Source organism: Dipteris shenzhenensis, chromosome 31, assembly GCF_047967505.1.
Source record: "Dipteris shenzhenensis isolate YYH24624 ecotype China chromosome 31, Dip_SZ_1.0, whole genome shotgun sequence".
Lineage (NCBI taxonomy): Eukaryota > Viridiplantae > Streptophyta > Polypodiopsida > Gleicheniales > Dipteridaceae > Dipteris > Dipteris shenzhenensis.
This window is the reverse complement of record NC_141626.1, coordinates 46,105,469-46,167,976: the sequence shown is the minus strand read 5'-3', so window position 1 is coordinate 46,167,976 and position 62,508 is coordinate 46,105,469. Positions and strand designations below refer to the sequence as shown.

General features: G+C 45.7%; 1 protein-coding gene and 1 pseudogene across 1 annotated transcript; one reads left to right on the top strand and one right to left on the bottom strand.

Moving 5' to 3' along the window:
• Positions 1-8,654: 8,654 nt before the first annotated feature.
• LOC147881529 (uncharacterized) lies at positions 8,655-55,370 on the bottom strand. The gene is made up of 2 exons (XM_087369807.1): positions 53,154-55,370; positions 8,655-9,167 (listed from the first exon to the last, which is right to left on the bottom strand). Exons 1-2 carry the CDS (start codon positions 54,403-54,405, stop codon positions 9,163-9,165), a joined length of 1,257 nt encoding a protein of 418 aa, XP_087225933.1. The 5' UTR covers positions 54,406-55,370; the 3' UTR covers positions 8,655-9,162.
• On the top strand, positions 35,118-35,907 carry LOC147881530 (uncharacterized; annotated as a pseudogene).
• Positions 55,371-62,508: the final 7,138 nt, after the last annotated feature.

Sequence of the window (62,508 nt, the reverse complement as noted above, 5' to 3'; positions counted from 1 at the left end):
ATGGACAACGTTTATTGTTGAGGCATTTTTGCACTTATTGGCATAATAGGGATTTCCATTGCACTTGGCATTTTCTTTTGGGCTAGATTTACTCATATGGATGCATAGTATATGCTAATGAATCAGATGCATTTTGATGCATTGAGCCTTTGAGGTTTGGTGATATTACCTTCCATTTTGGCATACACATTTGGGTGCACTTAGTATTTGGTGTGATTTCCCTCTTGCAGGTACTAGCATTTGGGATTTTGTTTCATTTGCATAATGGCATCCTCTTACATGTCTGAAAAAGAGATTTTCAGCATTAAACATTTGAATGGGACAAAATTTTCTTTATGGAAAGAACAGATAAGGGATGTGCTTATTCAAAAGAAGTAGATTAAACCCTTGGCAAGGCTTGAAGCTAAGCCTATAGATATTTCTGAGAATGATTGGAATGACTTGGATGCATGAGCAAAGTTTACTGTTAGACTTCATCTTGCAAAGTCAGTTTATTTCACAGTAGTAAATGAGTAGACTATGGAAGATTTGTGGAAGAAATTATGTGCCACTTATGAGAAGGAAACTGCCTCTAATTAAGTTTACCTCATGAAGGGTTGCTTGAGCTGCAGATGAAGGAAGGGGTCTCCATTGCTTCTCACTTGAATCAATTCAATATTATTTTCTACCAGCTTCAAGCTCAAAAGATGAATTTCGATGTGGAGACTAAGACAATATTTCTCTTGTGTTCATTGCCATCCTCATGGGATACCTTTCGTAGCTCTCAGCAACTCTGCACCTAGTGGAGTACTGAAGTTTGATGATGTTGTGGGTAGCTTGTTGGTCGAGGAGATTAGATGGAAGTCTATGGAAGGCAACAAGCAGGATGAATCCTTAAATGTGAAAAGGGGCAAATCACAGTTTAGGGGGAAGTCCCAAGAAAGAGGAAAGTCTCATAGCAAATCCAGGGCACTGAATATTGAGTGTTACCACTGTGGCAAGAAGGGCCACATGAAAAAGAATTGCTACAAGCTAAAAAGAGAGGAAAAGATAAGAAAAAGAATGCAAATTGGGGTGCAAATAAGAAGGAAGAGAGTCCCAAGGAGGACAAAGGAAAAATGAAGATCGAGGAGATTAATATAGTCATTACTGATAATATTGACAATGACATTCTCTTCTCATGACTAGTCTACTTGCAAACTTGCTTACCACTTCAGATGATGCATACTCCCAGGATTGAATTTTGGATTTAGGTGCTTCATTCCATGTTACTCCCCATAGGGAACTATTCTCCACTTATGATAGTGGAAAGACAGGTTGTGTGTATCTTGGAAATAACTATGTATGTGATATAGTGGGAGTAGGTGACATAAAGTTTTCTTTTGCAAATGGGTCTACATTTGTTTTGAAAAATGTGAGACATGTGCCTAAGTTGACCAAGAGTCTCATTTCAATGGGTCAACTAGATGATGTTGGTTTTCAGACCACTTTTGTCTTTCAGAGTTGGAAAATTCAAAAGCGCTCTATGGTTTTGGCAAGGGGTGCCAAGTGTGGGACATTGTATCCCTTACATGTATCAGGGGTGTTTGATCATGTTGTTGCAATAACCAAGCAACCAAGTACTTCTTTATGGCATTGCCGGCGGTTGGGGCACATGAGCCAAAGTGGAATGAAACTATTATGCCATTTGGGTTATGTACCGCATTTGAGTTTTTTTACTTTGAATTTTGTGAGCATTGTTTGTATGGGAAGTAGACTAAATCAGCCCATAAAATAAGGGGAAAGAAAGAGCTTGAAAGGCTTGATTTGGTGCATTTAGATGCATGTGCTCCCATGTCTACACAGTCATTAGGCGGGGCTAAATACTATGTGACATTCATTGATGATGCAACTAGGAAAGTGTGGGCTTATGCTATAGCTCGGAAGAGCGACGTGTTCTAGGTATTTCAGGAATGGCTGGCTTTGGTTGAAAATCAGTCAGGTAGAACGCTTAAATGCCTACGGACTGACAATGGTGGAGAGTATCTCTCTCATGACTTTCAGCATTTTTGTGATACGCGTGGGATTAAGAGGGAGCTCATGTTCCCCCGTACTCCAGAACAAAATCCAATTGTAAAACAGATGAACTATACCATTTAGGAAAGGTTGCAATGTATGCTTTCCAATGCAAGTCTTTTTGGTGGTTTTTGGGCTAAGGTAATGAAGACTACAGTGCATGTGATCAATAGATCACCTAGTAAGAGTTTGGATGGTGGTATTCCTAAAGAGACATGGAGTGGCAAGAAGCCCTTTTACTCTCATTTGCGTATATTTGGGGTGTGAGCCATATGCACATGTGCCAAAAGAGCTTCGGAAGAAGCTAGATCTAAGTCTAAGAAATGCATCTTTCTGGGTTATGGTCAAAGTGGAGAGATGGGCTATCATCTCTGGGAACCTGAAGTAAGGAAGATCAAACGAAGCCATGATGTGGTCTTCAATGAGAAGAAGATGCATAAGACACCCATGAAGGATAGGGAAATGAGGAGAATCACTTTCCAAGACGTGAATCCACCTACATATGTTGATAGACAGCAAGTTGTCCATGCACCGAACATGTAGGAAATGGTGCCACCAAGTACTCCCACAGGTGCACAATCAACGGCAGATGATGGATCATCTATTGGTGGCAATGATGAGCCAAATGTGGCTGATATGAAAGTGGGACAGCAAGCTCAAATGCCCTTGAGAAGATCATCTAGAGTGTCTAGACCGCGTGAGAGATTTGTTCCAAGGGCAGACTATGTGATGCTTACAGATTGCGGGGTGCCTTATTGTTATAGAGAGGCTATGATGCATGAGGATCAGTGCAAGTGGGATTATGCTATGCAATCAGAGATGCATTCACTCATGAAGAATAAGACTCAGGACTTGGTTTCTTTGCCACATGGAAAGAAAGCATTGCCATGTAAATGGGTCTACACGATGAAGGTAACCGGTGATGATGTGCCTAAGTACAAGGCCCGTTTGGTTGCTAAAGGGTTCAAGCAAGAGAAGGGTGTGGACTTTGATGAGATCTTCTCTCTAGTTGTGAATATGACCACACTTAGATGTATACTTAGACTTGTGGCAGCAGAGGATATGGAGCTTATGTAGATGGATGTCAAGACAGCTTTCTTGCATGGGGATTTGCATGAGGAAATTTACCTAGTATAGCTAGAAGGCTTTGAAGAAAAGGGCAAAAAGAATTTGGTTTGCAAGCTGAAAAAGAGTCTCTATGGTCTTAATCAAGCGCCTAGAGAATAGTATCAGAAGTTTGATGCTTTCATTCGGTCCCAGGGTTTTAGAAGAAGCGAGATTGATTACAGCCTCTACACTAAAAGGGATAAGGATAATAGCTTGATACTCCTGGCCCTTTATGTGGATGATATGCTATTGGCTAGCAAGAACACTTATGAGCTCGATGCATTGAAGGCCAAGTTGCATGAGGCCTTTGACATGAAGGATTTGGGACCTGCAGGTCATATTCTTGATATGCGCATCACGCTAACTCCTTTGGATTTCATAGAAGGAGTATGATACAAAAGTGTTGCAGCGTTTCAATATGGAGGGGGGGAAGGCAATAAGTACTCCATTGCCTCCATATGTGAAATTGAGTCAGACAGATAGTCCCAAATCAAATGAGGAGAGGGCCATGATGGCCAAGGTTCCTTATGCATCAATGGTTGGGGGTCTTATGTATGCTATGATAGCTACTAGACCGGACATTGTATTTGCAATGGGAGTTGTTAGCCGGTACATGGCTAATCCAGGAAAGTGGCATTGGGAGGCAGTTAAGTGCATCATGAGGTACATGAAGGGTACCAAGGAGATGTGTATCTTATTTGGCAGAGGAGAGATGCGTGTACTTGGGTACACAGATTCAGACTATGCAGGGCATGTGGATAGCAAGAGATCCACTTCTCGTTATGTGTTCATCTTTGCAGGTGGTGCAGTGTCATGGATGTCTTGCACACAAAAGTGTGTTGCTTTGTCTACGACAAAGGCCGAGTATGTTGTAGCCATAGAGGGTTACAAGGAGGCTATATGGCTTGATCGACTAGTCGATGTAGCTTTAAGGTGTGCTTGCAACTCAACGAGCTTGCAGGTGATAAAAGATAGCATGTACACTCTTGCACACAAAAATAAGTGCTTCCAAGCTCTGATTGGAAAAAAGTGCTTCCCTAGAAATGTGTCAAGACTTATCAAAGGATTACATGCTGAAGCATGTGCTGCTTAGAATGCAAATGCAAGGAATGGGAAATTGCCAAAGAAAGTCTTGCAAGTATTTACTTGGAAAACATCTTAAGGCACTTTTTCAATTTTATCTGAATCCCTAACAACAATAAATGAAGAGGATGTGATAGGGATGTGATAAAGAGGATCAACCTATGGACGCTAATTATAAAGACTGGCAATAATGGCAAATTATAGGCTAGGCCAATGTAGTATGAAGCCTTGAATGCAATTTTGACGAAAAGAAAAAGCAAATGGTATCTTCCACTCAAGCAATTGGCCACCACCCATGGTAATGGCAACAATGGGCCCCTAATGACAGCTATCATGCCAATTGGTGGTGGCTACCACTTGTTACAAGGACAAGAGCACTCATACTTAAAAGACGTCGTAGATACTACTCAATTATTTCTTAACCACCTATAGAGCTCCTACTTCAGTACTACTGGTAGCACTCGGTAGCTAAGTGCTAGCAATGGATTCCTAATGATAGATACCAATTCGTTTAGTGATGGCTATGATTTGCTACAAGAATCACATCACTCATACTTAATAGAGGTGGTATCTAGTAGTTAGTTATTACGTAACCACCACTCAATTAACTCTAACTTGAGTGCTACTCGCAGCACTTGGTAGCTAATCGCATCATTCGGTAAGTAGTCATACTAATTTAGGTCATTATAGACACCATGTAGCTACCCAAAGGCAGAGCAATGATCGTCTAACAACACAACAGTAATGAATAGGTACTTATTCGTAGCAAGTCATAATGGTAGCTACCATGTAGCCAATGGTAGCTAACATGTAGCTAACAAAAACAGAACCTAAAAGCCGCCATCATCTTGTTAGAAACATACCATAGAGAAGTAAGGAATGAGGTTATGATTCTTGAAGGGATACAACTTGAAAGAATATCACCAACCAAAGGCTGCTCAAGAAAATGCACTAGGTGTTTCTTGCAAGTGTTTCTTCCTGTATGCTTTCGACAGACATCCTTCTTATTGGGCGAGGCACGTGTATTACTAGTCCAAAATGATAGCACTAACTCCTTCACCTCTTCTATAATTTCACCCTTTATGCGTGGTTGTCGTTCACACAAATGTAGTGGTATCGTCTCCTGACACATTCGAGATCTAAAAAACATAGAAGTTCCTATGATGCACACCTAGAGCTTTTGGGATTTTTAATGTACTTGAGGGTGTTTTGAAGGCCACTTATCAATAAACCTTTTTCATGATCTGCAACTGCCTTTGAACATGAACCTTGTAGCTCTTGAAATACTGGGTGCACAATAACACTCCTGGCAATTTCAACCTTTGCCTCCTCATGTAGACCTTTTATACATCGCTTGAAGTACCTCACAACATCAAGAGAAATATTCTGGTGCTTTGCAACATTCAAGTCCATAGAGTTTTCTTGCAGCTTCACCTTAAGTCGGTATTCAAGCTTTCTCTTTGCCTCATACTCCTTGGTTGATAAGAGCCTGTTTGCATGTCCCGCATTCTAGTGAGACACCGGAATGACACACAATGCATAGGTTCATCTTGGTATACATTTTTGTAATGAAAACAGCCAAAGCGAAAACAAGCTCCCCACGATTGTATAGTTGCAATAGTGAGGAGTAATCCTTTTTTCTTTTGCAGAGAAATGACGGTATTTGTATTTATAATTCTTGAATGGTCATAACATTCAGTACATAGGCCATACAGGGTAGTCTTCCAAGAGAACTAGAAAACCAAAACAGTACAAGCAACCTGAAGTGTAGCAATTTTGAGTCACATGGTCTAATATCTTCAGATGAGCACAAGCCAAGCCACATCCAGCTCGAGGTTCTCAGCAATCTTGTTGATGGACTCATCACACTCTCATAATTTTCGCAGTCTACTGAGCCACCATTCTCTTAATTTTTGCAATCTTTGTGCCTACAATCAGAAGCTTTTAGGTGCTTTCAGTTGCGCCCAAATTCAAGACAAGATTACAATTATCAGGGGTCTCTAACTAAGTAATAACAAACTCAAAAAAAAAGAAAGAATACCATACTCTTGAAAAGAGATTTATTAATGATTAAAAATGGTACTAAATTTTACTGAGCACATTCTATACTTTATTGACTCTAAAACTCACAAATAGACAAACCAACCCCCCAATCAAAAGAGGAGAGCTTGATTGTTTTAATCACATACCATTTCCTACTTTGTTTGCAGTTTGGTGCTCCAATTACCGTACAAACTTCCTCTTTGTGCCCCCTCCCAAAAAAAAACAACAACAAACACCTAAGGCAACTAACATGCACAAAAGAAACACAAAGAAGAGTAAACCTAAGAGTACTCTAAGATATGTATAGGAGGCAACAATCTCTACTTGTAATCCATCAAAAGAGAACTGCTATCTATGCGTGACTACTCGAGATGTGTTAAAGATCACAATCATGGTCTTACCAAGGTTGACCTTCACAGCATGCATCTCACAAAAGTCTAAAGTACATCTAGATGTCGCTAGAGACTCTTAGTGAAAGAAGAGAGTAAGATCACATTGTCTGCATGGAGGAGAATCTAAGCCAAGGATCTAGTTAAAGCTGATCTCGTGTATCTTATTGTCTCGACAAATGTCTCTAGCTTGTCCATATAGAAGCCAAGATTGGTAACAAAGGATAACCCTATTTGACCCCTGTAACCTCCACAGTCCATCCAGTTGACATCTAAACCCTGCTTGATACCCTCTCATTCATGAGACTAAAGGACATAGATCAATTGCTCAAGACACACAAACGAGATCAAGGAGCCCAGCTAGAGTCCACCCCAACATGGCGCATTTTTCCATTGGATGGCATGGACCAATAGTCCTCAGAGCGACAACATAACCGAGGCAAAGACACGACAAACCGATCAACGTGTTGATGCATAGATTAGGCTTGGGAATCTTCCCTCCATGTTCACCAAACCAAGGATAGCCAATGAGGGTGACAACAATTCTTATTTGATAGCGAGCCATTGCTAGGAAACCACAACGGGCCATGCAAACTAAGTGACGTCAACACTCTATCACAAGTTTCATGCCACCGCAACATCGATCACTGCCAAGTCTCTCTACCGGAGACCTTATCCATTCTTGGCTCCTTGATGAACTTGGTTCCTTAAACAACACATAGAGGACTGTCACAGTCGTATCATACTACAGCTTTTTTTGCCCCTCCAATGGGTTTCATAGATATTTAGTATGTGTGTGTGTGTGTGTTTGTGTTTGTGTTTTCGATGCAGATGCCTGCTTAGTTCAACTCATTGTCTTTGGTTTTCTTAGTCTCATAGATCCTTCAATCTATTGAAGATTTTAATAAACTTTCTCCCTCAAAGTATCGAGACTGTCCATATTCCAAATCTTGTAGGCGTCTAATGAGGCAAGTTAATGGCACTGTGTTGAAAGCCTTGCAAAAATCTACAAAGCAACAATAAACCCTCAATCTCCATGCCCAAATCTCCCGTGGCCAAGCGTCACATGATCAATAGTAAGCCTACCTATCTAACAACTTAAGTCCCTCGCACTTACAAACAGTAAATACATCTTGGACATGACATGCCCAATCATGATGGTATTGTAGTTTTTCGGGCTCATGGGATGCCTTGCCTTGTGGATCAAAACAATGGTATTAAGGATCCAAGTTTAGGAAAAACCAATGCAAACCGCTTCATTAAAAAGCTTTGGTAAGATCGAGACCGACACTTAGTCCAACTGCAATGTATTCAATACATAGTCCCTCGTGATATTTGGCTCGACCATTGTGTAACTTCGCATATCTGAAGTCACAGGTGGCAAACAATGCACAAGAGGTGGAGCAAGTAGCGAGGAATATCGTACAGTGTACATGCATAGGAGTGCTAGAGAGTGGTAGCGATGAGGGGAGTCATCTGTCTTGCAAGGAATATCCACCATAAGTCTTTAGACTTGCTACCATATAGAATGTTTAGTAAATCCCAACTCTGGTGAATGAAAGCCTACTTTCGGCAAAGCAAATGGCAATACTCGAATACAGCCTTCGCCCCGATCAAAAGATGGCCCTCGATTTTGAATTTGAGTTGATGGTGTACCAGCTATTGCAAGGGACAGTGCAAATAGTGGCAGACGGGAGGAGTGTGGTGTGTAGGAAAATGTGTGAGGGCAGTAGCATGAACGGAGCAGATGACACAAACTCGAATTGAATTTCAAAACCCTTAACATTTTTAAATCCTGGGATAACTATCCGTATATTCCCTAATTTGACTGCAAATCTAATGTATGAATTGCAAAATAGTGATAAACCTCATGCAGTGGAGCCCACATAAGCTTGTATGCAGTTGTGAACTCTGCAAGATTTTGTGAGAAAGCTTGCACTGGAGCAACTCCTGTGGAATAACCAATCTAAAATATATCCTACACACAATAGTACTCGATATTACAGATTAATAGTTGATTTAAAAAACCTATCACAACCTCTAGGTGAACCATGGCCATTTGTTGCCAACACTGAAGTTGCTAGAGACAAAAAAATTACGACTCTGCCCAGATTTTAGCAGGCTGATTAAGTCCATTGAGATCTCATATGTATGTAACTTCAATTGCTACACTAAGCAAACTTTCCAGAATGTCTCCCAACATTTAAAACCAATCAGTGTGGAATCGTGTTCATCACAAGCCTATGTTCAAGGATATCCTCAAACTCAACTATATTACAGAGCATAGCCTACTGAAAATGCCCTAACACACCACAATTTTTGGTAGCTAGATAAGCTATTACTCCTTCCAGATATCTGAAATTTACGTATTTCTGGAACAATAAAGTGCGACAGCAGGAAGATGTGGCATGCAACAGCACTATGAACAGTGCTCCCCAAACCTACTTGATTCTTCTCTTGGGGCTTCACGTTCAAGACCAGGTTTATGTACAGAAGTAATTGAAGTTTAACCTGTCACCAAGAAGAAGAAAAGTGTCAATGAAAATGCAGTGCCCTCCGGTTCATCCTACTAATCAGACTCTAATGAAAAGAAAACAACCAAAAAGAAACTAATAAAAACAAATCAAAGAAAGTAGAAAGATGAACTATGAAAGGAGCTACAAAATGACCCCAGGGCATAAACAACTAACATATGGAACAAGATGTTATAGACCCCTAGCAAGTACAAAGTTGGCCCAAGAAAATAAATCTTTACACTTTGCTGGTAAAAGACAGTCGAGCTAAAATCGAACTTTAGATCCTGCTCAAATGCCCCATTCACAGTCAGTCAGAGAAATAGAAAAATGCAGTTACTGCCCATTACACGGTATAGAAGCCCATTTAAGGCATAACAGTATATTTCCGAACCAGATCTCCTATTATCAAAAAGTCAAAGACTAAGAATTTCAGAATCCTCTTGCATTGAAGCACAGAAAGCTGTAAGCCTAGCAAGCTTCATTTGACGAAAATATACTAAGGCAAAATGACAAAGAGAAATCAAAGCATCAGCTGGAAGGTGCATCGAAACAATGATGATATACACGAAATACAATTATTTATAGAGAGAGATTATTGGGGACAGACAGGAATCCTCAGCTTATTGAAAGAACTACCCCGCCATCATGTTATGCATTACAATTCAAAATAATGTGGAATTGCATTCTGAATGCAGGGATATAGAGAAGAGGAATGAAAGATGTGGTGTAATTATCCTTCCTTTCCAACTTTGAATGACTACATTGTCTCTGAGATCCATGGCGCCTCTACACCTAGAGAACTTTTCTTGTGGAAGAGTTCATCCCAACATATTCATCCTGCACAATCTCTATGTTATGAAGTGTACCAAACATCAGTGTGCTTGCAGAAGGTATGATAAGTTGGATTCTTTTTCAATACAACACTACTCTAGTTGTCGCAAAGAATCCTCCTGCTCAAAACCCCAAGTTTGCAAGTCATGTCCCCTCACACAGTACTGAAGTAATTACCACATACCCTGCCTTTTTCAAAGATAATGCCATAGTGGCCTGTTGTTAGAATTATTATCATATTCTAGGCAGTGGCCAATGTATTGTAATAAGTAGGTTAGGAGCACTTTTCCCTCATTGAGGTTTTTCCCCCTAACCACAGTCCAATCCCTAACGACGGTTAGTCGATAGGATAGGGTTTTGTCACTTAGACAAAACCCCTCACTTTCTCTTTGTACTTACTTCATTACACTATTCTATTTAGCACACTCACTTTCTCTTTGTACTTACTTCATTACACTATTCTATTTAGCACACTTACGCTCATCAATACTACTGGACCTAATGGCTCCTTCATCTTCAAAAATTTGTAACTGACTAACCACACATCATTTTCATGTAGAATCAACTGCACAGTGTTCCTAAATTTTGAAAGAAAATTCCCTATTGCTTCATAGCCCCATCCCTACGATCTGAGGGAAAAAGGATGAGCTACGTGTGGTCTCCTGAAGCAGAAGGGAGGGGAGAGCACTAGCAGCACGGGAGGATACGGTGAGTGAGTGAGGTGAGAGGCAAAAGGGAGGGAAGGCACTCGGGGGGAGGCAAGAGCCCTGGCCAGGGCAGGAGCAAGGAAGAAACCTTAGCAGCCACTGGAGGAGGGAGCTTTATACAGGAATTAGGACGGTTGGAAGATTCGAGACGAAGGAGACAAAGGCACTGGACGGTCCCACATTTCTCCCTTTGAAATGATTAACTCGTGCTATCCTATCTTTATTCACAACTTACCCTCCCACTCCTAATGACTAACAGCGTTTTTTGCCCTCCCATCTTATCTTACTCGCGCGTCACACCGACTAATTAATATAATTTATTTTTGAGAACGTTAGGGGGCCCACTTACATTTTGCTCTCACTCTTGCTCACTCTCTCTCCTGCTCATTGCTGTTCACATTTGGTATCAGAGCAGGACAAGCTCTTGGACCAGCTCCTCCTGCGCAAGCTCTCAGCTTTCACAGCTTGTGTGCAAGCCCACAGCCCACAGCTCGCAGCTCCCTAGCCTCAACGCTCACGTCCGTACAACTATCCAACGCCGTCCGTACAATTGCTCAACGTCCATACATCTCTGCACAGGCACCCGTACAAACCTGCACAGGCAGAGCCCGTACAAACCTGCGCTCCCAGTTGTTGTCTGTACCTGCACTCTGCCCATACATTCGTACCAGCAAACAGAAGCTTATACGCATTCTGTCTGTACTGAGCATTTGCACTCAAGGTGCATTTTGACGTAAACAGGTGCATTTGGGGGCAGATTTGTGCAAATTTGCAGGTGTTGAGAAAATTTAAGGCTTTTATGCATCTTTTGGAAGACATTATAAAGAAAGTGCTTGGAGACAAATAAAACAATACTGAAGACTAATAATGGCTGAAGAAGAAATATATATCACAAACGGAACTCAGTACAGGAGAAGATATGAGAGAGAAGCTCTGGAGGAAGCAAACATCAATCCTCCAGGGAAGACAACTGTAGTGGACTTCTGCACTAGCTCCACAAGTTGGAACTGAACCAAATCTGAGACAGCAAACTGATGCAAGAGTTGCTGCAGATTTGGAATAGAAAAACATAATCTGGAGCAGAAGTTGGGGCAGATCTGGAGCAGAAGTTGGGGGCAGATCTGGAGCAGAAATGGGGCAGATCTGGAGCAGAAAGGAGGGCAGATCTGGAGCAGAAAGGAGGGCAGATCTGGAGCAGAAAGGAGGGCAGATCTGAAGCAGAAAGGAGGGCAAAAGTGGAGCTTGAAGTGGTGAAGAGTACCTAGGCCCCCCCCCCTTTAAATAGGGAGGGGCAAGTCGGTCAACCAGCTGGTCGGCCAGCTGGTTGGCCCAGATCTGACCGACCTGGTCAGATATTGACCGACCAGGTCAATCTGGTCGGCCAGAAAGGGGCCTTTTTTGGCCTCCGATCCGGGGCTCTTTGATTGTGAAATTTGCCTCCGATCCGGGGCTCTTTGACAAGGCTTTGGTTGTGGAATTTTGTCCGGGTTTTGATTGTTGATTTGTGTCCTGACGGAGAGTCACCTGTGGTGTTTTTACCTGTAAGTGATCGGACCTTTGCGCCAGTGTGACCTTTGATTATCCTGTCCTCTAGAATTGGAGATTGCCTGGCTTAACAGACATTGTAAGGAAATTGCAGAGATTGGCCAAGAAATTGGGGCTTTTGCATTTGTTGCAAAGAATTGCACAAATTTGGCGCTTTTAGTTCACTTGTCCCTTTCGGGTACAATTTCTTGCAAAAATTTGGGGCTTTTGGCATTCTGATGCAATTTGGCAGTTGAAACACCATTTTGCACATTTGCAAGCAGTTTTGGACTCTGTTTGAGTCAATTTGCAGACCTTTGCCACTTTTTGCATATTTTCTTTGCAGATTTTTGGGCATTTGCAGAGCATTGTGGTGCATTTCAAGCCTTTGATAAGCTGTCACAGTATTTGTCACTATGGGCAGATTTTCTTTGGCAGACTCTGGTTGTGCATTTAACATCCCAGGAAGGGATTCTACTTGTTCAATTTGCTGTGTTTTTTGAGTTTATCTAGAAAAAATGGCTCAGAACAACCCCAATGAGGTGTTTGGAGTCCTCACACAGGAGGATAATTTGGATGGCACCAAATACTCCTTGTGGAGTTTTATGGTTCGCAACATCTTGGTTGGCAGACATCTTTGGGATTATGTCAATGGAGATGAGGCAAGGCCAGATTCTGTGGCTACACTTGTCACTCCAACAGCTGGAGGTAGGGGTAGAGGTCAAAATGCAGCACAAGTAATTGGAGCATCTGCTGCTCCAGTGGATTCCACAGCAGAGCTGAAAAAGATGGGATTCTAGGGATGCACAAGCTCTTTCTGTGATTTCTCTTTCTGTCAAGAGGTTTATTATTTCTGGTCATGCAAGACCTCAAAGGCAGCTTAGGAGATTTTAGAGAGTATGTTTGCAGCAAGAAATGATGCCAGAGCTTCCTTCCTGAAGAGAGAGTTATCTCATACGCATATGGATGAGGGAGATTCCATGAATGTTCACCTCACAATGTCACCAAACTATTCTAATCTAGCCTCTTTACTGCAGATCACGGGAGCAGCACCATGATTCTCCTCCCAGCCAATTCATGCTAAGACTTGCAAGCGAGACAGAGATCTACGTTGAAAATCACGTGAATCCAATCCTTCTCTTCTCTCTCTAGCCTTAGCAAACCCCAAATCCCTAGATAGATCTAGATGCCACATGTCATCCATATAGGGCCTTCCTAATGCAACATTTCACCCCTCTCTTGGGATGCATTTAATTCCTTGCCCCTAGGCACAATCTTAGCACTAGGCCCTTGGTCTCAGATCTATCTAGTCTGGTGCTATCAGCCCTCACCTAGGACCTTGACATTAAATCCCTCCCGATCATTTTCATGAAGCGCAAACACATATATTACAGAGATAGATCCTTTAAGGGAAATGTCGACTGATTCTTCCGAGGTCATGCTACCTCGGCTAGAGCGTAACATTCCTTCCCTCTTCAGACATCAGCGTCCTCGATGATAAAGTCTGGGAACACTCTCCACAACTGATATACGGATTCCCAGGTAGCTTCGGATAGAGACTGACCATGCCATGCAACCAACACCGTGGGTACCTTCCGATTTCGTATTTGCATTGTTCCTCGGTCCAGGATTCTTGTTGGTTTGCGCCTTGCAATATCCTCTATCTCCTGAAACAAAACCACACCTTCGATTAGTGAGTCACCTGTATGTAAAAATTTCTTTAAACGTGAAACATGAAAAACCGGGTGCACCTTACACCCCTGTGGCAATTCTAATTTATAGGCTACACTGCCTATTCTCTTTAGAATTAACCACGGCCCACAGTATCGAGGTGATAACTTAGCACACTCTCCTGAAGTCAACGATTTCGAGTGCGAAGGAATTCTGAGAAAAACTTTTTCTCCTTCTTCAAATACTCTTATAGACCGATTTTCATCTGCATACACCTTGGCTCTATCCATAGCCTGGCGGATATTAGCTCTCGCAAGTGCTAGCATCTCCCGCATCTGAACTACAAAGTTCGCGGCACTAGGCACTTTCTGAGGTACTCCAACTATAGTCGGATTGGCCGGTCTATAACCATAGTTCAGCTCAAACGGACTGAACCCAGTAGATGAATGTTTCCTATCATTGTAGGCAAACTCCAACAATGGCAACCACTTGTCCCATGTATGTTGCCTCAATGACACATATGCCCTCAACATATCCTCTAAACTCTGGTTGACTCTCTCCGTCTGACCATCCGTCTCAGGATGATCCCCACTACTCATTCCTAACTCAGTCCTCAGTGTCTCAAATACCGCTGTCCAGATCTGACATCTCGGTCTGACACTATGGATCTAGGTAATCCATGCAGACGGAATATATGTCTAATGAACAAATCCGCCACTTGCGGGGCACTAACAGACTCTCTAGTCGGAATGAAGTGAGCCATCTTGGTTAGACGATCAACCACCACAAGGATAGAATTATATCCTCCTTGTGTTGCAGGTAGCCCTACAATAAAGTCCATGGAAATGCTCTCCCACTTACTTAGTGGTATTTCCAAGGGCTGTAAAAGTCCGGGTGGCTTCACCCGCTCGGCCTTACTTACCTGACACGAGAAACACCGTGTCACATATTCATGAATATGCTTTTTCATCTTTGGCCAAAAGAAATCTCGCTTCACGAGATCATATGTCTTCTCGACTCCTGGATGTCCCGCACACGGGCTATTATGGCATTGTCGAATGACTCTCTGCCTGAGATCATTCTGACCAGGTACTACAACTTTGCCATTTCTAACTAGCATACCATCCCTTATGGTATATCTTGCATAAGTTTGGCCTTTTCTGGATGCCAGGTCATCCTTTTCACTTTCCCCGGGTTTTAACACATGAGCCTTAGGCCACAAGCTCTGGACAAACTCGTCCACCTTTTGAGTTTCTCTAATCTCGGTCATTAGAGCACTCTCTAATACCGTGAAACTCAGGTTGTGCATAATGCGAGACAATGCATCAGCTACCTTATTGTCTTTTCCTCTTCGGTACCGAATCGTTAGATTAAACTCCTGCATGAGCTCTGCCGACCTAGCTTGGCGGCCCCTCAAGTCAGGCTGTTTACAAAAATGTTTCAGAGTATCATGATCCACATCCACATAAAACTCTGAACCATACAGATAATGCCTCCATGTTTTCAAAGCATGGATAACAGCATACAACTCCAATTCATGAGTTGGCCAATTCATTTGAGAGGGAGAAAGCTTCTTGCTTTCGAAGGCTACTGGCCTTCCCTCTTGAAGGAGGACTGCTCCTACCGCAATGCCACTTGCATCGGTTTCTAGGAACAACGGTTTCTGGGGATCAACTACTTTTAACACCGGTCCTGAGACCACAGCTTGTTTTATGGTGTTAAAACTTTCCCGTTGATTCTGTCCCCAAACAAAAGGTACTTTATCTGAGGTCAGATCAGTCAATGGCGATACTATTCCGGAATATCCTTTGATATGCCTTCTATAAAACTGGACAAATCCCAAGAATGATCGCAACGCGGTCAGACTCTGAGGGATTGGCCAAGTTAGTATCGCAGCCACTTTCTTCGGATCCATTTCTACCCCCTGTGGAGTAATTATGAACCCTAAATACTCAAGCCTAACCATACACAGTATAGTTTTCTTTTTATTCACGTAAAGACTGGCTTTCCTCAAAGTGCTGAACACTATTCTTAAGTGTTCACGATGTTCAGTAACACTTTTACTGAATATCAAGATATCGTCAATAAAATGTACTACGAACTTTCCGATATACGGACGTAGTAAATCGTTCATAAGCATGACGAAGGTCGCTGGAGCATTGGTAAGTCCGAAGGGCATTACCAAAAACTCATAATGACCAAACCTGCCCCTGAAAGCGGTTTTATGCACATCCTCGGCTCTATAATCCGGATCTAATGATAGCCGCACTTAAGATCTATCTTGCTGAAAATCACGGCTCCATGTAGTGCATCTAGCAAATCATCAATCCGAGCCATCGGATACCTGTGCTTAACAGTGATATTATTCAATGCTCTGTAATCTATACAGAGGCGAAACGTATCATCCTTTTTCCTCTTTAATATCACTGGTGAAGCAAAAGGTGAGAAACTTGGTTGAATCTGCCCCAACTTGAGGTATTCTTCCAGTTGCCTACGCACCTCCGCTTCTTCAGTAAAACTCATTCTATAGGGAGGTCTATTTACAGGTTCTGCCCCCGGGATCAGTTCAATCTTATGCTGAACTTTCCACTCTGGAGGTAACCCATAAGGTAGTTCATCCCTAAAACATTCAGAGAACTCCTCTGTTATAAGATTAGCCAGCTTGGCCATCTCACCACTTTGCGTAACATCAGTGCTAGTCGAAGAATCATCCATCGACTCTACCGATGCTGTGCAAAGGTACAAAAACTCTACTTGAGCCTTTCTGATTTCCATCACGGAAACCAACGGTCCCTGAGGTATATCTCTTTCACCTCGCAAGACATAAAGCACATCATTCATCTTGAATTGATATACGTGCTTTTTCCAATCAATGGCTGGATTCTTCCTAGAATGCCACGCCATTCCCAGGGCTATATCCGCAGAGCAAGCTTGGTTATTTCAAAATCAAGCTTCTCAGCATAGTCCTGAATCCGAAGCTCTAACTGGGTAACCCTTTGGTCCCATACTTCAGTTGAACTTCCATCGGCCATCCTGACTGTATACGCATAATCAGATGGACTTGTCTTTAATTTCAGCCTCTTCACGAGCTTGGAGTTAATCACATTGTGAGTTGATGCTGAGTCAAACAACACAATGACATCATGACTGGCCACTTGCCCTTTCATTTTGATTAACTCCGTATCATTGAAGGCTGTATACCCCGTTGCTACGGGCTTAGATAGGATGTTATCAGGTGCACTCGTCACTAACTTAGTAACAGACACACAGAACAAACAAGGTACTAACCTCTGAGAAGATCCCGCTAGCTGAATCTCCATCTCCTCCGCTCTGGGACTTCCCTGCATCTCCACGTCGCACTCTGAGATCACCATCTCAGCCATCCGATGATCTTTATTACGTGGACAATCTCTCCACTGATGAGGTTGAAGGCAACCAAAGCACAAGCCTTCTCTCCTCGCTTTTTCCCACTGTTCTGGGTTCAAGGGAGATTTAGACCAAGCCCGGGCTGCCATTGGAGTTACTTTCCTCTTCACTCCAATGGTGGTACTTGGTTTAGGAGTTTCAGCCGGTCTCGCCTGCTTGGCTTGACCACTTGGCTGCGAACCACTCCCTCTACTAGCCCACTTCTTCTTAAACCCAGACTTCTTCGGATACCCATACTGGGTTCCGACCTGTGCAAACCCACTTGGCTTGCTGCCCTTGGCATCCTCGTAGTTCAGGGCTATAGCTATTGCATCATCTAGCGTGTTCGCGTACTTAGCCCGAACTTCCATTTTTATTCGATCATTCAATCCAAATATGAAATCTTTCACTTGGATTGATTGAGGCAGGGGTTCGTCAACCTTCATTACACTCTCTCGAAACTTATCAGTGTATTCTGCCACTGATAAATTTCTCTGACGAAGGTTCCTATATTGATCCCAAGCTCGGGATGCTTCGTCAGGAGGTAAGAAGTGTTTCCTGAACTCTCTTTTAAACCCCTCCCAGGTAGTGGATGCTATGCCATCTTTTTGTTGTTTAATCCACCAACGATCCGCTGCCTCACTAAACATATGGGTGGCCTCGCGGATCCTTTTGATGTCATTTCTGATCTCACAAATGGCGAACGCCTCGTCCCATTTGTGTAACCAGGTCTCAATGACATCGGAGCTACGGTCATTCATCCGACCAGAATATTTTTCCGGTCTGTAATTGGCAATATTTGGCACTTTAGCCTTCCTAGGCTCGACCGTATGGACACTAGACTCCAGTTCCATTGGAGCCTTTCCCTTCTCCTCTCGAGAAGGTCTGGCAGACATACTCTGTAACGCTCTCCTAAGTTCAGATTGCCCTGCGTTGGCTTGTAATTGCTGTGCTAACAACTGTTGCAAGGCATCCTCCAGCAATGCAATTCTGCCAGATAAAGTGTGAGCTACTGGGCGCGATCCCTGCTGGGTCGACCGGACTCCTGATTCACCAGGGTCCCTCCTGGAAGCCCCTTCTTCTGCTTCCATTTAGTTCAGTAGGTGTTTTGTTTTGGGGCTTTTTTTTTTTTTTTAATAAATAACACCCCTAGAACACTGTAATCACAAGCTGACACAATTCAGTGTACTAACACTCTGAACACAATTCCCTATACTAGGGAATACCTGCAATCTGACATGCACACTAACTACGCATTTGACACAGGCATATATCCAAATCCCGCTTTTCCCTATACTAGGGAAATTTCTGCAAATTAACTCAGACTCAAGTATACAAGCACAGTCTCGAGCACAATCTGTCCCTGCTACAGCATCAAACTTTCATGCATACTTATCACTTACGAGATCCTGCTCAACTAAGCGGAGCATCAACAAACTAACTCAAAAGAAGAAAACACAGAATTGACACAAGTGACAGAGAGCCCCCTGGTCTATGAACTCGCTCCCCAGTTAGATCCGCAGGATATTCACGAATACAGATGTCCACGAAACCTGCTCTCTGATCGAAACCTGTATGAGGGACTCAGGCCAAAACTCTGTCACGGACCAGCCCGCCACGTACTGCCTGCTCAGGTAATTGAAACTAGTGGCCAACAAAGTCCCAACTAACAATCTGGCTACGTATCGCCCATCCATGAATCTCCCCGAAGATGAACACGAGCCATCCCGCCGTTCTGCGTCAAGCTATCAGCTAACCCCGTCCGTCGAGTCCATGAGCGCAGAACCTGCCCGTCACCCCACGAACTATCACGCACCAACGATCCGCGATGCGCTCTTCATCCCTCTCTTCGTCGAATCACTTGCGTAAGCCCGTTCGTGGGTCCACGTGCTGCACAACGTCGTTGCAATCAACGCATCGCTTCACCAATTCAGGAATCTCCACGTGAGCGCCACTCCTCACGGACATCGTCTGCAGCGCTGGGTCTCCTTCGACGCCAGTCTGATATTCTGCAGCCTTTTCGTCGTCACCATCGGGTGATTCGCCACCAGCGCTCCACCTTCTGCGTCGATCCCACGCCTCTTTAGGACGTCACCCGTCCCTTGCTCTCTCAACCTAGCTCTGATACCAATTGTCACCAAACTATTCTAATCTAGCCTCTTTACTGCAGATCACGGGAGCAGCACCATGATTCTCCTCCCAACCAATTCATGCTAAGACTTGCAAGCGAGACAGAGATCTACGTTGAAAATCACGTGAATCCAATCCTTCTCTTCTCTCTCTAGCCTTAGCAAACCCCAAATCCCTAGATAGATCTAGATGCCACATGTCATCCATATAGGGCCTTCCTCATGCAACATTTCACCCCTCTCTTGGGATGCATTTAATTCCTTGCCCCTAGGCACAATCTTAGCACTAGGCCCTTGGTCTCAGATCTATCTAGTCTGGTGCTATCAGCCCTCACCTAGGACCTTGACATTAAATCCCTCCCGATCATTTTCATGAAGCGCAAACACATATATTACAGAGATAGATCCTTTAAGGGAAATGTCGACTGATTCTTCCGAGGTCATGCTACCTCGGCTAGAGCATGACACACAAAGCTTCAGGACTTGAGGGAGCAGTTGTTGAATATAGATGAAGTTACTCTAGATTCAGAGATGATTACCACCACTCTAAATTCTCTTCCGGAGTCCTATCATGGTTTCCACACCTCGCTGAATTTGTCATTGAGGGGGGGCAGCAATCCTCTCTTTTCACAAGCTGGTAGGACTTCTGTTGCAGGAAGAGCAGACACAAAGAAATATGGCAACACGGGTTGGCGAGCATGCCATGCTTTCTAAGTTTAAGCCCAAAGGAAAAGGGCAGCAAAAGCAACATGCCAATCAGCCCGCACATCAGCATAAAGCTGATTTAGGACAGCCCTCTTATAAGGCTAAGGGTGATGCAGATAAGCCTAAAAGGAAGGGCATTTGTTACTACTGCAAGAAGCCAAGACATTATATTGGTGAATGCAAGAAGCGCATAGCTAAAGAAAAGAGAAGGGATTCAGATATGGCTGTGTCAGATGCATCAGCTCCTAATGCACATGATGGGGGAGATGTTACAGCCAACTTTGTGGAGGAGCACTATACCTTTTTGTCTTGCATTTCAGATTCTTCAGTGGGTAGTTCAGATACTATAGCCACTATTGATGATGATCCATATGCTTTTTTGACTTGCAGTTACGATTCTTCAAAGGATGCATGCTCTCTCAGTGTCAATGAGACAATGAATACTTGGTATTTTGATAGTGGTGCTTCTAAGCACATCACTCTAAGAAGAGCCTTTTTGCATCTCTGCATCCCACACCTACTAAAAAGAAGGTGACTTGTGCAAATAATTCTTCTTATTCGGTGTGTGAGTGGGGGACACTATCCTTACATCCACTGATGGCACAGATTTCAAAATTTCAGATGTTCTCTCCGACACGCCTCTTCCGTGCTGCTGCCCCTCCCCCCAGCTCAAGTAGCCCCTCGCTCACCCCCTTCCTCAACCCTCCCGCTCACCCCCTCGCTCAGCCCCCCTGCCCACCCCCTCGCACCCTCGCACCCTGCCCACCCCCTCGCTCAGCCCCTGCAGCCCCTCGCTCAACCCCCCCGCTCAGCCCCTCGCTCACCCCTCCCGTTACCTCCTCCCGCTACCTCTGCTACCCCCCCGCTACCCCCCCCCCGCTACCCCCTCCCCCCGTTTTTTTTTTTTTGGCCCCAAAAAAAAAAAAAAACCCTGCTCTCAGCTCCGACTAAAAAAAAGAAAAAAAGAAAAAAAAAGAGAAGCAACTTCGACCTCCTGCAATCCCTTCTTTGCCCACCGTTGTTTCCCCCCTAATGAAGGGAACAGGGGGATAAGGACAGAGACTAGGCGGGAGACCCTTTGATCCAAATCTGCATACGCGTGGAGATGGGGAAGAGGAATGGTGACAAGGCGAAAACACAAAAGCAACTCAGTCTGGAGGACTTCAACAAATGCAGCAACCCGAGCGGTTTGACGTGGGCAGCACCGCGGCCCAGAAGAAAGGGACCCACCCAAAGCCCATGCCGCTCACCACATCCTCGACCTCTATGGTTACCACCACTATTTCACCACCATCATCTGCCTCATCATCTACACCACCTCTCTCCTCCCCCTCTCCTGCATCATCATCACATGACTCCTCTCCAGTAGCCTCACCACTGGCCCCACTAGCCACGGCTCCACAGTACTTTCCCCTCGTATCACCTCTACCTCTCAGTCAGCCACCTTTCATCACCTCGTCCAGCCTCGCTACTCCTACATATCACTCCCCCGCCCAGATCATGCTGCCCCCACCCTCAATACAACCTCAGCAGCCCACCTTCATTCCAACCCCTCTCGAGATCCAGTTCCCACTTGGACCAGGACATCTTAGGCCCCCGCCAGATGCTTGGGACTCCCTATTGGCTGAGATACATAGCATCCGGGCCTGTCAGGCAGAGCTGACACATTACACCCAAGAGCAGGCCCGCATTATACAGGAGCAGGGCACCCTTATCTAGGGACTCAGACACGACATCACACAGCTTTGAGAGGAGCTCGAGACCCTCAGAGCAACGCCTGGAGGAACCCCAGTCACAGAAATGGAGGCACAGATAGCCACGATACAGTCGGCTATAGCAAAGACGACTAGATGGGTGAACGTGGCGAAATGGGAGCCCGCAAAGGCAACCGTTTCAGCCGCCATACAGGAGCAGCAGCAGAGGGCTTCAAAGGCCCTCAACATCCGGGTACGAGGGATCATGCGAGACAACACCAGCACCACTACGATGCCCATGGAGGCGGCGATCACCTTTGTGACCACCACCATGGAAGTCCCCGACCATAGCATAGAGGGAGCATGGCGTGTTGGGAGAGATCCCAACCGAGAGCAGCCCCTAGTCATTCACTTCAGAGATTCACATGCTCAACTAGCGACACTCCGACGCCAAGCCTCTCTACGAGAGCATCCCACCCTGTCCATGGATGAGGATTTGACACCACTACAGATTGAGGAGTGACAAGTTCTTCTCCAGCAGCGGGATGTTGCCCGCAAGGAGGGGAAATAGGCCGTGGTCCAAGATGGTAGGTTGTTGACCGGCACCCGTCGGGCTCCCACCCGTACCTCCTAGGGGGACAGGGACTTTGAGAATCAGGTTTCCGAGACCCTAGATTGCACCATTTGGAACTGTAATGGTACCTTATGGTCAGACCCAGGGAACTTCTCAGAGTCTTATACAGGACGAGACATAGTCTTTTACACGGAGACACACCAAAGCCCAGAGCGTCCACCACCGATAGTCAGTGGCTACACATGGGAGTCAACCTTCAGGGATGAGATGAGGGATACAAGAGGAGTCCGAGGATCAGGCGGGGTCGCAGTATTGTACAGGTCTTCCCTCGTTGGAGCCATCTCCATTGAGAGGAAGGACGCACACTCCCGATTCATGTGGATCCGGATCCGACACACAGACACCCGTGACCTTTTCATAGCAATATGCTGCTTCCCGCCAAACACATCCCACTTCGCCAGAGTGGCACGAGAGGAGGATGAGACATCACCATATGCACCCTTACATCACGATATCCCAGACCTTTCAGCCCGTGGGGAAGTTCTCCTCGTTAAGGACTTCAACAGCAGCACGAGCACGCGCCAGGCACCACTCCTGGACTTCCAAGATGACTCCGTCATGCTACCAAACATGGACCTAGACGGAGCAAGTATGACCAGGACCTCATCGGACCAACACAAGCCTGTTACACCATATGGACACGTGCTCCTTGATCTGCGTAGGATGCATGATCTCATCATCTACAACGGGCTCGACCTATGGCCCTCCTCAGGTGGTTTTACTTGCTTCCCACACCGGGGGGCCACTAGTGTAGTAGATTACATCATGGGATCCCCTACCTTCACTTCATGTATCACCGACTTCACCGTAGCACCACTCCCTCTAGGAGCTGATCACACATACCTATTCTTCACTATCGCCACCCCACGCTTAGCCACACCACACACACCACATAGGAAGCACGACACCTACCACGACATACACTTTGATCACAACCTCTCACTGGCCTACTCTGGATGCCTAAACAGACTCCTAACCTACATCGATCACATACCACTCATAGAGGACTGTGCTGCCCTAATTAGTTGCACACTCCATGAGGCTACCCTCCAAATCTTTCCCCACACCACACGGTCCACTAAACCACCACCTCTTGGTTCTGTACCCTGCAACAATTGGTACAATGCGGAGTGCAAGGCTTATCGCCGACAACTTCGATTTGAAACTAGATGTCACCTCCCGAACACACCGACATCTCGTACGTCGGAAGAAGCAGGCATTTCTTCGTCGAAATGAGGAGGATCTACTGCACATCTTGTATAGCAGCAACTCTAAGGATTTTTGGCGGAGATTCCTTGAGCGTAGGTCCCCATCACCCCTCACCGACACGAGAGTCTGGCACACGTATGCACACCATCTTTATGATGTCCCACACCAGCCCACTTTAGATCTCATATACACACCTCGCCCCACCACTTGCACGTTGTTCACTAGAGGGGGAGTCAAGGACGCGACATTGAAACTGCACAATGGCCGAGCGAAGGATCACAAGGGGCTATGCACTAAATTTATCGCATATGGGATCGACACGTTAGCCTCGATCCTAGCAAAGCTATTCAATGACGTTGTTTGCCTTGGCTTCCCAACACCATCACCCCCATCCACAAGGCAGGGGATCCCATGGACCCGAGTAACTACAAGACTATCATGATTGGACATGTGATGTCCAAGATCTATGCAGCTGTATTGGATGCATCGGTCACCCTGTTCGCAGAGATGAGAGGGCTCAGAGCAGAGGGTCAGGCCGGTTTCAGGCGAGACCATGGGACTATGGATCACATACTCACACTCAGGAGTGTCATTGAGGAGGCCAGATCACGGAAGGAGACGGTATATTGTTGCTTTGTGGATTTCCGCAAAGCCTTTGACATAGTACCTCGAGCTCATCTCATCACACACCTACACACTCTGGGATTTGATCAGGAGATCATCTGGGCAGTCATGGCACTGTATGAGAGAGTCTCAGGCCGAGTTCGGACATGCGCAGGTTGGACAGATGAGATCCTGAGTAACATAGGGATCAAACAGGGTTGTCCCTTATCACCGACCCTGTTTGGCCTCTACATCGATGAGCTTGAGACTTTCATGGGGGCGTTCGGAGGGACCGGTTGCTCACTTGCCGGTTTCATCATCAGGATTCTTCTTTATGCAGATGATGTGGCACTCTTGTCATCCACACCCAAGGGGCTCCAACGACACCTGGATGCACTGCAAGCTTTTTGTTTATCCCATGATTTGGAGGTCAACCTTGGCAAGACCAAGGTCATGATCTTTAATACCTCTCGAGCAAACATGCAATGGAAGCAGGTTATTTTTACTTTCGGTGGGTCACCAATTGAGATCGTATCCTCATACACTTACTTGGGAGTCATCTTCTCCGGCCCGATCTTCACAATGAGACCAGTGATGCAGGCCAGACTAAGCAGGGGATACGCCTCACTGGCTTGGCTAGAGAGACAATGCTTTCACTCCCACTTCCAGGACCCTCGGACCAAGGCTCTTCTCTTCGACTCCTTGGTCCAACCAACTGGTATGTATGGCAGCCCTTGTTGGGGGCCTGACATGTCAGAGATAGAGTGGACACGGGTGGAGCACTTGCAGATCCTCATGCTCTCACGGATGATCCAGGGGAAACCGTCTGTATCACATCACATCATTCAGGCCGAGTTTGGTGCTTCTCCACTCCAGCTAGATGCAGCCTTTCAGACCATCACATATCTACACCGGGTTAGATCATATGGGGACTGCACATCAGGGAGACGGAGGTTGCCATGGTTGGCTCTCGATTCCTCCATGAGGTTAGCAGCAGAGGGAGACAAGCGATGCTGGTATGCACGGACTCACAGATGGTTTGTGAGACTAGGGTTCCACATCGATAGGATACCTCCTTTTTAGTACAGTTCAGATGCCCCTCCGGTACTCCCACCCACCATCCCGATTGGGCCACACACCAACCAGGTCATTCGAGAGGATCTCCTGCAGCTACACACCTTTAGGACCTGGTTGGAGCCGAGGGAGCTCCCAGTGAAGCTGAGTTTCTACAGAGATTACTGTCTTCGTATTTCGAAGGAGGGATTCATCACATCACCGGGGTACACTGAGCTTCATATGCCTCACTCACTACGGCGGATCTCCATCGGACAGTTTCGGGTATCATCACACCGCCTCCGCATAGAGTGCGGCAGAGCAGAGGGGATTCCTAGGGAGCATCGCTTATGCATATTGTGCGACTGTCAGGAGGTTGAGTCGGAGGAGTATTTTATTTTCAGGTGCCCAGTGTACTACGAGATCCGAGGTGGCTACCACTGCCTCTTCAGAGACGACTTCGGGCTCCTTTCCAGATTCCTCGCCTACCCAGGTCAGAGATGCCTCGCGGCCTTCATTCACAAGGGGGTCCGACACAGAGAGTACTTACTCAAGCGACGAGGCTTGGCCACATCATCAGACACCTCTCAGAGCAGAATCACAGAGTTCTTCCCATCGAGTGCAATTGATCGTCCATTATCTAGCCCCAGACGTGACAGAGACCCCAACCCAACGACCACAGCACGACACACGAGACATCGAGGGAGGACACAGATCACTCTGAGGGAGCTCCTGTCATTGTTTAGACCCGAGATACGTCCCATGGGAGTCACGGTGGCTCTGGTCTTATGTCAAGCCTCGTCCAGGAGATCGAGATGCACGGCACACCTTGACGGGCGCCAACGTCCCATCACCGGCTATGCACCAGCTAGAGCGACATGACATACGGAGGATTCCGCTCCGCTCCAGTCCTTTTCTTTTCTTTTCATTATTACATCCAGATGTATTTGATTATGTATGATCAGACTTAGGGTTCAGCACGGGTGATGATGCTTGTTTCAGTGGCTCCACCCTTACTGTGATTTGTATCAGGTTTTCTTTCAGTCTCATAGACCCATCGGTCTTCCGAAGACTCTAATAAAATTTCTTTCTTTCTTTCTTTCTTTCTTTCTATGTGCCAGGTATAAAGAAGAATTTGCTTTCAGTGTCCTCTCTCAATAGAGGAGGATTTCAGGTTATAGTCGATGATGCTAAGTGTGCAGTCAGAGACAAAGAGAATGACTATGCTTTGATGTTGTCTAGCACTTTGTATCGCAGTCTTTTTCAGCTTGATATATATGAGAAAAGATCCAATCTTGCACTTTCAGTGAGCACTCCCACTGCTGCGATGCTTATGGGCACATGGGCTATGGCAGCTTAATGACACTTCAGAAGCATACTATGGTTGATTCATTGCCTTCTTTGGAGTCATCTCCTCCTCATGCATGTGAGGGTTGCATCCTTGGCAAGATGCATAGATTTCCTTTTAAGAAGGATGGCGCAGTGAGAGCTACACGTAAATTACAGCTCATACACAGTGATGTCTGCGGTCCCATGAGGACACTTGCTTTTGGTGGTTATCTCTTTTATGTTACATTCATAGGTAACTTCACCAATTACACTTGGATATATGGTCTTAAGGCAAAATTAGAAGTGTTTATGCATTCAAACACTTTGTGGCTATGGTTGAGAATGAGACAGGACTCAAGGTGCAGACACTTAGCACAGATAGAGGGGGGGAGTATATGTCTCATGAGTTTGAGGCATTTTTGAAGGAAAAAGGCATCACGCATCAGCTTATAGTGAGGCTTACACCTCAGCAAAATGGCAAAGCTGAGTGCAAAAATCGCACTCTTATGGAGATGGATAGATGCATGCTTACTAGTAAAAAGTTGCCTCATAGGTTTTGGCTCTAAGGCCTCATGTGTGCAAACTATGTTTTGAATCGGGCTCCCACAAAGGCTTTGAAGACAATCACTCCCTATGAGGCATGGCATGCGAGAAAGCCTTCAGTGGATCATTTCAGAGTTTTTGGTTGTGTTGCATATGCCCACGTGCTTGTGGAGTTTCGACATAAGTTGTCAAACAAGGCACTTAAATGCATTTTTGTTGGGTATAGTACACAAAGCAAAGGCTATCGTCTCTACAATCCAACTTCTCGCAAGATTTTTGTGAGTAGAGATGTTATCTTTTCAGAGAATTCAGCACATACACATACTGAATTTACTATTCCAGCTTCTTCAAATGATATTTTTGAGGGGATGCTTCATATAGCATTTGGTTCCCCAGCTGAGGTTCATGCTGAAAATCAGAATTTACAGCCACCTCCTTCTGATCCACATGCCCCGATTCAGCCACATGCTGATTTTGTACCTCCACACGGTGTGGATGAAGTTGTCAGGCACATAGTCACAAAAAACGTTTCGTCTGTTTTGCCATTTCGCCGTTTCACAGGTTTTGTTTCGTTTCGTTTCCTGTTGTGAGACGAAACGGATAGGTTTCAAAATGCTAATATATATATTCAAGGCTATTGGCTACTAAGATATGTTATACGGAAGAAACCTGCACTAGAGCGAGCTGCTGCTCCTCCCCGTTCCCCTGCTGCTCCCCCTCCCTCAGCCCGTCTCTCTCCCCCCTCAGCCTGTCCCTAGCCCCTCCCTGCTGCTTCCCCCCCTCCCCCCCTGCTGCTCCGCCCCCTCCCCCTGCCTGCCCTCTGTTCCCTGCTTCCGCCCCCTCCCCCTTGCTGTCCCGCCCCCTCTCCCTGCCTCCGTCCCCTCCCCCCTGCTGCTCCGCTCCCTCTCCCTGCCTCCGCCCCTCCCCCCTGCTGCTCCCCTCTGGTCCCGCCCCCTCCTGCTGCTCCGTCCCCTCCCCCCTGCTGCTCCGCCCCCTCTCCCTGCCTCCGCCATCTCCCCCCCTGCTGCTCCCCCTCTCCCCCTGCCTCCGCCCCTTCCCCCCTGCTGCTCCGCTCCCTCTCCCTGCTGTCCCGCCCCCTCCCCTGCTGTCCCGCCCCCTCCCTGCTTGCTCTCCCGCCCCCTCTCTTCCTCTCACTCCTCCCTTTCTTCTCCTCTCCCTTCCCCTCCCTCCTTGCCCCTCTCCCCTCTCAGCTTTAGCCCCTCTCCTCCTTCCCTCCCCTTCCCCCCTGCTTCCTCCTAGCCTCCTTTCCCCTCCCTTGCCCCTCGCAGTTTTTTTGGAACGGAAGGAGCCTTTTTTCCTGTTCGAGTCGGCCTCCTCACCTTGATTGGCGATGGATTCCCCGTCAGCCAATCCTACTCCATCTCCACCGGCCGCGAAAACTATCACTTTCTCTAAAGACGAGTTGCAGCAGCTCAAGAAGGATGTAGAGATTGAGTGCTCTACCACTTTGTTAGCACGCATCTTCGGGTCTCACCCTTCCAGATCCCAAGCCAGAGACTGGATGCTTGCGGCTCTCCCCCCAGACCTCGCTCCTCGATTGGTAGATGTTCGCCTTCTGGGACGAGGTTTCTTCCAGGTTGTTTTTGACTCTCCAGAGGCTGCGAGCACTGTGCTCAAGGCCGAGCTTTTACACCTGGGACACAGGAAGATCTTCTTTGAAGCCTTTCACCTTGGTTTCGACCCAGTTGAGGCAGATAAGAAATTCTTCTCGCTCTTCATCAGGTTCCCCGGGCTTCCCCAGGTTTACTATCGACTTCTCTCTGTTATTGGGGAGCATTTTGGCGTAGTTGCTGAGATCCCAACCCTCCCTGGGTTGCCATTGACTGCAGCAGAGGCAACCAAGGCTGATGGGGTTCCTAGAGTTAGGGTCCTTTGCAAGGATCCTAACCTCGAGATGGACCACGTCATGATACAGCGCCCGGATGGTTCCTTTTTTCGCCAGAGAGTGGAGATTTCAGGCAGGCAGGACCAGTGCAGGATTTGCAGGACCTCGGGACACTTTGCCAGGGATTGTCCCAGAAAGAAGAAAAGGCCTAAGAAGACCTCCGGTACAGCTACCGCCTCAGGGCATCGACAGGGGGGACAGGGAGGGAGATTAGACCCGGCACTTGCCCCTCGACCTCGACAGAGGGGTGGTACAGGTCCAGCTCCTGCTCCTCATTCTTCACGTGGCGGTCCTGCTCAGTCAGGTGGTGGTACAGGTCCAATACCTATTCCTCGGCCTCATCAGGGGGGTGGTACAGGTCCTGCTTCTCGACCCCCACCTCCCTCAGGCACACGCGACGCTTTACAGTGGGTTCCAGTACGTGTGCAGGTCCCTCCTTCAGTTCACGAGGGTACCTTAGTAGACTCTGCTTCACCTCGAGCTGTCCTTCCTGTCTCACCTTGCACAGTCCGAGACGCTGAAGCTTCGACCTCCTCCCCAGTTGCAGCTTCTTCCTTAGATCCAGCACTGCCAGATGTTCCTCTTGAGGACGGAGAGATTTCCGTGGCTGGGCAGACACCGGGTAGAGAGCCTTCCTCACTCCCTCCCTTGGACAGGGGGAAGGGGATAGCTTACACTGTTGATCCTCTTCCCTCACAAGGGATCCTTCGTACTCCGGTGTCTGGATTGCTCCACAGGAACTCGTTTTCAGCCTTGGCAGAGAGTTCAGATTTCCCAGAGGAGGAGTTTGTGCCCGCTACTTTTGGGGAGCCAGTGGTTGGATTTCCTATTGACAGGGCTTCTTCTTCAGGTGCCAGGATTCTTTCCCCTATTGACTTTCCTCCACTGGGTTCCTTCCCTCCATCCAGGAGGTCTTCCCCTGTTGAGGGGTTTGTTTCCGCCACTAGGTCGGGTAAGGTGTTCCACTCTACATCCTCCCGTCGATGAGGATTATCAGTTGGAACATACAGGGCCTAGGTGGCGTCCCACATCGCCGCCGCAGACAGCTGATCCGGGATCAGCTTCATCCAGGTGTTACTGGGGGTCCCATTGATATATTATTTATTCAAGAGCACAAGCTGGATTATAGAGATTGTGCCAAGTCAGGCAAGTTGCTTTCAGGACATACTTTTTGGTCGCCTGCATTGGGCACTAGGGGAGGCACTTCTATTTCAGTTTCGCAGTCGGTTCTCCCCTTAGTTGTTGGGCACGGAGTCATTATCCCCTCTAGAGCTCAGTGGATTATTCTCTTGATTGGAGGGCGTAAGGTTGGCTTCCTCAACCTATATGCCTCCAACATTAGAGGGGAACGTGTCCTTATGTGGAAGACTTTGCTCTCCTGGGCCCCCATTGTGGATTCTTGGGTGATTGGAGGTGACTTTAACATGGTCGAGTTACCTTCAGACAAAAAAGGGGGTAGAGAAGGCGGACTTCACTCTTTGGAGAGAGCAGCTTGGGATGCCTTCCTTTTCCATTTCTGTGGCAGAGATACTTGGTGTGATGATGCCTTTCTTATTCAGCCACAGTCCCTCCTGTTCTCTTGGTCGAACAGGAGGCAACAGATGCCTATTCATGCACGCATTGACAGATTTTATGTAGATGACTGGGCACTTGACAGAGGGGGATCGGTATGCATTGCTGCGGGGGTTTCCACCTCAGACCATTTCCCTGTTGTTCTGGCTATCTCAGAGCCTCACTTGAGAGGCCGATCTGCCAGCATCAGGATCCCAGATGCCTTTTACACAGAGGAGGACCTTACAGAGGCAGCCCTACGGGTATGGTTTGCTCATGTCCAGGGAGGGCAGCCACATCCTTCACATTTAGCCGCTGCCCTCTCTGGTATTAGCGACTTTTACTGCTCAGTTGCTTCTACCAGGAGACGAGATATTCTCAGACGTGAGATTGGTGTTCGCCAGCAGTTAGCAGCTTTGCAGAGGGAAGAGCAGAAACGGCCTTCAGATGCTTGGATTCAGGAGCGCCTTGCTGCAGCGAGGGCTCACTTGCAGTTATTGCTTGATCAGAGAGCAGAGTATGCCTTTCATGCACGGGAGTCCTTCTGGATTCAGATGGGTGGTAGAGTCAATAAACACTTCTTCTCTACTCTTGGCCCTAGACATAGTAGAGAGAGTGTATCTCAGCTTATTGACTCACATGGGGTTTTACAGACAGAGCCAGATGACGTCTTACGCATAGCTTCAGATTTCTATGCCACCCTCCTTACTGCTGATCCTGAGACACATGATATAGAGGATGCTAGACAGGCTATTTGGCAGAGTATCCCAGTGTTGGTGAATCCGGATATGCATGTTCTACTTGACGCACCTTTCACCAACACAGAGTTCAGGACTGCACTTTCAGCCCTTCACAAGGGCAAGTGCCCAGGTTTAGATGGCCTCACTCCGTCTTTTTTCATTGCATTTTGGGATATGATTGGAGACTATATTACTTCAGCCATGCAGGCCATTTGGGACTCTGGCGAGATGCCTGAATCGCTTACAGAGGGCCTCATCCACCTTATCCCAAAAGGAGGTAGCAGAAATTTATTGTCCCAGTGGAGGCCTATCACACTTCTGGGGACTTGTTACAAGATTCTGGCCAAGGCTATCAGCCTCCGATTGCAGCCACTTCTCCCTGATCTTATCCACGACACTCAGACGGGATTTGTGCATGGCAGAAGTATTTTTGATAACATTTTTTCTTTCTGGGAAGCTTCAGAGTGGGCCGTGCAGAGTGGCCAGAATCTTGCCATTCTACTGTTGGATTTTGAAAAAGCTTATGACAGAGTAGATTGGAGTTTTTTGGAGGGCACCCTACTACGCTTTGGATTCACTGATGTTTGGATCAGAGGTGTTTCCTCTTTGTACAGATCAGCCCATAGCCAGGTACTTATTGGTGGGGTAAGGGGTGAGAGATTTCAGATTTCGAGATCAGTCCGTCAAGGATGCCCCCTTGCTCCTTTCCTTTTTTTATTCGTGGCCGAAGCTATGAGCATCTATGTTAGATCTCAAGCTGACATCTTTGGGCTGAGACTTCCTATCAGAAGAGAAGAGGAGCTGCTTGACAGTGAGTTGGCTGATGACACAGCGATTTATTTGGATGCCTCTCCACAGACATTGACTTCTTTCAGGACAGCATTGGATTTATTTTGCTTGGCGGCAGGGGCGCAGATAAATTGGCATAAATCCAATGGCTTTTGGATCAGTGATGAGGACACTCCAGTTTGGGGACTTGACATAGGGTTCACTTGGGTTCAGAGGGGTGTGCCTATCAGGTATTTGGGCTGCCAGGTCGGCTTGGGTATTTCTACCACGCAGCAGTTTGCTCCCGTGTTGGAGAGCATCAGAAGGAAGCTTCTCTTTTGGAGCTCAGCCAAGCTGGATCTTGCCTCTAGAGTTGTGGTGGTCAACCAGGTCCTCTTGGCCACGGCCTGGTTTATTTGTTCATGTTGGTGCCGTTCTAGGGACTGCATCATTCAGCTCAGAAGACCGATCAGGAACTTTCTCTGGAGTGGGCTTGATGGCACAGCAGATGCCTTAGCCAGAGTGGCTTGGGAGACCCTCATCCTCCCTACACAGGATGGGGGTCTCAATATTATTGATCCAGATTTACAGTGCAGGGCCTTACTTTGCAAGATAGTGGTGCGAGGACTTATGCCAGGACAGGAACCGTGGAAGGACTTTCTTATCAGCAGCATACAGAGGTGCACACCTTCCTCAGGAGGAGACTGGATGAGCAGTGTTAGATGGATTTTCACCTCAGCACACCTCAGATCACCTTCATCCCCTCTCATGGTTGCCATTCTGAAAGCTTGGGCTAGTTTCAGAAGCTCTCTTCGGAGGATTCCTCCTTCCTCCCGGGAAGAGATTGATAGGCAGCCCATCATGTGGAACGACAGTATTTTAGATGATCGTGGCAGACCACTGGGTGCCTCACTCTACATGCAGTGGGCCAGGTGGGAGAGGGGACCTGCTTCTTCTTTGGGATCTTGGAAAGCCTTCCGTAGGCTTCCAGAGGAAACCAAGTCAGGGTTGACAGGACATCTCAGAGGGAGTGCAGGGAGGATCTTGCAGATTGAGTCAGCCCTTCCAGAGGCTTGGATAGACACAGATGATATGCCTCTCACTACCTCCACTTGGGCAAGTACTTTCTCGAGAGGCGGGGTTCCACTTCAGGTCTTAGCCTTCCGAGGTGCACAAGAGGATGCTTTGGTTTTCAGTGTCCAGGATGGTGGCAGATTGCTCAGATCTACAGATGATATATTGCTTGAGTCTGCTTTTCAGCCTATCAGGGTCGTAGGCCTTTTGATGCAGGGTTCAGATTCAGAGTGGTTCTTAGACCCTGACCCCCAGTTACTCTCCACCGGGTCTTGGAGACTTTGGCTCTACGGAGGAGTTCCCATCAGGTATTTACAGTGGGACCCCGGAGAGTGGGAGTGGATTGACGCGGGGCATCGAGAGAAGACCATCCCCTTCTTTCGTTACACGGTCAGTAATGCCAGGAGATTTCAGCTCAGTAGTAGAGGTTGGAGACCCTCCAGAGTTCCTCATTGGGAGACTTTTGGTATTACTGCGGATCAGCAGAGGTACTTCTGGAGGAGGCTCTGGAAATCCCACAGGAATAGAAAGATCACTATCTTCTTTTGGCTTTCTATTCATGGAGGGATTGCAGTGAACCTTTGGAGGTCCAGATTCGGAGCCGACCCTACTTGCCCTCGTTGCCTTTCTGCTTCGGAGTCTATTCAACATTGCTTATGGGATTGCAGACAGGCGAGATTGATTTGGATGGGGATAGCCAGGATCTTCAGTCACTTTGCCCATTCCCCACTCTTTATGACTTGGGGCTCGGTGGCTTGGCTTTCTCTTACAGGACCTCAGGTTTTCTATGAGGGACTTGACTCCTCCCGGGCCATTTCAGTTCGACATCATCGGGTTGAGCTCTGCTCGTTGGATGTGGTTACACACCGTCCTTTTACAGCTGTACATGCCTCTGTGGATACTTCTTGGGAGATTATAGCGAGCATAGCAGCCTGGCATATCTGGAGATCCAGATGCACAGAGGCTATGGAGGGTACTCAGGTTCATCCCTCGCACACATTGGCTAGTATCTGGACAGACATCGTACACACTCTGATGGCCGTATGGACGGGTATGCAGGGGGACTCCCGTGCAGCCTCAGCTAGGAGGGCTTCTTTCTTCAGGGAATGGAAGGATTCTCCTTTCTTCTCTGAATCTACTACAGGGTTGAGATGGCACTTTCAGCCTCAGCCTTGGTTTCTTTCCACCTCACTCTGAGGGGGTTTTTTTATTATCCTCATGATTTCATGATGTATTCCGCTTTGAGCTTGCTCTCGCGGGTTTTTGTTCTTACTTAATAGAAGTCTTTTTCATGGAAAAAAAAAAAAAAAAAAAAAAAGATATGTTATACTCAAGTTTAGAGTTACAAAGAGGAATATAAGTCAAGAAACCTAGAAAGGATATATAAAACGCCAACACATTCTTCAAATTTATTTCAAGCTTTCAATCTTGATTCTCGATTTTCAACTTCAGATAAATCAATCCTTAAGGATTGAAAAGCATATGTATTCTAGAATCTAGATATATGAACATTGAATCATTGAAAAAATGAAAAAAATTTGTTTTAAAAAATATTTCAGGATTTGGACAAAACAACGTTTCGTCCCATTTTGAAATGTTTCGTGATGAAACATTTCGTCGCATTTCGATAGGACGAAACGTGTTTTCATGTGACTATGGTCAAGCAAGAGATTCAAGAGATACACGCAGCCAAAAAAGTCCCGAATTGGTTGCTAAAGACTCTCAGGGAGAGTAGGCTTGAGGCCCCATTGCTTGGCAGGACTCGTAGTGCAGTAAGGCACGCAAGGGGGGCTCTTTCACTTGAGACAGCTTATGCAAGTACTCTTCTTGACGAGGAAGAACCTGACTCTTTTGAAGCCACATGTGCAGATGCCTTTTTTGAAGGATGCTGTAAACCACTTACGACAGGTCTCTTTTGGTGTGCATGCAGCAGAGTGCAATTGAAGATGTGAAATTTGTGGTTCAGGTGATAGATGCAACACAGGTGTGAAAACTTTCGCAGGCATAACTATGCTTTGGGAATCTATGCTTTTCCCAAAAGCAATCTATGCTAGCTACCATGCCCTTAAGTGCTTGATGGGACAATGCTCTTCATGCGGAGCAGAAAAAATGGCATGTTGCCCAAGGGAGGAATGATTTAGTGCACGTACAAAGTCTGTAAAGATATTTGAGGATGTCCAAGTTGGAACCACAGTTGATGGGAAAAAGAGAAAAATGAAAGTTCTTTCATTCAAAGAGATGCAATGTAGGGAGCTTTTGGTAATGTTTAAGGACCACTTGAACAAGTTTATAAAGCATAACTTCGTCTACATATGGTAGGCAAAGCAATTCAAGTATCTATCATAGATTTTGCAGAAAACTACACTTTGAAAGAACAAAACAAGATCCAATCCATGCATTGGCACTCCAACCAAGTTACAATCTTTGTCCAAATTGCATATGTGCGTATTGTAAGCATCGCCCACAAATACCATCACTTTTATATATCCGATGATAGGATGCATGACACTCTTTTTGTTCAGCATTGCTTTATGCTCCATTATAAATGGTTGAAAGATCAAGGCTCGATCAAGGCATTCATGTCAATAAACATTGGGTGTGGTCAGATGGAGAAGCCTCACAGTTCAAAGCAAAGAGGCCTTTTTACTTCGTTGCTTGATATGGCACAATGACACGAATGAAAATGACACATAAGTTTTTTGGTTGTGGACATGGAAAGGGTGAACATGATGGTGCAGGGGCTGTTCTTAAAAGTCCTACATCCCGGATGACCACCATAAGGTAACTTATTGCCATGGCTGCAAATTTTGTTTCGAATGTCCATCAGTTGGACATAAAAACAGCTTTCCTTAATGGGGACTTGCAAGAAGAGGTTTATGTCAAACAACCTCCTGGATTTGAACTTTCTAGTAATGCACTTCAGGTTTGCAAGCTAAACAAAGCTTTATATGGGCTAAAACAAACCCCACGTGCATGGTATGCCAAGATTGATGCATTCCTGGCAAGTAAGGGGTTACATAATCCCACGGAAAGCACCCTCTACATCAAGAAAGATGGGGGGGATATTTTGGTCATCATTCTTTATGTAGATGACATGCTGCTCATAAGGTCAAATGAGGAAATAATTACAGATTTCAAGGCTGAATTGAAAGCTGAATTTGACATGAGAGATTTGGGCATGTTAAATTTCTATTTGGGGATCCAGTTCATACAAGACAAGCATGGTATTGTTATGTCTCAATCCAAGTATGTGCAAAAGCTCTTAGATAGGTTCAACATTCAAGATTGTAAGCCTACAGCCACTCCCATGGAGTCAGGGCTGAAGCTTACTATGTATGATGCAGGTGAATCAGTGGATGCCACACTTTACAGCCAGGCTGTTGGATGCCTCATTTATTTGTGAAATACACGGCCTGATATTCAGTATGCAGTATCTCAAGTGAGCAGGTATATGAAGAGCCCAAAGACAACACATTGGCACGCTGTAAAACGCATCTTCCGTTACTTGCAAGACACAAAGTCTTATGGCTTGATGTTTCCCAGGGGGGGTGACTTGCAGATGCATGCTTACAGTGATTCAGACTAGGTTAGAGACTATGATACCAAGGAGTCCACTAGTGGTAATTATTTCTTTTTGGGCAAAGCTTGCATTTCTTGGCTGAGCAAGAAGCAATCTATAGTGGCTACTTCCTCATATGAAGCTGAGTACAGGGCAGCTTTCACAGCGACAATTGAATGTGTTTGGCTGCGACGTTTACTCGCTGCTCTTCGTCTTTTATGGGAGGGTCCTTCTCCAATTCTCACTGATAGTCAGAGTGCTATAGCAATGGCAAAGAATCATGTGTTTCATGCTCGCACGAAGCACATTGAGATTCATTATCATTATGTCAGAGAGAAGTTGCATGCAGGGGAGGTATGATCAGGTATGATCTATGTGTCAACACATGACAATGTTACAGACATCTTCACCAAAGCACTTCCACGTGAGAAGTTTGAGCCTTGAGGCATTTCGCAATGCCCTAAACTTATCTCCGTTTGGTGATTGATCACCACCTTGTACACCACATTGGCACTGCAGGGGGGTGTTAGAATTATTATCATATTCTAAGCAGTGGCCAATGTATTGTAATAAGTAGGTTAGGGGCACTTTTCCCTCATTGAGGTTTTTTCCCCTAACCATAGTCCAATCCCTAACACGGTTAGTGGATAGGATAGGGTTTTGTCACTTAGACAAAACCCCTCACTTTCTCTTTGTACTTACTTCATTACGCTATTCTATTTAGCACACTTACGTTTTGCTCTCACTCGTGCTCACTCTCTCTCTTGCTCATTGCCCTCCATTTGTTCACACCTATCTCTTACCGCAGCACCAAGAGATTTTCCTGTGCTATGGAGCCTTCTATGTAACTGTGCCTTGTGTTTGCTCTTATAGACCCATGTGCGTCCTACAACATTCTGGTATTTTGGTATGTCAAACAGCTTCCATTCACCTTGAGAGTATCTTATTCCATGGTTTTGTACAAAAGACATTGACATTGCCTCCCTTCTCGCTGACCTGGTTAAGCTTTTATGGCTTCTTTCAGGCATTTCGTACATCCTGGAGTCTTCTGTGGTCTTAAGATGTCACTTGTCAAGCATTTTTGGGAGTTTAATCTTTTTAAGGCAACAAGCCAAAGGTGTTACTTCGGGAGCTCGAACAACAAATAAATTCCTAAGCTCAGCTAGAGTGATGATTGATAAGGAAAAGACTCCACTGGATGCAGCCAATGAAAAGGAAACCTTAGAAAACTTTAAACAGCTCAGCAGAAATAGCAAGAGTGAGACAGATGTGAATAAACAACCCCAAGGAGCTGAGCTTTAGGCATTTATTTGTTGTTGCAGCTGCTCACAAGTGTCTTGAGAACATCCAAATGAATCTCATTGCTCTCCACATCAAACCGCCTCTCACGTTCAGCAAACTATCTTTTGATATTCCAGAGTAGACAGCAAAACCCTGCTGTAATGAGCACATGATATAGTGTGTAGAAGCACGAAAAAGGCTGATGGAGAAGCTCGGTAGAGAGATCAAGGAAGAGGCTTCAAAACGGAGCCAGAATTGCTCCAAACGGGGCTATGAAAGGCCCCTAAAAGAGGCTGGAAATTTTGACCTTTTGCCCTTATAAAAAAAAGGGGGGGGGGGGGGTCTTTATGTCACCTAGGACTGTTAGGACAGCACTAACCTAAGACCTCTATGACAGTTAGGACACTCGCTTAGTCTAACCCAACCTAACCTACTAACTGAAGCCTCATTAGGTTAGCCGAATTGACCAGCTAACCTAGCCTAACCTGATCCACTAACTGAACCTAACTAATTCTGCCAACCCAACCTAACCTAGCTAACTAACCCTAGCCACTAACCCACATCACACTAGCCAAACAACTAATTAGTGTAAGCTGTTAAGGTTTGGCTGCAAGGAAATGACGGACGGCAACGACGTGACAAAGGGGGCGGCGGACGGAATGGATGGCGACGCTAGGGGGAGGGGGGGTGACGGACGGTGACGACGCGACACCAGGGGTGACAGACGGGATGAGGCGATGGACGACGGATTTGTGGAGGCGTTGGCTTGCTTGCACGGTGACGCGGCTGCGGGTAGGGGCTGATGAACAGCCATGAATAGGCCACAGGCGTAGCTCCACGGCGGCGTGGTGTCAACGAAGAGGCTTATGCTGCCTGCGCGGAGGTCGCCTATCTGGCACTAAACGGAGTTGCCAAAACTTCGTGGCCAGAAATTTGCAGCACATTTTGGGCATTTCTGAGCATTACTCCAAGCATCTGTAGTGTATACCTAGATGAGTCTAGGAACATCCCTAAACTCATCCTCTAAAAACAAAGCATAGTGCAATTTCAATCCCATGATAGTCACTCATAAGGTTGAAAACCATAAACTCCATCACGCATAGGAGGGACTAGCTACTATAACATTCCCACTGGCGTCATCAATGCCCAACATTGGGTGTAGACCATAGTATAAACATATGCTCTTACACATACAAATCCACACCCCCACACATACTCGAGCATCTGTAATGGACAGTTTCTGTTGCTGGCAGTCATTTCCATGTTCCCGGCTCGTCATCTATTCAAGAGATATCGTAGGCAAACAAGTGTGGCGAAGGGTGTCTCCGGGGCCTAAGCGTCACCGCGTGAGGTGGGAGTATGGTTGCCAATCCAGCAATGGCAAGTCTCACATGCTTTTTTTCCCTGTCTCCTTCGTCATACCAAGACTCTCCCAAGCTTCAGCAAACGGTCCATCTCGTCTTTTGTCAAATGCACAGGCAGAGGTTTAGAGCCTATGCTCCATCTCATCTTTGGCCTCCACCTGCGTGATCTGTAGAGTTGTCTATAGTATTCTATTGCTCCTGAGTTTGTAGGCTCTTGGCCTGCTGTAGATAGCTTTTGCTGCGTGCAAATCTAGCACTCGATTAGCTTAACATGGCAGAATGGCTGCATCAATCTCTCTCATCCATGGGCCAGCCCCTCGAAGATGAGAAATAGCACCCACCACACCTCTGTGGGGAGCCTACTCCAAGTCCCGAAAGAGTTGGCTGGGCCACTGTCCGCTGCGCCCAACCTAGGTGAGTCCTATGCCTGAGCATGAGACCATCCTAATTCCGAATCTCCGAATGCTAGATAAGAGGTTGACGCTCGAGCACCAAGGGCACCAAATAAGTCATCTTGCCAACCGCTGCAAGACTTTGTAAAAACTCCGCATCAATGGGGAGCCTTCCTCGTAAGAGGGACCACCCAGAAGATTTATCGATTGAGATTGCTGCCATTGACCACCGATGCGTGGGGTGTTCTTGAAAACCACTCGCTAAAGGAAGAGCTTCTAGGGCTCTGTGCCTGGGCCGAGACCTCTCATAACTAGCTTGCCCATGGGGGTTCTCCTAAAATGTCCGGTTCAATATTGCTCAAATCTCCTAGTGCTTGGGGCATGATCGTTGTCTGCCAAGCAACTCTGGCTCGGGTGTTCCTCATGCCATCTAATCCTACCCATAAGAAGTTGCGCATCAAGCGCCTGACCTGCCCCATGCATCCCCTATAAAAGCACCAGCAAGAGGCTATGTACCACGCCATGGCAAGAAGGACCTAGTTGGCCACCAAGGCCGTGCCTACTAGGGAGAGTTTGGCCAAGCTTCAATAGAGAAGCTTGTGTGGCACAATCTCTAAAACCATACCTACCAGGAACCAAGATATCTCACTGTCTGTCCCCGCGGGATCTAGGGAAAGCCGAAGTCAGCCCCCCGTCTCGGATCTCATGGGCCTTCTTTGTCGCTGTAAGTCGATGGATTTGGTCCAATTGATCCTAGCCCCAAGGGGCCTCGCAATATACATTCAAGGCACCCCTGACCGCCTCAGGGCTCGCTGTTAAACCCTCCACCTTAAGAACCGTGTCATCTGCAAACTCCGAGTTCAATAGCTCATGTTGTCAAATTAGGAGCCTCATCTTAATGAGGCCCGCAGTCTAGGAGCACAAAAAACAACCCAACACCTTAGCTACTACAAAAAAGAAAAGGAAGGAGGCGACCTGACAAACCAAGCAAGAGAGAGAAAAGGCCTCGCAAGCATCTGGCTTCCAACTGCCTGAAAAGCCTACTCTCTGCATAGTGTCTTCCAAAAAGATCCATTGCACTCTGCCATATATAATCTTCTCAAAATCCAAGACTATCGTGAATAATATCCACTAGGTGGAGCTGCAACCGCAGACTCCAGACCTTGGTTAAGATCTTGTACAGGATATCTAGCAAAGTAATCGGTCTCCACAACACGAGTCAAAGACTATGGAAGAGAAAGAAAGAAAGAAAGTTTATTAAAGTCTTTGGAAGACCGATGGATCTATGAGACTATGAAAAACCTGATATAATGAGCTGTGGTAGTGGAGCTACTAAACGAGCATCCACACCAATGCAAAATGCAAAATGGCAGTATTAAGTCCTAAGTACAACATAGTCATATCCCGACTATATATATCAATCTCAGCATCAACGTCGGCATCATCATAACCATAATCATCATCATTGTCAGCAGCAAGACATCAGGATGGATGAGGCTGTGGAAGTGGAGGCATGAGGTCAGCAATAGAACGATGTCGCCCCCTCAAGGGTGCAGTCCTGGTACGTCTCCTGATCGTAAGGGATGAGGGTGGAGCGAGATGCTAGAGGGAAAGCCAGGAGCTAGGACGAGATGGAAGGCTGTGCATCCTTCGGGATGAGTACTAGGGAGCGGGTGTTGATGGCAGAAATTTGACTTTTGAGGCCTATCTTCAGAGGTTTCGTGATTTGTAGACCAGAGCTACAAAGATGGATCCAGTTACCTTGTTAGGTTTCTTTGTGGATGGTTTGCCTGACTCGTACAAGCTTCAGATTAAGAACAAGTGTACCACTTTGCAAGAGGCCATGAACTATGCGCGCATCTATGATGATACCATGGCTAGCGCAAAGGGAACCACCATTGCCGACACGAGTGGGAAGAACAAGAGGAAGTTCGTTCAGCCTACCACTGGTATCGGGGAGTCGAAGTCTATAGACAACACCTCCAAGAAGAACTCAACTCAGACGAAGAATGGTCGTGCCCGTTTCCTACGCACATTGAAGTTAAAGAAAGAAAGGTCATATGCGAGGAGCGGGGCCACGCTCAAAATGATTGTCCTAAGCGCAAGAACCAGATGTAAGCACCGGGACCGAAGCTCCATGTGGGACAAGGTACCAAAGCTAAGGGAGCTAATCAAGTTTCGATGACAGGTATTTCTATAAATGTCATTACCTGCCCACTTTCTTGTAATTGCACTATTAATAATTCGTTATTTGGCCCCCATGACCTTTTCCGACTTTATGGAGAAGTAAGGATCAAAGAGTTCACATTCCTTTTGACCCAGGCAGCTCTCACAATTTTGTTAATTACAAACTTGTGCAGAGGATGGGGCTGTCCATGATACCTAGCGATCACACCTACGAGGTGCAGCTTCCAACTAGGAAGCAGTTTTGGGATCGCAAGATCGACGCACTTTCTATCCAGATTCAAGACTACACAGCTGCTCTTACGTGCTATGTCATGCACTTGGAACATGTGGACTTGTTAATCGGAATAGAGTGGTTTAAAACCCACGATACTCAGATTGGATGGAAAGAGCATACACTCTCTTTTTTGGATAAGGACACCCAATTTTGTATTCAATGTGATAATATCCCCTCTTCTCAGGGACCTATTGTATCTGTGATGCAGCTTCGAAATATAATAAACACTTCTCATTATGATGTGTATCAGTGTGTTTTGATTCCGCTTTCTTCATTTGTTGTCTCTGTTAATAACAAAAATGATTTATGCGTTTTTGAACACCGTGAATTGAGAACGTTGTTGGATGATTTCATGGATGTATTCCCTACTCAACTACCGGAAGGTTTACCTCGAGAACGAGCAGTAGACCATCGCATAGATTTAGTACCTGGGGCTCAACCTATTAGTATTCCACCTTATAGGATGAGCCAGCTTGAGGACGATGAGTTAGCTTCACAGCTACAAGATTATCTAAATATGGGCTATATTCGCCCAAGTAAATCACCTTGGGGAGCACCTGTTCTCTTAAGAAAGAAGAAAGATGGTTCATGGAGAATGTGTGTAGTTTATAAGTGATTGAATACAGTGACAATTAAGAATCAATACCCTCTTCCTCATTCCGATGATTTGATAGACCGTTTCGCCGGAGCGAAGTATTTCACTAAGATAGATTTGCGAACGGGTTATCACCATCTATGCTAAACACATAGATCGAACCGCATTCCAAACTAGGTATGGCCACTACGAGTTTCTCGTATTACCTTTAGGTTTGACAAATGCTCCCGCTACCTTCCAGCAAATGATGAACGATTTATTCCGAGATTTTTTGGGCAAATTCGTTGTCGTGTTCTTAGATGACATCTTGGTATATAGCCGAACGCTAGAGGATCACATTGGACATTTCCGGATTGTCTTAGTTATACTAAGACAACATAAGCTCCATGCCAAGATGAGTAACTGTGATTTCTTTATGAAGGAGATCATTTACCCAATGTTGACAAATTCATTCGCAAGTTTGCGATATTCTCTCTTACTTGTTGATGAATTCAGTCACATGACACGAGTATTCTGCTTGGCCAAGAAATCTCAGGCTTTTGAGAAATTCAAACTCTGGAAAGCCCATGTAGAGAAGGAGAGCGGGGAGGTAATCAAAGCCTTCCGCACCGACAGAGGGGGAGAGTTCACTTCTACCAAGTTCAATGGATTCTGCAAGAAGCAAGGGATTAAGAGACAGCTCGCACATCTCAGCAGAATGGAGTTGCTGAGAGGAAACACAGGACCGTCACAAAGACAGGGTTGACCATATTGCGAGGGAGGACTCTCTCGAAAGCCTACTGGGGTGAAGCCGTGAACACTGCCGTTCACATCCTCAACAGAACCAAGACCAAGGCTATTCATGGCAAGACTCCATACGAAGCTTATCATGGTAAGAAGCCCATCATTGCTCATCTGAGGGTTTTTGGTTCCAAAGCATTTGTGCATGTACACAAAGATGAACGAACAAAGCTAGATCCCCATAGCCGAAGCTGTATCTTTGTGGGATATAGCGAAGAGTCCAAGGCCTACCACCTATTCGACTCGGACAAGAAGAAGATCCTTATCAGCACGGATGTGATCTTTGAAGAGACCGAGCCACAGCCTGCCGAGGAGGTTCCAGAACTTCCAGCGTTAACCCCACCCAAAGTCACCATCCACGAGGTGGAGCCGACTAGAGATCCCGAGGAGGAGGAGGAGTAGCATGCCATTCCAGAGCCAGCTCCCAAGTCAACTTCATCCAAAGTACCTCCATCTGAGAAGAAGCTACCTCAATGGTATTTGAAGACATTAGCAGACTCACGGATCACGAACATACCCGAGAGCAGTTCCAAAGCGCGACGGTCTCAAAGAAACATGAAGACTCCCTCCGTGAACTTCGCTTTGGTAGCTCAACTTGCTGAGCCCCGTTCCTTCCAGGAAGCGAAAGATATACCAGAATGGCACGAAGCCATGAAGACTGAGATGGAAGCCATTTTGAAAAATGACACCTGGAATTTAGTGCCCAAACCAACCAGGCGAAAGGTCATCAAGACTAAATGGATGTACAAGCTTAAGTTCAAGTCAGATGGGAGCTTGGACAAATACAATGGAAGATTGGTGGTGAAAGGCTATGCACAGTTTGAAGGACTTGACTTCGACGAGACCTTTGCCCCCATAGCTAGGATGGTGACTATTCGGACAGTCATTGCCTTGGCTACTCATCACAGTTTGCCTATTTTTCAGATGGACATCAAGTCTACATTTTTTAATGGTAACCTGGAGGAGGAGGTATATGTGGCACAGCCACCAAGATTTCAAATTCCAGGATCCCCATCAAAAGTCTGCAAGCTGAAGAAGGCCTTATACGGGCTGAAACAGGCCCCCAAAGCTTGGTACCAGCGGATAGATGTTTTCTTCCAGAAGATCGGGCTTCAGAGGAGTCCATCAGAGGCAAATCTCTATCTCGACACACAGGGGGATTTGCGGCTGGTATTGATTCTGTATGTGGATGACCTCATCATTACTGGTGATCATACGAAGAAGATTGCTCAAGTCAAGAGACTTCTTATTGAGGAGTTCGAGATGACTGACTTAGGCATACTTCACTACTTCCTTGGGATTGAGGTGAAACGGGGAAAGAGCAATATCTTTATTTCACAAGAGAAGTATTGCAGGGAACTGCTCAAACGCTTTGAGATGGAAAATTGCAAACCTGCAGTGACTCCCATGGAAACTAGTCTGAAGCTGAGTGTGCGTATCAACGCTTGGTGGGGAGTTTGCTTTACCTCACCAATACTCGACCAGACATTTCCTTTGTAGTTGGATTGCTCTGTCAGTTCTCTGCCACACCCAAGAAGGCTCATTGGGACGCAGGTATGAGGGTGCTAAGGTACTTGAAGGATACCTGCACCTACGGCATCACTTATACCAGAGGCATCGAGTAGGGAGGTTTGGGCAGGTGACTTTGATACCCGGAGATTGGCCTCTAGATATTGCTTCTTACTCTCATCAGGAGTCGTGTCATGGCTGAGTAAGAAACAACCTATTGTCGCCCTTTTATCGACAGAGACGAAGTACAGGGCTGCTTGTATAGCGGCATGTGAAGCATTGTGTGGATCTTGGAGGACATGAATGTGGCCTAAGAAGATGCGATTGCAGCTATGTGCGACAACCAAAGTTGCATAGCGATCGCCAACAACCCCGTGTCGAAGCACATCGAGGTCCACTACCACTTTGTTCAGGAACTCATCGACGAAGAAGTCATAGAGTTGATATACTACCCAACCAACGACAACATCTCAGATGTCTTCACAAAGGTGCTTCCCAAGGAGCAGCTGGATCACCTCAATCGATGCATGGGGATCGGCCCACAATTGTGATTGAGAGGGGGTGTTAGAAGGTCACTGCCCCACCTGTGAGCCCCCGATTTGAGGAGACAAGGGAGCAGGAGACCATAGGGGGTAGGGAAGATGAAAAGGGCAGAAGACGTACCTATCAGGCAACCCGCGCAACAACATGAAGATGGCGCGCTATCCTAGGCTGAGTAAGAAACAACCAATTGTCGCCCTTTCATCGATAGAGACGAAGTACAAGGCTGCCTGTACAGCCGCATGTGAAGCATTGTGGCTCAAGTGGATCTTGGAGGACATGAATGTGGCCCAAGAAGATGCGACTGCAACTATGTGTGACAGCCAGAGTTGCATAGCGATCGCCAACAACCACGTGTTTCATGCACGGACGAAGCACATCGAGGTCCACTGCCACTTTGTTCGAGAACTCATCGACGAAGAAGTCATAGAGTTGATATACTGCCCAACCGACGACATCTCAGATGTCTTCACAAAGGCGCTTCCCAAGGAGCAGCTGGAGCACCTCAATCGATGCATGGGGATCGGCCCACAGTCGTGATTGAGAGGGGGTGTTAGAAGGTCACTGTCCCACCTATGAGCCCCTGATTTGAGGGGACAAGGGGACAAGAGACCATAGGGGGTAGGGAAGATGAAAAGGGCAAAAGGCGTACCTGTCAGGCAACCCGCGCAACAGCATGAAGATGGCGCCCTATCCTAGGCGCTCTTGGACCTACGCACGGGCAAAGTTGGCAGCTGCAACAGCAGCCCATAAGTAGGGCTATGGGCCCTTATATAGGGCAGACCTAAGCCGGCCTGACCAGCTAGCAAAGGCTGACCAATCAGGTCGGTTGGTGGGCTGGCACGTCGGTGCCTAGGGCAAGGGAGCCGACTCCCTGGTCGGCCAAATCAAGGGGGCCTAGCCCCCCCTTCCCCCGTCATTCCTCATCACCTGCACTTACAGCCTTGCACACAGGCAAGCGCATAGGGAGAGGAAGAGACTCAGCATCTTAGACAGCACTCCGGCTGTTTGTACACGCTCTCTTTGAGCTTTTGTTGCCCACAATTGTGGAGGAATATATCTAAGTTTTTTCCTATCTCTCTTTCAGTTTTCTGAGTGTTGTATGAGCTAGAGAGGAAGTGAGGTGTGAGTGATTCTATCCTCTATTTCCAACACATGCACCTCCCTATGCTGGGCATAGAGGAATTACAGCAACAACTCAAGCATTAGAGAGGTATTTCTTTTGACGAGGGATGCGGAAAGATATACATAAGTTTGTTACTGAATGCCTTACCTATCAAAAAGTGAAATATGATAGACGGAAGGCACCTGGCCTACTTATGCCTCTTCCCGTGCCTCAAGCACCGTGGGAAAGTATTGCAGTGGACTTCATTTTTTATTTGCCAAGATCAAAGTTAGGGAATGATGGGATTTGGACTATCATTGATAGATTCAGCAAGCAAGCTCATTTCATTCCGGTTCGCAAAACCATTAAGGCAAATCATATGGCTAAGCTAAGCACCATGGTGTCCATTGTCAATGATCGAGATCCCAGAATGACCAGTCTATTCTGGAGAGCTTTATTTGATAATATGGGGACGAATCTGAATTTTTCTTCTTCCTTCCATCCCCAGACAGATGGTCAAAGTGAGGTAGCAAATTCTACAGCATTGGATATGCTGAAATGCTACGTGGGTGACCAAGGTTCAGACTGGGAAAAGCACCTACCATTGCAGCTGATCAGTTTGTGAGAGACCTCCAGACAACTTTCAGCCAAGTCCGGACAGCAATTAAAAGGTCTCAAGAAAAGCATAAAAGAGCTGCAGATAAGCATAGGAGACAGTTAGATCTCAAGGAAGGGGATTGGGTACTTTTGAAGTTCGAGAAAGCTAGGCTCCGCAAGTTTAAAGGCAAGCAGAAAGTGGATGCAAAGTTATCTCCCAAATATTATGGCCCTTTCAGGGTTACAGAAAAGATTAATGAGGTTGCATCCAGGTTAGCATTGCCAGAGCATTGGAGGATTCACAATGCTTTCCATGTGAGTCTTCTAAAGAAATTCTAGGGGCCAGAGCCTACAGAGCCAATAGCAAAGGATCCACCTGAAGTGGATGAGCTGGAGGAGGTCCTTCAGCCAGAGCAAATTGTGTACCATACTGTACGCAAAGGCCCTCAGGGCAAGGGATTCTACAGGTATCTTGTGAAATTCAAGAATTATTCGGCATTGGATGCCAAGTGGATGGATGAAGACATGTTGTCTAATCATCTATAGATTTTGTATGTTTACAAGGAAGCTTTTCAGTTGAGGTCAACTGAATAGATATACCTTTGTAAGACTAGAATAAGTCCCCAATCATACAAATTTAGAATTTTTGTTGTTCTAAAGATCAAAAATCTACAAAGAAAATAAAAGAGAAAATGAAAGAGAAGAAAAAAGTTGAGGTCAACTAAATAGAAGCCGAGGGGAAGTCACTAGGCTGTAAATATTCCAAAGTCAAAGCATAAGTTGACCATTTATTGATCATAATTAATGAGTTCTTCTTTTATTTAATTATGTTCAAAAAATTACCTTTATTTGGTCAAGTCTTGACTGCGGTCAAAGATACTTAACCCTGCGTAACGTAAGCCTAACCTCGGTTGGGAAGATCTAGCCTCGACCAAGATGGTTAACCACAGTTAACCAAGCAATTAAAGTGCTGACTTCGATCAAAGAGTGTTGACTTCGGTCAACGAGACTTGGCCCACGCCAGGAGGGTTAACCTCCTTAACCAAGATGTGCCAACTTCGGTTGGAGAGATGTGCCAACTTCAGTTGGAGAGACTTGGCCGTAATTAAGGCGCTTTGACTGTCGGTCAACACTCTTAATCATGACCAAGAGGGTTGGCCTTGGCCGACCATAGAAACTGTTCTATGCTTATGTGTTATGTTTGCCTGGTGGGGACGCCCACAGTGACTAGGATTAGTCAGGATATAATTATTCGCATGCAAAGCGCTAACAATTAATGGGTGTGATGATTATGCGCTTTATTTAATTGTTGCAAGTATAAGGAAGGTTCTAGACCTGGGCATTGTGGAGCCTCGCGAGCGATTAGTAGTTATTCGCGTGACCAAGTGCCAAGACCAGAAGACCTTACCCATGGACATGGGATTAGAATTAGGCTAGAAATTAGACAAGTGGCAGCTTGCCAAAAGAATGAGGATAGGCTGATACTCCATCAGGAGCTCGGGAAGTTAAGCATCACCGGAAAGCGAGGGATGTGATGACTCGAATACATATCATCTACTGTGAGCCCGTGGTACCAAGGAATGAAATACACAAGGTGCGGGCCAAGGAAGAGGAGGCTCTGCTCCACAAGTCTCACTGGTGTCAGGGGAGCTCAACTTGAGGAAAACACCTCTCCCATAGATGGTAACCTCCTAGATGTGGTCACCCTCTAGTGCTAGGCTCGCCTGAATCCAATCACAGACTTGACTCCTCATGGAAGGGAGCCCAACAATCCTGCCCACCAGCGCTCTATCCTAAAGTGACTGGACTGTCGTCCTAACCTACAGCTTCTCTGCCGGAGAAGGGAGAACCTTAACGGCTTAAGGAGTAGAAGGTGCTGCCATTTGGGCCCCTCATGCCAGACTAAAGGTCACCACAAGATTCGTCCTCCAGAAAATCAAGCAATAACGCTGCGCTGCCAAAAGTGGAGAAAGAGCGAGAGGGGAGGAGGTGGGGGGGGACAGGCCTTGCTAGAAAGGTAGGAATGCAAAAGGGAGCTCATAGCAGAGAAAAGAAGGCCCAAGCCTTTCTAAGCTTTCGCATTGCTACCTTTCTAGCAAGCTGCCGGGGGGGGGAGGCGCTTGCTAGAAAGGTAGCAATGCGAAAGGGAGCTCATAGCACAGAAAAGAAGGCTAAAGCCGCCCTAAGCTCTGTCACAAGCTAAAGAACCCAGAGGAGCACAAGAAAAGAACCACTCCCACACCAAAACTGAGCACAACAGGTCTTCTAAAACTCTTCCCAGCAAGCTGAGAGAAAAACCAGCGAGGATCCAGGCAAAGGGCTGCTCTCAAGCCTGGGGAACAGCTCGAAAAAACTGTCAAAAGCACCGAGCTGTACAGCTACCAGTGAAGAGCCCGCGTGAGCAAACCAGTAGCTGCCCGTGGCCTGAAGTAGAACGATCACAGCAAAAAAACCCTGCCCAAGCGTGACCAGCAGGGAAGTTGCTGTCAAGGCGTGAGCAGCTGAGTCGCCTCCAAGGAGTAGCAACAAACCGAAAAGCAGCACCTACACCTCCACCAGGAGCTCGACCAGCCGCCAGGAGACACCTAGGCACAGATGCCACAAAGAGTCTTCTTCTTTGAAGATGTATTTAGGACAATCATGCTGTGTTTTCTTCGGCAATGTCCTCATACTTCCAACCTTTTGCATCATCTTGTTTCTACATGCACTCCTTTTGCCAGTAGCCTATATTTCCAAGATAATGTCCTATGGAGCAGTAGTTACACCAGATTTATGTCCGGAACATGCCTTGAAGAAAGACGAATAGACTGCAGGAGTTGGCACGGTAAATTTGGGGAAGGAAGGCCTCATATAGAGGCAGATTTGGCTGGGCTACGCCTGGGCCAGTGGCAGCCAACCACGTGGTCCGGTAGGGCCAACCAAAGGCTGGTCAAGGGGCAAAGCACGAGGCACTTGTTTCAAACCATACAAAGCTTTTTGTAGTTTTCAAACCATTTTCTCCGTGCCTTTAACTTGAAACCTATGTGGATGGTCCATATAGACTTCCTCTTTCAGATCACCATTTAGAAAAAGCGCTTTTAACATCTATCTGATAAAAGGCCAGCCATAATAAGTGGCAAGAGCTACTATCAATCTAATAGTAGTATGTCCCCCCTGACATTGAAAAATAGAAATTTCCTATTAATTAGTCGTGGAGAAAAGAAGAGGGGTAAAAAGGAAGAGAGGACAAGACTATTATCCAAATTTCTTCTGTTGGCATCAGGTATACGAGCATAAACCATGCAAAAGATCTATTCTAGGCTTTACTCCTGTAAAGGCCTCTTCAGAAGTTTTGTTTAGTACATCTTTCGTAGCACTCCAATTACGAAGGTACATAGCTGTATTTAATGCTTCATCCCAAAAGTAGTTTCGTATATTATGGGCTTTCAGCATACTCCTGGTTTTCTCTGGTTCATGCGCTCAGCAACACCATTCTGTTCAAGAGTATGAGAAGTAGAATGTTAGCTTTCAATGCCCTTCTCTTTACAAAATTGAAATTTTTCTTTTGACTTATATTCTCTCCCCTTTTCTGACCTATGAGCCTTAACATGTTTGCCAGTTTGGCTTGAGTAATATCTATGAAGGTCAGAAAGGTAAATATGTATAAGCTCAAGGATATGCTTTGTCCTTTAACCTTTCTTCGAAAACTTTTTGCAGCTGTGCTTTCCCATGATATATACTTTACAAATCATCTTCTCTAAGCTCTTAACGAAGATGAGTCAAGCCATTCACAAAACCTTTCATGCCACAGGATTTCTTTCCTGCTTAATTAAGAGATGTAGCCTTGAAGTCAGTTATGTATGATGTCAATTTATAAAGGCCTCCTTCCTCAATTCCCTTGGCTATGATTTTGAAATCATCGGTTTCTGACAACAAGAATTATGTTATTCTTGACGCTCAGATTTATAAGATTATGAGCATGTTGGCTCTTGTCATCATAACCGCGTAATTTTCTCTTGGACGTTTTTCAGTGCCATTAATTATACCTCACAAATTCAAGCTTTATGAATATTCTCAAGCTTGAATTTCCAAATGCTATAATTGGTTCCATCCAAGCTAGCTCCCTTTGGAAGGGACATTCATTGGTCTGACTCATTGTGCCTTAATTGGCATATCACACAGACTAGGTGAGTGCGGTGTGTACTTTTAATAGGGAAGATCAATCAAATGAAACTAAAGATATCCAAATAAATAACTGACACAACTGAACTAAATACCAAATAGAAAGAAGGCTTAATGCCTTACCTCTGTTCGAAGTCATGGTGCTCTCCCTCGAACCTGAAACCACCTCCAAGCAACTGCTGCTTCTCTCAGTGCAAGAGGATCTCCTGGCTGTCGTAAGCCCTTCTCTCAGTGTGAGAGGATAAGAGAATATGAGATGATTACACAAGCGTAGCTCTTGATGACGCACCATGGGTTGAAGAGGACTACTTTAATGATTATCCTCACCTCATTTCAGCATATACAGAGGCCTCTTACCTGCCAGAGTTCTAATTTCAGCAGAAGGGGATGTCATGGGCACATGGCATGACTACCTTGCTGGCAGCATCCCCCACAGGAGACGCAGCATACAGCAGTGCAGCCGTACAGCTGTAAGGCTGATAACATCACCTACTAAGGCACAGCAACAGCAGCAGACACAGGCGGAGCAGCAGGTATAGGTGCAGCAGCAGCAGCAAGCGCTGATGTCAGCAGCTGACATGAACCAAGTGACAATCAGCAGGGGAAATGTGGCAGGTCAGCTGGGCTGTCAGTTCCAGTCTGCTGACTGGGCAGTTCCATCCTAAGAAAGGAGGCTCATTCCTCCTGTTTGGGGATCAGACTTGGACTAGAGTTCCTCCTCAGGATCCACCTTCAGTGCAGCAGCCAGCAAACACATAGCCATCCAGTGGCATGCCAGCAGCAGGGAGGAAGGCAGAGCTCCACCCTTGCCGTCTTCCATCTTCAGGAAGGATCCTCTCTTCACTACGGTTGCATCTATTCATTTATTACAGTTGTAATTAGCCTTTTGGCACAGTAATACAATAAATACTTTCTTCAGAAGGGGGGCCCCGACAGCAACAGCACGCGCTTAACGTGTGCTTTCCTCGGTTCTATCCCTATTTCAGTTATAAAGAGAGAGAGCCTGAGGGAATGTAAGAGAATTAAAATAGTATGAAGAGTTGTCTTACAAGATGAATGAAAGAGTACAACGAGGAGTGAAGAATTTCCAATCCTGTCTTGTTCAACAGATAGAAGGCAAGGAGATCCTAGCGCCAATAAAGATGATCATATGCAAAGTGCATAACAAACAAGTATAGTCATCATTTTTGAAGGTGAACTTCCTTACATTATGTTCATCCTGTAGAAGCGGAAAGAACAGGGCAATTTCAACTGCGCGATATTCACCCACACGATTAAAACATCAACTCCACACATATCGTGGATCAGCTGCGATGAGAATTCATTGTGTGCATTTGCCACATTCTAATAAGTTTGATGGGCGGGATTTCTATATTTCTGGTCTTGGGCTCCATATTCTATGTACTTTTCCGCTTGTATCCCCTCATTTTTTTATAATGAAGCTATGAGGTGCCCTGTTGTTTTGTACAATAATTGCAGGATGCATTGAGATGCAAGATCATGTGGGACAAACTGCAAGTAAGCTACGATGGGGGCAAATTGTAGAGGCACAGCATCTTACCGTCCATCATACAGCGCCCCCCAGAAGCAGCAGCTCCATTCATTGAGGAGGGAGGCTTGGTTGTGGTGTTGCCATTGGTAATGCTTGCATTCAGGGCACTGTTGCTTTGTTTGTGGGGGACTTTGCGCTTGATGGGCTTGCGGGAGAGCAACTTGGCGATCTCAAGCTGTGTCTTGGCTATGATCTCAGTACGCTTCAGCTCCATCTCAACACGTCGAGCCTCGGCATCGGCACGCAAGCGCTCAGAGTCTCTGAACATCTCCATCTTGGCATGTTCCAGCTTGAGAATGGAGTCAGCAAAGGAGCGGATGCTCTCTGCTACCTCACTGCTGGAGGACGAAACCTTCCGGCGCTTGGCTGCAGCATTAGCTGCTGCAACAGTGGCCACTGCAGCTGCTGCAGCGACCCCTGCAACATTGGTCTTGCCGGAGCCCTCCATGGCGTGAGCAATCTTGCTCCTCGGAGTGCTAGTGATACTGTCAGGGCTCAGTTGTTCCTCCTTCCTCTTGACAGGTTGAGCTTGAGGGAGTGTGTTGGATGCATCCTCCTCCTCCTGGCTACTCTCTTGAAGCTCCTGTTGCGGCTGGCAATGGTGATGCTGGTTCTGCTCGTGTTGGTGATGGTTATGGTGATGATGGTGTTGCTGCTGGCGATTGAGATGGTGGAAGTGTTGAGTTGCATTCAAACCGTTAGGCAATTGAGGCACGCGTCGAGCAAACTCGGGAGCAATCTGCTGAGGATTCACCATCTTCACCACACGCTCAGACTCGCCACTCTCCACCTGAGGCAGCACTGTCTCTTGCTGCTGCTGCTGTGGCTGCTGCATCATCGCTCCCATCGTTCCCAACTCCCCAGTCGGTGGAGCGTATCCTGTCGTTTGACATCGCAGCAACACATCCATCCTCGTAAAGAAACCCCATGTCGAGGTACTGCCCCCGATGCTCGTCGCCTCCGACCTGTACCTCTTCTTCAGCGCCTCAATCTTGTTCTTGCATTGTGACTGCGTCTTGAGCGGCTTCGATCCCCCACTGCGCGCGCATACGTGCCGTGCTACCTCCTCCCAATCGTTTCCCTTCAATTTGGCTCGGTTCCTCAGCACCCACTTAGACTCATAGGCATCCAGCAGCGTCGCCACAGCGCCCTCGCTCCATTCGTCCCTCTTCATACGGTCCGGCGTCTTGCCGTTCTGATTTACTTGAATCATGCCCCGATCGTACTCGGGCTGCTGCGCCGGGGTGCCCTGCTGCTCCATGTCCACGGATTGAAGAGAGTCGGGGGATCGAATCAAGACTTCGCAAAAGCGGGAAGGAACCCGAGCTACATCCGATTGAAGTGTGGCTGGCGAATCTCAAATCGTAATTTCCTCTCGACAACCGTGGGGGCTATCGCTGTCTCTACTCCCCCGTTGGACAAACGATGGAAATTTGATTACCATCTGGCAAGAGGAAAAGGGTCGTAAAAAGAGCACAGGCAAGGGTGTTGTGAAGTCGAGGCGAGGCTCATGGGGCAAAAGGAAACAGCAGCAAGCAAGAAGAAGGTACGCTTAGGATGCGAGGCGATTGGAATATTGATCTGGCGACCGTCCTCCAGTACATCTTCTCCTGCCCCTCCTCCTCCTCGAGTCCCCCTCACACTTGTTCCTCGTGAGCTGATGCTTTGGATCGTTTGTTCTGCAGGCTTAGCGACCTGCAGAGGAGAGCAGAAGGAAAGATGCGCAATCGGTCTCATAGAATAAAATCCGTCCTGGAAGAAAAGGCTCGGATGACAGATTTCTTTTGTGCATCCAGGGAAGCACAGTAGAGCTCACATGGCTACAGAGCAGTGAGACAGGAAGGGAAAGAAACTGCTTGCCTAAGTACAAGGCTCCATCTCCATCTCCATCCATCTTACTTTATCATCAGCAGCAACACGAATCTCTCTCTCTCTCTCTCTCTCTCACAGTTTCTGTCTCATTCTTTCTTTATCTGAGCCAACAATCTCTTCAACCAGCTAGCCTCTTCAAAGCCCAAAATCACATGCATGATGCTGCAGTTGTGTGTGGCACTCACTTCATGGCTGCAGTTGTTGAGTGTTTGTTATGCTCTCTCTCTCCGTCTCTCTTTTTTCTCTGGGAACTTGAGCAGAGCTATTGCAGAGCACACATTTCCTGCAGGGTTTTAGGCTTTTGGGGAGGGAGGAGGATGGGATGGGATGCTCCTGCAACTTTTTTGGCCCGGTAAAATGAGACGTCTCATCAGAGGTAATGTTGGACAGCCAGTGAATCTACATCTGCAAATGTACAATACATGAAATTTTGCATGCTCACATCATATTGATTTAGATCCAGAAGCAGGTGCAACTTGCAAGCTACAAATTGTGTGAAGATGTCAATCGCTCTCATTCCTCTCCACAGAAAAGAACTTTCTATCACAAAACTAACCATACAGATCACTATCGTAAGAAACATATTAAAGCTAGTTATGGGAAACACAATAAATAAATAAAACTAGCTCAACTGAAACCAGCTGTTTCTAGAGAACCCACTCCATTGCCTAGGGAATCTCCTAAACATGGGCTAACAAGGGCTATACGTGAAAATATGAAATATACTTGTGGGCCAAGCCTTGCAGAAACATGCCCGCCTTTCAACAGTTACTCTAGACCCCAACATCTCGCACACCCAAGTGGCGCACAGGATATACAGGATATTCACCAAGCTCCAACACGAAATACCTTTTTTATAGATAGTGAGCAAGCCAAAAAATTTGATGTTTTGATTATCTGTGTAGACAATGTCAGAAAAAACGATCCATATATATTCATATATTCTTCATAGATTAGAGGGTTTTGTAAAACATAACACTAAAGTTGAAGGTTTTTATGGCCTGCCAAAAGAAAGTTTGACAAGTCAAAATGGAAATGTTTCAACACTCCACTAACTAAGCAACTAAGTCACTACTTTTTTTTTATTTTTACAATAGGCAGCCTAGAAGGAAGTTTTCCTTTTCTAAGCCCTCGTTAAACCATGTGTCATGATTATAGGCGTTGATCTTTATGAAGATCCAAGGGTTTGAAACGTGCTTTCTAGAAAAGCAAACTTTTGTGAGCTCTCCTTAAGCCACGTGTATAACTTTAGGCCCTTGATTTTAGATTGGACTAAAACACTCCTTCCAAATTTGACCCGAAAGCATACTTTTTTATTCATTCTTGCCGCAAATCTATTATATAAGGAGGGAGATAATTGTATGTTTTTTTTCTAGCCATCACTTGATTGAGTAATTGTTGGACAAAGCTCACTACCTTGCTACTGAAACCCCAATTGGATAATAGTGAGGATTCACGACCAATTTGGAGTTAGAGCCATGATGGAAAGGCTGCCTACCACAACCTAGTTGCAATGACAAGTCTGTGGTCTTGCATATGATAAAGGTCATCTATTTTGTCTCATGTTTCTCATAAGCATCTCTCTCTCTCTCTCTCTCTCTCTCTCTCTCTCTCTCTCTCCTTCATTTCTTCTATGGTGATGGTCTTGATAATTCTATAATCTCTTTCATGCTTTCTCATGTGACCATCTACATCCCATACTTCCTTTTATGATTGCAATATTGGCCTCATCTATGCTTCATGTTCATGTTTTCTCATAAGGAAACGTACATTTCTTATGAACAAAAATCCATGTAGCCAGTGTTGAGTTGCTATTTTTTTTTGCAGTAGTTGGCTTCATCTACTCATTGTGTTTCTCTATATCCTTACAAAGTGGACTTAAAGATGAGGAGCATGATTACATGCAACACAACGGGGTCTAAATCAAGAAATCAATAGAATGAATCTATCTTGAGCCATTGTCTTTATGGATTAACAAATACAAAAGCTTACATAACTCTTCTAGAATAGATCACAGTTATAGGATTTTTTGGCATATTTTTTAAGACTTTGATTATTGGATTGCACACATAAATGCATGGCATGTTTGAAGATTTTGTCAATCATTTATTGAAACACAAGGATATTTGATTGCTCATGCAGAGCAAAAAATTTTTGCAATCATTTATTGTGCTCATGAATTTTCAAATGTTAGTTTTCAACAAATTTTGTCATCTTGTTATTTATTGTTAATTATTCTACTAGTATGTGCTACGTGTTTTGATTGTGATATCATAGTATAAATTATGAAAGATTTTTTATTCGAGTGACTTGCTTAGACTAACTCGTGCACATTATTTTATAGCTAGGTCTTTATAAAAGTCTTAGATGTTTCATCAAAAAAAGGAAAATGTACCATAGTTATGACGTAGTCCTCCTTTGAAAAAACAAGTTATAGAAAGTCATAGACACTTCTTGAATTAAAAACAAAACAGTATCTCGTAGCATTATTCCCACCCTCTAACACACAAACATGGATATATGTGCTTGCAATCAAACTTGTTAATGCCACTAGAGCTAAGATGCTGATGTTTTGTTTTTTTAATAAACAAAATGCTGATTATATTAAAAGGGTGGTCAGCCCTTTCAAAAAAGAAGGCCAACATATGGGCTGCCTGCCCAAGGCCCATGCTCCAAGTAGCATAAAGTAGCAGGTGGATGGGCACTATCCATTCATCACCCCCGTTTGAACTACCAGTAAGAATCTGCTCACTAGAGGGTTGATCCTTTGGGTAATCCACTCAGATCCATGAGATTAGCTTTGACAAGCGCCAGAATGGCAATCTCTCTCTAGCCCACAGGGACCCCTCGCCGAAAGACGATCTTGTTCCAGACGTCCCATGTTGCCATGCAGATCGCCGCTCGGATATAAGTTCGGCTAGGATGTTGATGTTAGTTGTAAATCTGGTTAGGCCAATCTCCATAAACTTTATATGTTAGGCCAATCTCCATGTTAAGATGCTGATGTTAGTTGTAAAACATGTTAGGCCAATCTCCATAAACTTTACATTTAATGAAGAAGTTTACAATGTCTTCCACTTTCCACTCTTAAATTGAGATGTTATTGAGTGTAGATGCCTTTGGTATGTTTGCTCTAGCATGACTATTGACTACTAGGCAAATGCCTTCCCATTAAAATAGTACATGTGCAATATCATGTTACGAGGAAAGCAACTCATCAGAAGAATCCAAAAGGCTACAATAAATACATTATCAATGGTATTGTTCAAGTCCTTAATTTATTCCTTTGTGAGAGGATTCTTTGTCTTGTTTTAATGTGGTCGACCATGTAAGTTGCAGTGGTGGAGAGTCAGTTCACCAATTTAAAAAGCAATTATTCCCATTTTGTACAATATTCAAGTACATTCCTTCCACTTCTGTAACACAATAATGCTCCCCCCCTAGTCCTTTATACCCACTCACTATGCCCTAAAGTACCTTGATCATACTTTACATGCAACTTCTCAAATCTCATATCCCTTTGGAAATAAAATTTTGAAGGCTTTGCCAAGTATCCTTTTATGCTTAATTTTAATGACGTTTTTATTTATTTGGTGAATTAAGTGCTCATCATTATTTTGAGGCATACTTGCTCAAAGCCATTGCGAGCAATATGGTTTTTGGAAGGTTTTTCCATTTTTCATTTGGAAACCTCTTGAAAAATATTTTCCAATTTTCCTTCAAATCTATTATGAGAGATACAATTTCTTTAGGGCCTTGAAACACATTGCAATTTTTTAGGGGTGAAGATGTCTTTAGTAAGTTTATGGGAAACATTATAAGAAATTTGATTTAAAGCCAACTTCCTAACTCCTCTTAGCTCAAGCTCATCCTTAGTGTTGTTTCTTTATTGATCCAGTTTCACAACCTCTTGCATTAGGAGACAAAATCAATTGCTCACATGCTTTATGCATTTCCACAACCTCTTCAACAATGAAAGATTTAATGATTGCCAAACCTCTTGCATTAAGAGACAAAATCAATGTGCTCGCTTTATGATTTCTTTAACAATGAAAGATTTGAATGATTGCTATTTGATCCCTATGCACGACATTAAGCATAATTTTTTTTTAGTCACCACGGAAGTGAAGGGGCTTAATTAATCCAATGAAAGTTTTTTGTTGGTTAATTAGTATAACTTTTGAAACCATGGTCTTGTTGTCCCTTCCATTGAGTTGATGTTTATGTAGGATCAATTGTATCATGGAATTTTATATTCAACCATGGTATATAAATTGAATGGAGACAAATTTTGCATGGCAACCAAAGGCCAAGTTGTAGTTGATTGGTGAAATGCTATCATTCGAAGCAAAAAAGCTACAAATACATCATGATCATACAAGATATTAATGTGCTCAATCGATCATTCATATTGGTCTATCAGACATGTTTGTGCACCATCTGGGTTTACAAACAAAAGCAAGGTTGCTTGGGAGAACTATGAATAATTCTCAAACAAGAACTCAAAGTGAGTCTTGGAGTTTGAACACTTGCATCAACTAAGGTCTTTCATATAAGTAATTCTTGCATGCCTTGGAATGCCACTCATAGGCCATTTCCCTTTTTTTTTCTTAAATATATGAAATAGATTAGAAAAAGGAGGTCGGAGGAGCTGTTGCAAAAATTGGCCATCTGTGGGCTATCTACCTTGGGCCTACACTGCACGTAGCTATAAAACCACCTATCTCTTGGATAGGAATGAACTAATTTCTAGTAGTGAGTGATTGACCACATGATCCTTCGAAGAGAGGATCCAACTAAAATCTTTCATGAACATGGAGCATCCTATCACAATGATGCTCACTCTGAAACCAATTGGGGTGCTAGGTTCCAAGACCGCGCTCTATTTTGAGACTCCCATACTGTGAAAAAAACCACAGCTCTCATATAGGGCCAAGACGTAGCTAAGGTGGAGGGGTGTTTGAAGGGATCTCCCAGTAGCGCAGTCCTAGCAACTAAGGTGGAGGGGAGTTTGAAGGGATCTCCTAGCAGCATCGTCCACCAACGTGGGCTAAGGTGGAAGGGAGTTTGAAGGGATCTCCCAGCAACAACATCCGCCAATGCGAGCTAAGGGCAAAGTGCACCATTAGCCTTGTCGACAAGGCTGATGGTGGAAGGGATCTCCCAGCAACAACGTTTGGCAGGCTAAGGTGGAAGGGAGTTTGAAGGGGTCTCCTAGCAACAATGTCCGCCAATGTGAGCTAAGGGCAAAGTGCACCATCAGCCCTGCCAAGTGCTCGACAACCTCCACCCTAAGCCATACTTTCCTCGAAACACAATTCTAGAAGAGGTGCCAAACAAATTTCACCAATTTCTTGCATAGAGGACAACAGGGATTGACTTGAAGCCTTTTTGCCAAATTTCCCCCTCCCTGGCAGCTACATGTTCAAAGCTTTCCATAGTAGGAATCCACCCTGCAACCTTTCCAAATTTCCTCAAATCTCTTCTACCACCATTTCAGCCGATGCCTTAGGTTCCAATTCTTGTTGAGCATCCCAAATTGTGAATCTTTGATGGTTACTGCTTATAGATTGACTTCATGAAGATTTTGTGCAGGGGGGTCGCACCTAGGTTAGCCTTCCATTCCGATGAGGGGGACACCTTTTGAAGGCTAAGACATTGGAATTATGTCCAACACTGCCTGCATTAGATCGTACTCCCTGTCTGTCATCATGAATTTGATTCGGAGCTATTCCAAGGTGATGAGCTAATCTGCACACCGCAAATTCCATAGGTTGCCCCCATCATCTGGTGCCTTTCTTGTAGAGAGCCCTTGCTCTACGTATGTCATGGATGGTGAATGGCTCCCCATCCCTATCTGGAGCTTTGCTCCACCAAATGGTGTCCTGGAGGCTAGAAGCTCCCTCAGCCCTTTCAGACCCTTCCAACTCATCAAGCCTATACATGTTTTCTAGGGCTTACTCAGTCCTTCCACACATTTGACCCGATTATTTTAGGTAGGAAATTAGAATAGAGGCTATCATACCAAGCCACATCCTAGCCATGATCCTGCATCCCTTGCCTTTCCCTTTTTGATGAAGCTTTTGGCTATTTCCACCCATGGGTCTTGCCCATCGAATAAGAGCGGCAGCTATTTGCTAACTAGGGCCACATTTTTGAACCTTGCATCTAGTAGTCCTAGCCCACCTAGTGCTTTTAGGGATTTGAAGGCTTCCTAGGGGATGTAGTGCATGCACCTCTTACCTCGTTCCTCTGCCCAGATAAAACCTCTGAATAGCCTTTCCAGCTCCGGCCACTATGAATTGCTAAAGTGCCAAATTGAGGCAATGTATATGATTGCAGCTGACAGGATATGTTGGATTACCAGGAGTTATGCATATAAGCCTAAGTTCTCATCGCTCCATGCTTGCATTTTTGCCTTAAACTTGTTCATGCACCACTCAAAGGTATCGAACAACCTTGCCTCTCATGACATTTAATTTCGCTAGCCAGTCTGGAACAGGGTCGTTGCTTGTTCTGAGGAGGAACGTCTTTGACCAGTTGCATTAAGAGCCCAACACCATGCAAAATGTTTCTATTGTCCCCAGTAAAATTTTCACACTCCTTTGGTCTTCCAACGAGAATGACATGGTGTCATTGGCGAATAGCTGACTACATAGTTGGTTGCTTGAGGGAAGGATCAGTAGTCCTACCAAGTCTCCCTCCACCTGTTCCTGCTTCAACATGTTCATCAGCGGGGCCATGCACAAGGTAAATGATAGGGGGGCAAGGAGGCAGCCCTGCCGAACCAATCTCTTTAGGGCGAATCTTCCACCCGCCCCCCATTTAGGCATAGCACCGCCAATGCATTCCCAAATAGGCTATTGACCTTTCTCACAAACTCCTACCCAAAATCGAGATGATTGAGCGCTTCTAGTACGTAGTCCCATTTGATGCAATTGTAGGCCTTGTCAAGATTAGCAAATTTTGTTGACCTGAGGGTCTAGCATGATCCAAGGTTGTGGCGACATTGAGGACATTCTCAAAAATATCTCTGCCCCTTACGAAGTCGTTTTGTTCCCTGTCCACGACTAACTTGCATACTTGAGTTATCTTGATTGATAGGGCCTTCGCTATGATCTTGTAGGAGGTATTCAACATTGTAATGGACCTCCCCCACCTTAAGTCAGTCCTACTTTTTTGGGAATAGCTTCATAAGACCCATGTTTATGTCTTCTGACAAGGTCCCTCTAGCGATCGCTAAACTGGCCATCTCGGTTAGCCCCACTAAGTCCCAAAAAGTACAGTAGAATTTTGCATTAGGCCCGTTAAGGCCAGAAGATTTGTCGTTGGCCATGGCATTCAAAGCCTCCTCCAGTTTGTCTTGCTGAATGGGGCTCAAAATCTGTGCTTCTAATACTCCAGTCTCACCAACCAATCAATGCCTTGCTTACACTCACCTGCCATACATCGTCTTGGATGGCTAGTTCATCCAGTATGGCCTCTAGCTCAC

Coding starts and splice junctions, on each gene's coding strand:
- LOC147881529 (XM_087369807.1), bottom strand. CDS start 54,405: ATGGAGCAGCAGGGCACCCCGGCGCAGCAGCCCGAGTACGATCGGGGC.